Raw genomic sequence first — 60,424 nt, 5'->3', positions numbered from 1 at the left:
GACACACTTGGTAGAGCACGTCATTGAGACCGGGGATGCCCAGCCTATTAAAGTGCGCCCCCGCCGCCTGCCCCTGGCTCATCAGGAGGCTGCAGACAGGGAGCTGTGTGAAATGATGAAGGCGGGCATCATAGAACCATCTGATAGCCCGTGGGCCTCCGCGGTGGTGATGGTGCCTAAGAAAAAAAGTCCTAGGATGCGTTTCTGTGTGGACTACAGACCACTCAACAAAGTGACGAAGAAAGACTCTTACCCCCTTCCCAGGATTGATGAGTCCCTCGACTTAGTAGCCGGGTCCTCCTGGTTTTCCACCCTGGACCTGCGGAGTGGCTACTGGCAGGTGCCACTGTCCCCGGAATCCAGACCGAAGACAGCCTTCTGCACTAACAGGGGACTATGGCAGTTCAAAGTCCTGAGTTTTGGCCTTTGCAACGCTCCTGCGACCTTCGAGAGGCTCATGGACAGTGTGCTGGCTGGCGTCCCACGGCAACGGTGTCTGGTTTACCTGGATGACCTTCTAGTGCACGGGAGCTCCTTTGATGCTGCCCTGGATGCCCTGAGACAAGTGTTGGAGAGGGTGGCGGCTGCAGGCCTGAAGCTGCATCCCGACAAGTGCCACTTCATGAGGAGGGAGGTGGAGTTTCTGGGCCACAAGCTGGGTCGTGAGGGCATCAGCACTTTGGAGGAAAAAATTCACACCATTACCGAGTGGCCCACACCAGCAGACCAGAAACAGCTCAAAAGCTTCCTAGGACTGGCGTCTTATTACAGGAGGTTTGTGAAGGGCTTTTCCTCCATAGCCGCACCACTCTTCCACCTGCTGCAGAAGGACCGTGACTTCATCTGGACCCAGGACTGTCAGCAGGCGTTCGACACCCTCCGCAGATCGCTGACAGAGTCCCCAGTCCTTGCCCCCCCTGACCCCGCCCTGCCTTTTGTCCTGGACACTGACGCAAGTAATGTGGGGCTGGGAGCGGTGTTGTCGCAGGTTGGACCGGAAGGGGAGAAGGTGGTGGCGTACTTCAGCCGGGTCCTGAACAGGAGCGAGCGGCGCTACTGTGTCACACGACGAGAGCTGTTGGCTGTGGTGGCGGGGGTGAGACACTTTAAATACTACCTGTGCGGCACAGCATTTGTTGTCAGAACTGATCATGCTGCCCTTCAGTGGCTGATGTCTTTCAGGGAGCCAGAGGGACAGGTGGCTCGCTGGCTGGAGGAGCTCCAAGCCTTCAATTTCACCGTGGAGCACAGAGCAGGGACGCACCATTCTAACGCAGACGCCCTCTCTCGCCGCCCATGTGCTGCAGCTGGCTGCCGTTACTGTGAGAAGCGAGAGGAAATAGAGCGGGAACTCACGACAATAGACGGAGCAGCACAGCTCGCCTGCAGGGTTCTTCTGGTGGTGGATGCAGCGGAGTGGAGGGCACGGCAGGAACAAGACACAGACCTGCTGCCGGTCCTGCAGTGGCTGGAGAAGGGGGAGCAACCCCTTTGGGATGAGGTCACTGGGTTTTCCATCTGTACCAGGGGGCTGTGGGCCAAGTTTGCAGCTCTCAGGCTGAAGGAGGGGGTGTTGGAGCGTGCCTGGAAGGATCCTGCCACGGGGGAGGAGAGGTGGCAGGTTGTGGTGCCAAGGTCGCTGAGGTCAGCTGTGCTGGGAGCCTGCCATGGGAGCACTGGCTCTGGCCACTGTGGGGTCTCCAAGACTCTTCGCCGCCTCCGCCAGGGCTATTACTGGGGTCAACAGCGGAGGGATGTGGAGGACTTTTGCCGCAGCTGTGATGCATGTTCCTCACACAAAGGGCCACAAGACCAGTCCCGGGCTCAGCTTCAGCAGCAACCAGCAGGAGCCCCAATGGAGCGAGTAGCTGTGGACGTCATGGGCCCATTTCCTCGCACAGACAGAGGAAACCGCTATGTTCTTGTGGCCATGGACTATTTTACCAAGTGGCCGGAAGCATACGCCATCCCAGATCAGGAGGCTGAGACGGTCGCTGATGTATTAGTGGAGGGGATGTTCAGCCGCTTTGGAACAGCAGAGACCCTCCACAGTGACCAGGGGCGTAACTTTGAGTCCAAGGTATTTGCTGCCATGTGTGAACGCCTTGGGACTAAGAAAACCCGCACCACCCCACTTCACCCCCAAAGCGATGGGCTGGTGGAAAGGTTTAACAGGACGCTGGCCCAGCAGCTAGCCATCCTTACCTCAGAACACCAACGGGACTGGGATTACCATCTTCCCCTTACCCTCATGGCCTACAGGTCGGCAGTGCAGGACTCCACCCAATGTACGCCTGCCCTGCTCATGTTAGGGAGAGAGCTGAGAACTCCTGCAGAGTTGGCTTTTGGGAACCCCCCGGACGCGCCAGAGGCACCACCGGGCCGGGACTACGCAAGGAAGCTGCAGGACCGGCTGGATTCTGCACATTCCTACGCCCGAGAGCAGCTGGCGAAGGCAGGCCTGCGCCAAAAGAGGAATTACGACATCACCACTAAAGGGAGGCACTTCCGTGCTGGGGAGCTGGTGTGGGTCTACAGCCCAAAGAGGAAGAAGGGACGGTGTCCTAAACTGGATAGCAGCTGGGTGGGGCCTTGCAGCGTCCTAGAGCGAGTGGGGGAGGTTGTTTACAGGGTGCAGTTGCCTCCTAGGGGGAGGATAGTAGCGCTGCACAGAGACCGGATGGCCCCCTACAGAGGACAGTCCCTCCCCTCCTTTCCAGAGGGACGTGTACAGAGCGTCCATGACCCTGCTCAGAGGGGCCCCCGACCGGGGCTGCGTTCCCCCCCTCGGACTCTTCACCCCAAAGCCCCGAAGCTCCGCGTCCTCCTCAGGGGCTCAGGAGGTCAAGGAGGGAACGTAGGCTACCGCCCCGCCTCAGAGACTGTGTCGTTCCCTCGGGGACGAGGAACTTATTGCTGGGGGGGCAGTGTAACGATGGTTAAGTGTTACTGGACAGTGACATGTTGGTTTTCTCTGCACACTGTTGTTGTTCCTTTAAGATTCATGTTTGGTTGGGCTGCAGGAAGTAGTGAGGGTGGTGTACAGGAAGGGGTGGGGGGACCTGGTTGTTCTGTGTGTGTGCCAGGCTGAAGAGAGGTGTAGTTCGAGAGCGCTTCCCCCTGAGTTAACAACCCGCTGGCTTATGTGCCGAATAAACGGACAAACTGAGACCCCAACCGTCTGGTTCTTGTGAACGTTACAGTATGTTCAATGTATGTTACTTGAATTATACAATGCTCAAGTCATTTTCCACCTCAAGTTTCTCAATATTAAACCTTGTAGTAGGGGTGGGCGATAGAAACGATATAAATTTGGCCAACGATAGCGACTTTGACGCTCTATCCGATAGCGCATGTTGATGATGTCATCAAGCTGCGCCTGTTTTGGTCGAAAGCATAGCTGCAGCTAAAACCATTATCATCTGCAAATTATGCTGGGCGACAGTCATAGCAAAGAGATGAAGCACTTTTGAAATATGGGGAAAGCCAAAAACTGCGCTTCCTCCACTTCCGTAACATTGATTCATTAATGTTGAATTCTCTCGCAGCTGTTCTGTTCCCATGTTGTTGCAGTATATTAATGACTAACCTCGTATTGTGGATGAATAATCTCAGTTGTTCTCCTGACTGAAGTTTGGCCCGTGTACAGCATCCTGCTATGCGATTGCATTTGTCCCTGACCACCAGAATCCCTCACGTTAACTTTTATCGAGTGGAAAAAAGTTGGCGTTCATCCTCCAGCTTCACTGTGCTAATGTTATGCTAACATAGCTGTGTCGCTAGCAATCACGTAGCACATCATTATATAGCAGGTAGTCCAACTTCAGTAACCCTGCAAACGCCACTGCTGTTTAGTTTTCTGTCTTCATTTATGTTGGAAGTGATAGCAGAGCTGTACGTTTTAATTAGCTTCAAAAATCTCTGTCAGAACATGGTATGAAATGTTTAGGTGTAAACTAGCGAGCTAACTTCCTGTTAACTTCTAACTCCTTTAAATTTAATAAATTCTGTTTTCATGGATGCCTGGATGTTAAACTTAATTGTTACACCCGATAAAGCAGCAACGCTGATGATTTTATTAAAGATGGAAGAATTTAGACCGTTTTTAACTCTCAGTGTTCGTTTGACTTTGGGACCTGAAGGGGAAGGAGTTTTGGACCCAGATTACTCCACGAAGCTCCTCACTACAGCAGCCGTAATGCTCTGACGATCCATCAAGCAGTGCGGCTTGCCAAAGTTGTACTAAAACATTTTTAACCGATTTCTGCACGCAGAAATCGGTTCGTGGTCAGTAAGCACAACCAGAATTCATACATAAGGCGCACTCTCGATTTTTGAGAAAATTAAAGGATTTTTTGTGTGGTTATACAGAAGAAAAGAATATATATCGTGATATATATCGTTACCGCACATGCTTCAAATTATATCGCCCAGCCCTACCTTGTAGCTTTATTTATTTTATTTTTGGCTTAAAAGTAAACAAGAGCAACAAAAAAACCCTAACTTTTAACTTTTAAACATAAATTCATGTGAAAACAACAGCCATTCCGTTAACCTGATTACAGTCTTACTTTGTTAAATATAGTGAAACTGTATAAAATAATACGGTATCATACCTAAAAAGTTGAATATTACGGTAAAATACTGGCAGCTGTGGTTGCCAGAATTTCACCGTGGAAAATATAGTGATAATGCAGAATACATAACGGTATATTTGTTGATAAATGTAAAATTCACAGTGAACTTTGGTTTTTGTACAATTATTACATTGAAATAAAAAACTATTATAAAGTAAACCAGTTTAAATACATTTTAATAAGCTTGTTTACCGTCTCCTATTGACAAAGCACAGAAGAACTGTATAATACAAAACATGCCTTTTTATTCAAAAGTTCATATTTACACGAAATTATTGGCAGCTGTTGCAGCCAGAATGTGGTCTAAAAAGATTAAGGTCCAACAAATGAGGTAATAAACACAATAGGGCTAATAGGCATAAAACTTACATTCTTTGACTTTTTGTCATAATTTGCTAGAAACATTAATAAAAACCAGTAGAGACAATGATTAAATTAAACAGTTAATATCCATCCATCCGCTTATCCTTTTTCAGGGTTGTGCTGGAGCCAATCCCAGCTTTCATAGGGCGAGAGGCGGAGTACACCCTGGACAGGTTGCCAGTCTGTCACAGGGCTAACACACAGGGACAGACAACCATTCGCACTCACATTTACACCTATGCAATTTGGATTAATCAATTAACCATGCAAACACCACAAAGAAAGACCCCGGCCTGATGGTGGAATTGAACTCAGGACCTTCTTGCTGTGCAGCAACAGTGCTAACCACCGTGCCACCGTGCTGCCCTAAACAGTTTATATTTAATAATCAAATTAATGACTAAAAAGGCACTGATCTAATTAATATCAAACTTAATACAACCAAAAACAAATAAGTACATAATAAACAGTCAAACAAAATTTAAAACACTTGATACTTGCAGTGGTTGGCAAAGTTTCTTTTTCTCCAGATTGATAGTAGAGGGCTTTCAAAACAGTCTCTGACGGTGTCTGAGGAACTGGAACAGGTTTTGGATCCAATGTGCTGGAGCACTTGCATGTTGTTCTTCAGATGCTCGGTGTACATTAGCGTTCTTTCCTTGCAGTCTGAAAGCAAATACAAAGCACAATAAAGCAAACTGCCCATTTCAAAAGCAAATATACAATCTTACATCTAATAGAGCTGACACAATTAATCGTGTAATGATTTACAATTGTGATGCATTGCAATGCGGACATAAAGCATTCTTAATCCATTCAGAAGAAACTAATTGATTATTAAATACGGCCCCGATCAAAAGTTTAAGACCACTTGAAAAATGGCAAAAAATCATCTTTTGCATGGCTGGATCTTAACAAGGTTCCAACAACATGCAACAAGCAGAAATGGGAGTGAGACAAAACATTTAACTTACATTTCACAAACTTAAACTGGGACAGGCTGTTTTACAGCTGATCAAATGTTTAGGACCACTTGCCTTTAAAAGGCCAAATCTGTGCAAAACTGTGGATTCATTGTCATTTTCTGTCAGGTAGTCAGACTGTCAGGATGTTCTGATGGCAAAAGCAAAGAAAAATTTCCTTTTTGAACATGGTCGACTTGTTGAACTGCATAAGTTGGGTCGCTCACAGCGCGCCATCGCTGCTGAGGTGGGATGCATTTAAGACGGTCATTTCCTAACTAATCCCGGGGGTTATGGAACAAAAACGTGAAGTGGAAGACCTAAAAAATCCTCAACCCAAATTAAGGCCATTAGTGGTGAAGAGCTTCAAAAAAAATTCTCTGATGAGAAAAAAATATAACCTTTTTTTTTCTCCTGTAAAAAAATGCAACCTTGATGGTCCTGATGGCTTCCAACCTTACTGGCATGACAAGCACATCCCACCTGAGATGTTTTCTACGCCCTACAGACGAGGGGGTGCCACAATGGTTGGGGAGATGCTTTTTCCTTCAGTGGAACAATGGAGCTTCAGGAGGTGCAGGAGTGTCCAAAGGCTGCTGGCTATGTCCAGATGATACAGAGAGCATTCCTCATGACTGAGGGCCCTCATCTGTGTGGTAACGACTGGGTGTTTCAACAGGACAACGCTACGGTACACAATGCCCGTAGGACAAGGGACTTCTTCCAGGAGAATAACATCACTCTTTTGGACCATCCTGCGTCTTTCCCTGATCTAAATCCAACTGAGAATGGACAACAGTTCCAGACAGTAGACACCCTTCGTGTGGCCGTCTTCACCACTTGGAGAAATGTTCCCACTCACCTCATGGAAACGCTTGCATGAAGTGATCAACAATAACAGCGGACCAATTAATTATTGAGTTCACATTTGGAACTTTCTGTTTTGGGGGTTTACCCATGTTTTTTGGAGGTGTGGTCCTAAACTTTTGATCAGCTGTAAAACAGCCTGTTTCAGTTTAAGCGTTGTTTTTAATAAATTGCATGCTCAAAAAATGTTTTGCCTTACTCCTATTTCTTCTTGTTGCATGCATGTTGAAGCTTTACTTGGAACCTTGTTAAGATCCAACCATGCAAAATATGACTTTTTGCCATTTTTCAAATGATCTAAAACTTTTGATCAGGACTGCTGTTATTTTTAGGTTCTACAATTTGTTTTCGTCAGCCACATACATCACAGTGGACCAACACGTGCAGCCTGTGTTCAGACAAGTTTTGAGCAATAAAAAAAAAGTAGCTTATATGTAACCTCCTTTATTTGTTGATGAAAAGAAAAAACTGAAATGAAGTTATCATGATGCATTGGGAAAAATATATATTTTTCGGGGCAAAATGTCTTTAGTTTTCTAATAAAATCTCTGTTACTGAGCCTCACAGGTCCTTTTCTTCTGCTGTTGTGCATCACATGCCAGCAGTGCCTTCGCACATGCGCGATTTATTTGCAGTCTGGATGCAGTGGGGTAAAAGTCATCTGTTCCATCTTCCACTCTGTCACCAATTATGAGAGGCAACAGCCTTAAAAAGTTCCAGTTTTGTTTGTGCTGAGAATTTGTTGAGGACTGACCTCACACGGCTTTGAAGAGGTACCAGAGTCAGAGTATTTAAACTGTTTAATGCTCCAATTCAGAATGGAGTAGGCGAACCATTCTTTTTCTTCACAAAAAAATTTAAGAAACAGCACAACATCATATGACAAAATGCCATAAAAATCTTGTGTCCTAATCAAAATGGCAAACCTGGCTGACAGATGTGAAAATATTTTAAACAGTTGAAAACTGACTCAAACTTTACTCCTCCTATATCTGGTGTACCTTCAGTCTTGAGGTGTTCAGCAGGAGAGTTGTACATCTCTGTGGTGCATTCTGCTCCACACTGATTTGGACCACCCTGAAAAACAGATTGCATCATTAAACAATATCTACAGAAATGATGTGTACGACTAAAGCAGAAGCCACCAGTGCAATGTGAGCCCAAATTATCTACAGCATACAAAACATGGTCCCTCTAACTACAGTTTTATCTATTTATTTCCATAACCTAAAGGATTAACAACTTCGAAGGCATCTTGGTATAGCAGTAGTTTGAAACATAATGGATTTTGGTTTAAAAAAAAAAAAAAAAGAACTACTTTGAATATCTTACCATCTCTAATGTCACACAGTACATCTGATGAAGACTCAGCTGATTGCTCACCTGTTACACATATGTGGATCCCTTGACCGCCTCACAAAGCTTGGAAATACCCTCATCAGATAATGTTGTTTCAGTTTTAAGACATGTAGTGAACTTATTCAGAGTATATGACTGACCCAACTCATATATTTTTTTAAAATTTCCTCATCGATCTTTTATTCTAATAAACCCGAATTACGGGAACACCTTTAGATCTGTTCAGTTTTATTTATTTTATTTTTATTTTATTTTCATTTAGCACCGCTTAACTGTCAAAAACTCATCTCTATTGCTTCAAATTGCAAGGTAGAGGTCCTACAGTGTTAATCTAGGATAAATGTTGTCTCGGCTTCATTGATGACATAAATGCCATTTGGTATTTGGCCAGAAGTGACTCTAGACATGATTCGACAGACAAGAATTTAAACCACAACTTAACAATTTGGCTGATGCAAAGAACCACGAGGCAGTGATTCCAGCTTAAATGTATTCTGGATATTGTTAAATATTCTTACATTTTTTGTTAATGTTTGCCAGGTATCCTGTTTAATATTCCCTTTTCCCCTGTGTGTTTTGTTCAGTTTTGGTTCCCCTGTCTCTTTAATCTGTGATTAGTTTCAGCTGTCTTCCCACCTGTTGTTCCATTGCCAGCTACATCTGTGTCAGTCTCCCTTTATCCTTTGTTGTGTGTTTTGAGGCCTATGTTCACCTCCAAAACCCAATAGAGAAGCCTCTGTTTCACAACCAGTAGATTAGAAGCTTTTATACGGTATTTAATTTTTAAATGAACAATTTTATTCAGAATAAACATGAAAAAGATTATTGTTTCATTGTATTTAAGTAACTATCATGGTCCTGAGTCTGCACACGCAGTGGTTTTGTTTTGATTATTTTTCTCGTGTTCTAGTTTTATTCTGATTTTGTATTCTGTCTGGAAACTTCCTGTTTTACTTTGTAGATCCGTGTGTGACTTAACTGTGTTTAGCTTGTGTTTCCCCGTCATCTTGTGATTAGGATCAGCTGTGCTTCCCCCCTCTGTGTCATTTCCTAATTACCTTGTGTGTGTGTGTGTGTGTGTGTGTGTGTGTGTGTGTGTGTGTGTGTGTGTGTGTGTGTGTGTGTATGTATAGCCTGGGTGTCGGTCTGTGCTCATCGCCGGTTCGTCTGTGTTATTTTAGTGTTTCTCCGTGTCTCTCTGTTTTCTGTTTCTCGCCTCATGTCTTCCCTTTGTGTTATGTTTTTAGGTCAGCTTACTGGCTTTCCCAGTTCAGTTTACTTTGTAATTCTCATCACTGCTTTGTGTCTGCAACTTGAGTCCTCCTTCTGCAAACAGCTATCCCAGCCGTGACAAACTCCTTAAAACGCATATATTTGTATATGAAAAAAAAAAATAGCCTCCTGAGATTCGACGCCCTCAAAAATAATACATTTGGACTTTTCTTCACCATATTCACTCAATAACATTTTAATTAATTTAGGGTTTTTTGTTTGCATTTTATTAAACAATAAAGGTTTCATTGTTTGCATGTTTTTTAAACACATGTATTTAACAAAGTAACAAGTTCCTGTTCAAAGATAAAGATTCATTTTTAGCATAATGAAGACAGCTGCACTCTGCAGCCTGGCGTGGGCTGAAACACAATGCTAGGTTACTGTTGTTATTTAATGGTCCATTTGGTGCCAAATTCAGGATGTAGAAGTTACAGCTTCAACCACTAGTAAAGCTTTCACTTGCTCCTAGCAAGTTTCTAAAACTTTGTGCCTTTCCCCCCCCTATTCCCTTGATTATGAGCCTTTACTACGTGTTTACAGTAATCTAAAAAAAACTCATTTCTAAGCTGTTTAGAGACTACCTACACTACATGTATATTTGAACTGAAACCTGTTTCAAAGATGGATTTTCCTCCTTAAATCTTCATATAAACTGAAACTTGTGTTGACTAGTAAATTTAAACGATTAACTAAATTTCCTTCTCAGCTTGCTGTCTCATATCTGCTGGCATCTAGACCTCAGCGCTGCACTTGCCCACAGTCATTCAGAAATTGGCCAATTCTTGTGTGGAAATCCATAAATCTCTGACATAATGAATGAATTAATCCTTGTTTCTCTATCACTGGTGAATTCTTGAATAAGTGCATTTATTTCATGATTTTTTCAGCATTATAATGGCTGTGAATGCTCCATATTTTCTAGAAGGAGTAAAGCTTACATATAACACCAGTTAGTAATCATTACAGTGGAAATGCAGTCAATTTTCTTTTTGCTAAATAACTCCAGTATTGACCCATTAAATTCTTTATATATTAACACTTCAACGGTGCAGCGACTGGTAGCTCTATCTGTTAGCATTAGCATTTGCTCATAAACATACACTTGCTTCCATCAAACTGATGGATTGTCACAATTTCAATTAAGAAGATCAAATTACATTTTTATGAAACTTCCTCTGCACACGTATCATACTTTGCTTGTGACAGTCATGTGTTGAATTTTGTAAATGTGGGAGATTGTACTAATAAATAACATTGGATGAATTAAATTACAGCACACTATAACTGTAGGTTTTGCTTAGGATTGTAACCCGAGTGATGCATAAATTGTTAACGACACAAGACACACAACCTGAGGGGTAGAATTACCCGGGGCATAGTACAGGCCCCTTTCATTTCACAGGCCCTGTTCTTACCAGGCACATCACAGCCTGATGTTTGTGAGTGGGAACCGTTTCAATAAGGACAAGTTTTAAAGACAGGCCGTAATGTCGATACCGTCATTTGAGTCCCTCTGCTTAAAAGACGATGACAACTGTCCATCCCCAACTGATCTCGACAGCTTTGGCGATGAGTTTGACAAAGACTTGGAATCAGATGGTGAGCATATTAAATTCAATCATGGAATAATCCTTGAGGTTCTTGTTTAAATACTAAGTAATTTAGTAGTCATTACTATAAATCTATACATTGGTTATATTAATTTATGACTTTTATAATATGCAGGAAATAAGATCAACAAGGAGATGGACACTGCTGAGGTGTACATGCAGGCCTGCAAGCTGGTAGGTGTGGTGCCGGTCTCTTACTTTATTCGAAACCTTGACTCTCCAGCTGTGACACTCTCCCACCATGGGCTCGGACCTTTGGGATGCAAGGCACTTGCTATTGCTTTAGTGGTATGTTTAAAATCTAAGAGCTGTTAATCAATGAGGCACTTTTAAATAGAAAACTGATGATCAGGTTTTATTTAGACTGATACACAAATAAGCGCCCTGGCACTGGCAGACAATTCAATTCAAGCTGAGGGAGCCAAATACCTCATGGAGACGTTGAGGGCTAATTTCACCATTCAGCACCTGGTATGTAAGACTGCAGGTTGACCACTGGAGGGCACAAGTGTATTTCAGGTCTAAATCTGAGAGCTCTACATCAAGTTTGGTTTTAATAATACATTTTTTGCAGGATATATCCCACAACCATCTGAAATCTGCTGGGGCTGAGTATGTGGCTAAAATGTTGCTGGACAGCATTTCGTTAAAATCTGTGAAGCTTTCAGGTAATATGCACGTGACAATGCATTTAACTTGTCAGATGTTACGTGACAGATGACTGGCATCACAAACAGTCAGCTTACATTTGTTGTGTCGGGGTTGCCTTTTTCCTGACAGGTTAGTCGAGGTTAGTTTCTGATTGGTTTGTCTATTTAACAGCGATAATTATTGTGATCTTTTTTTTTCATGATTGTTTTGAATGCATTTTCTTCCCTGCAGGGAATGGATTTACTGATGATGATGCTAGATATTTTGCAGATGCTCTGTCAGTAAGTTATCAGTTATGTCCTGCTTTTTCACACATAACAACCCATTTTAGTCATTTCTATATTCATAAATTGTTCTTTTGCTACTTGCACCTGTCACATATTGTTACATTCAGACCAATTCCAGGATAAAGGTACTGGATCTGAGCCATAATGAGTTTTGTGGAAAAGGAGGGGAGCATTTGGGACAGCTGCTGGGTATGGTAAAAGGTCTTAATAGGTCTAAGACTAGTTCTTAATAGCATTATAGATGTATTCTTTCACTGACTTGGCTTTCTTATTTCTACAGCAAACAATGAGGGCCTGGAGGTGCTGGACCTCAGCTGGAATCATCTAAGAATGAAAGGGGCTGTGGCTTTTTGCGCTGGGTTAAAAGTAGGGCTGATTAACAAAATTTGTTAGTTACTCTGTGTGCAGCATTTCATCACAGTCTTCCCATTTAGGTGAATATGATGTTAAAGCACCTTGACTTATCGTGGAACGGTTTTGGGAACGAAGGTGCTCTGGCAATGGGAGAAGCCCTCAAATTCAACACCACCCTGGTGCATCTCAACCTCAACAATAACCGCCTGACCAATGAAGGCGCCAGCATGCTGTGCAGGGGTCTTGAATTCAATGACACACTCAGAGTCCTGACGGTGGGTGGATGAAATTGCATTAGGGTAACGTATATCACAGTCATGGCTTCAAGTGAAATATCGGATAATGTCTTCTATTTCTTTAGTTGGCTTATAACTCTTTGACAGTAGAGGGCGCACTGGCTCTAGTCAACGTGGTGAAGAACTCACCTAAAACTGCCTTGGAGGAGATCAACATATGTGTGAGTGGCTGTGCATCCTGCTCTGCTCCATGTCATGACAGATTACCACAGGCTGTAGGGACAGTGCATCCACAAATCAAATTTACATATTGTTCTGCTGGCCTGTAGTCGGATTTATCCATGTGAATTGTTCTGGTGCAAATGTCCCAGTTCTTGAGTTATTGGTTGTAGAGATGTGTCTACATTTAATAGAAATTGACTTGTGATGCTCAAAGCACTCAAATAATACATCTGAAAAACCCACAGTTATGTTTCTTTCCGCAGATCAAGACCCAATTAGAGCCGAGCAATTCTTGAGCAATTCAGAGCAATTCTTGCACGACGTCCTTTTTTCTTTCTACCAAACGACATAATCTAATGTAGACATGCAGCTGGTTGATATTACACCATAGCAGAAAGCATTATCAGCGTTTACATCCTGCCAAGCTGTCACAATCACCAGGTTCTCGTCATGGGTAAATGCACACTTCCTTCTGTACAGTTATGCAGTCAGCAGGTGTTGTTTTATGGAGAAAAAATAGTAATGAAACTGCTCACAACCAGGTCATTTCTGGAAATATTCAGTGCCACTGAAACTGAGCAACTCTCATCTAAAAAGTCTATACAGAGAAACTGCACTACAGGCCAGATTTAAACATATGTAATTATAAGGGGAACTTTCTCTTTAAGCAACTCCTTTTTGCTCTGATTTCAGTTCAATTTTGTGTTCATATTAAGTCAAAGTTGTATTTTTTTCCTTTTTTTTGACATAGGAAGCAAAATGTGTGTGTGTGTGTATATCATGTTGTCTTTTATCTGAACAGAATGTGCTGGTAAATGAGCACTTTGTGCATCTATTGGAGGTGACGTGTCAGGAGCATCCTGGTCTGGATGTACAGTATGGAGGCGTAGGAGGCTTCATGGCTAAGAAGCCACCAAAACGTGTTGATCCAATGAAAGTCATTCAGGTCTGTCTCAGTTGGTCGAATGAGCATCTGACACATACTGCATGAATTTTATTGTGAAAATATACACAATATATCTTTATTTTTATTCTTTCTTTCTTTATTCAGAGTATATTTGCTGTTCTGATGTTTACTTATTTTGTTGGTCTGCATTTAATTATTGTCAAAATCACTTCTACCAATGCTTCTGAAGGATTATCTGGACCAACGGAAACTGCGGCTGTGGGATTTCTTTCGAAACATCGATAAAGATGGCATCATGAGAGTGTCTGTTACTGACTTCAGGAAAGCAGTTCAGGTTTTCCAAACAAACTGTGATACTGTATATGGAGCCGTGTAGAGTCAGTGCATTTCACTGAGAGTTTACTGTGATAAAGAGAGCAACTATGAAACTGATTCCCTTTTCCTCTTTTGTGTGAAACTGTAAGCAATCAAGCATTCCCTTGGACCGATACCAGATTGAGGAGCTGATTCAGAGACTTGATCGGGACAGGACAGGAATGGTGGACTACAGGTGAGCATTTCCCATACTGACTAAATATACTCACATCTGACGCTTCAATATTTACGTTACAAGGTGGAGCTTTGGCGTGTTAAAGCTTATCATTTTAACATTTTGATTGTTTTTATCTCTCGTTTACTGATAGTACAGCTGGGCATAGAGTGTCTTAGTTATGACCTGGGAATTTGCCCAGATCTTAAGTTCAACTGACCCTATCAAAACTAAGAGTAGCTGAAAACCTCTTCAAGCCTGAAAAGTTCACTCACTTGCGGCAGAAGTCTATTTGACTGGTATATTAGGATATTGGGTTGTCTCTCGCACTGGTAAAAGCTTTTTCCAAATATTCACAGATCTACTGTATATATAATTTACTACAGAAGTTGTTTTTTCTTTTTTGCAAATCTGCCTGAAAAGAAATCTGATCACATTTTTTAAGTAATCCTACTAACAGACAAACAGACAGACACACCAAACTAATCGCAGAAGCTCCACTGAAGTAGTGATAGTGTTATATATGTATAGTTATGTATAGCACAGAGAGAATCATAAGCTAAGAATAACTTGTATGGGAACTTTTCTTCCACAGTTTGGATAAAAACACATGTTAAAGAAGTCCACGTAGCTCAACATGCAAACAGATGGTAAACCATGTGGTCTATACATTCATATTTTTATATAGGTGTTTTATAAACTACATGAAAAGTAATGATCATAGGTTTAAGAAAAAGCTAACCCTTTTCCGCAGTTGTTTAAAGCAGACCACAGATTCAGCCATCCTGACAGGCTGAGGGAGGTTGCACCAACGTTTAGAAGCTACAGTCTCAAAAACATGATCGCCTCTAGATTTAAATATGAGCATAAAATATATAAATATGACAATTATAAGACCCTGATCATATGATCAGGGAGGTTACTGCTGGAATAAGGTTAAAGCAGATCCTCATGCATACAGAAGCCTGGGTATGATGGGCTTTATACTGTATGTAATTCATCTGGGGTACAGTGAACGTGCAAAAATTCCACACACAGGTGGGTTCAAACTAGGACCATCATGCAGTGTTAACCACTGCCTCATTGTTCTGCCACACTGCACATAGATAAATACTAACATTTTGAAATTAACTCTAACTCAGCCAGTGGAATGAGAAGCTGTCAGGTCCGAACACAAGAACCTCAGTTGTCGAGATTGAAATTGAGAGAATATTAAGGACACCCAAGCAGTAATTGTAGTGACGTTGTTAGTGAGGTAGGAGAGGCTGTTCAAGTTGTTAGGCTTCACAGAAAAGTGCAGTTGTGGAGAGACAGGTAGATAATTGGTTGGCGTATGAATCTAAAAGCAGTCAGTGATGTTTATACTATAATCTGACCATTCTGTGCAGGGGACTGGCAGATACAAGGAAACAAATGATGAGGGATCACCGCCGCCAGCTTAGGAAATTTGAGTCCCGTCAGAAGAAAGAGAAGCAGAAGAGTGACCGCATTCTCAAAACCTTCCAAAGTGCTGTGGAGGCGGTGACACCTCACAGCTCCATAGTCATGTCTCCAGGAGGTGCCAAAGAAGACTCGAGTGGCCCTCAACACTTTTCCGCCACCCCTCTCAGCTCTTGGCACCACATTGTCATGTCCAACAGCAGCCGCTACTCTGTCACTAACATGAGCAACATCCACCTGCCCATGTTAAGAGGCGCCACGCCTTACCGTCCCACCAGCTCCTCCGGGATGCGTTCGTACTCCCAGCCAAACCTGTCGGCCGATTCCCCTCGCTCTGCTCCAGACAAGTCCATCTCTGCTCAGGGCGTTCGCTCAGATCCAGAGATGAGCCACAGCAAGCTAAGCCCCACTGCTAACAGCCTGACGAGATCCAGGCCCGCTCTCAATGTAAAGCAGTCAGAGGGTAAAAGTAAAGTCAAAGCCAAGAAAATGAAGAAAAAGAAACCGAAGAAGAATGCAGACAAAGCTTCAAAGAACCCTGCAGTAACGGTCAAGTGACATGAACACTGTATAATGCTGTATTACGTGATATATTATACATGTGATTTGTTTTTCCCTTGGTTATTATGTCATGCAATATTTTTAAATGAATAAATAACACATTTGATTATCAATCTTATCTAAAAATCTATATTTATTGCTTTAATAAGTTATCAGCGGTCATGTCTTCGCCACCTTGCAGTTAACGACACTGAGTGGGATGGGCCTTCTTCAGAAACATAATATTTCATCATGGTATTCGGGAATGGTGTTCTCATGCGAGCCCACACTCTTGAGGATAATTGTAAACAAACATCTGACGTTAATTTCTGTTTGCTGTAGATAAGAACGAGCATTATATCCTGGCATGTTCCTCAACTAATAATTCTGTGAACTGAGACAGGTGCTGTGTCCTCTGATATGATGGAGGAGGATCTATAAATTCAAATGATCCACCTATCTCAGTCATAACCACTCTGACTGCAGCAGAATGATCGTCACTCTGTATTTCTCAGCACTGCTGAGCTCCACGGTTGCCTGGGAGGTACGCATGGCATGAGGTAGATCAAGCGATTCATCTTTATTCTTTAAAGCTCCGTACACATTTAAGTGAGACGACTTCTTCCATCTAACTCTTTTTTAGGGAGTGAGGAGCGTGTGGAGTGAAGGGAATCCAAGAAATGAGTCCGGAGGTGGAGGTGGTGAAAGGTGCTCCTGTGACGCCTTCCTGCCCGGTTCAACTTTTCCTGTAGGTGATCTGGTGGTGATAGAGCAGACAGCAGTGGAGATCTCACATGAACTGGAGCTGGAAATGGGCAAGGTATTTAGTCACAAGGGAACGTGTGCATTAAAAGATTGCATAATTGTGACAAAAAACATTTTTGAATGTTTTTTTTCCCAATTAAATTTCAGCTGGGGGAATATGAAATCAAAGTGACAGAATATGAAGAAAAGATCGTAAAACTCACAGCAAAAATTGAAAAAATGGAGGAGAATCCTGATGGCTACAGTGAAAGTGAACGGAATGAGATAAAGATTGAGATTAAACAAGTGGAGGCCTTGATTGTAGACCTGCAGCTCTCCATCAACGGCTCCACTGCTGTCCTTAAATCCCTGCGTGTACAGGTATGTCCCGAGCTGAAGGTGTTTTAAAAGCCAGCAGAAGCAGTGGAGATCCATTGTGTTATCTTTCAGATTACAGTCATGGTGGAGACCCTGAACAGGCTGGAAAAGACCTACGACAAGAATTTAATTCTGGTGACACGCCGAGAATGCCTTAAGGTGCAGCTGCAACTAGAGGAGTGTGAGAGACGTCACCAGGAGCTTTTCTACCCCAACATTGGTAAGCTCACTTATACCGTCATTCCAGTTGTAATCCCTGTTTTTGTGATTGCAACCTAATTTTCGTCTCCTTCTGCAGGTTCATGTGCACACACTGGTATCACCAAGCTCAGCAAACCCATAGTAAGCCAACTGAATGCCCATCTAAATGCTGGCTACAAATTTGGTGGATGGGGGAAAGATTCAAAACCTATTCCAGACAGAGAGTCCATGTACTGGTACTCTGGGTATACAAGTGCCTCCATTATTGACATCAGGTTCTACACTAACTACAAGAACCTCATTTTAAGAAACCACTTTCAGCATCACAGCTTACAAACCAGCTGGCGTGGCACAGGAACCAATTTTATCTTCCGTGACAACACTCTGTATTATCAGATCAACAGCCCGTTTGGGTTAGCTAAACTGAATTTCACCACAATGGCATATGAGTCCAGGGTGATCCCCAAGGCTAGTTCAGGCTTCTCTTATGCATACTTTTCCAGTCAGAACTTTGACTTTGCTGCCGATGAGACGGGGCTGTGGGTGACCTATGCCACACAGCAGTCTGCCGGTCGGATGGTCATTGCTAAAATAAATGAGGCGTCTTTTGGGATAGAGGAGAAAATGGAGACTAGTATCTACAAGCCGGGTGTGAGCAATGCCTTCATGGTTTGTGGCACTTTGTATGCGGTCAGGACAATCGATACCATCACTGAAGAGATATTTTACAAGTACGACACTAAAACCAAAGAGGAAACTTACATCAGTATTCCCTTTGAGAGGTTCCAAGAGAAGTACTCAAACCTGCACTACAATCCCGCTGACCAGAAGCTCTACATGTACAATGATGGCTACTATGTCCAGTATCACCTGTGGTTTAACCACACAGCTGTGGCTACGACCACCACGGCGCCACAAGTTCTTTTAACCTAAATTGAAGATCTGATATTTTCTGAAGTATCACATCATATGAATGAGCCAACTATTGTCTCATCTTGTCGAGTAATGACCTCCTAATCCTTCTTGATTGTTAATAAATGATTTCAAGCATCACACAAGTGTCATGAGTGTCTTTTTTTGTGAACTTTGAAAACTAAAACAGAATTAAAATAAAAATGGTTCTTAATTGTACCTTCAAACACTTCTATTCTACTGTAGAGGTAATATCTGTTGTTTTAGTTAGTTTGCTAACTATTAATACAATATTTGTAATTATTATAACTTCCCTGACAAATCATTGATAGGCATGTCTACAAGAGTGTGAGTCCACGGTTTCAAAACCTATATTTTTATTGTAACACCTGTACTCATTTTCCTCAATCTTGCCTCAGATGTTTGCCCTCTATTCAGTAAAATTTAAAAAGATTAAAAACAAACAAACAAAAAAAAACTAACACTGAAACTTATCCAAACTCAACTAAACATTTTCCCACAATAAAAATGAAACTCAAATGTGGAAATCCACCCTGGAAATTGAAATTATGCAGAATTAGAAACAAAATGTCAAAATGAAATAAAAATAAAACTTCCTTGAACATACAAAACTATAACATCTGTGTTGACTGCAGTCATAAATGATCTAACTGAACCACTGTATGCATGTCTGCATTTAAAGTGCAATGGAATAATCATCCTGTATGTGCAGTAACTTGACTAAAAACTGCTACAGTCAGAGAATACATCCTACCCCATTTCCAATGATGATTCCTACACGGACTCCTCTCCCACGCCTCATCCCCAATTTGCAAACCCAGCTCCTCCCATGCATTCTTCACAAAGTCAGATTTAGAATTCAAATACTCTGGAAAAACATTCACAAAACCAGAAACCAACTTGTTAGAGTTCGGGGAGCCCAGAAGGAGCTTAAAAATTGGTCCCCCCTTCTGGAAGAGATGGAAAGTTTAAAATACTCTGACGAACATAGTTTCTTATCTGTAAATATCGAAAAAAATGTGACTCAGGGAGAGAGAACTTATTCTGCAATTGGGTAAATGAGACACCCAACACAGGGTTCTATTCCTGCATATAACAAACGTGATCCCACCTTGCACTGAACTTTATCGTGTTTACAAAATAAACTAGAGGGCATTCTTAGGCATATATGGGATGGAGACATTCAGACTTGATACCACATAAATAATAAAAAAAGATCAATATTTCTCACACCTGGTATTGTTTCACCTCTTGAGTCTTTGTGCAAGTCCATGTTTGTATCTCATCATGAAATCAAGTCGTCTCAAAACTTTACAGGTGTGAACGCCAAGTCTGAAGATTGTTCAAGAACTCATTCGAATTGTCATTGCAAGATTGTCCCTCAGTGTTTTTCAGTTTTTCTAATATGACAAATAGCAGGGTGTTTTTTTTTTTGTGAAAACATATTTAAGAGTTCAAAAATATGTGAAATAAACAAACAAACAAACAAACAAACAAACAAACAAATAAATAAATAAAAGCCCCATAAATATGTTTGTGTGTCAAAGCAAGAAAGGCAGAAATCATTTAGTTCATATAGTGAACTAGTTCACAGGTGAGGTGCTACCACACACTAACAGGCAAAATCTCCCATAGCTGTTCAACAAAAAAGACCTTAATGAGGGCAAACATTTGAAATTGTTACAAAAAAAATAAACTAAATCCAAAGTGCTTCAGTTACTGGAAATTCTTTCTTTGAGTGACGTGATCATGTCTGATATAGAAAATACTTTTGGTAGACTTGGTACATTTGGTAACTGTAAAGCCCAAATTGACTGATTCACACATACTTCATCTAATGATCCAGTGAGTCCTTCTGCCCTCAGAGGTTTGTGTCATGAGAGCAGTGGCTTTATCACTTGTCTCTGCTCGTTTACAGTCTTCAATTACTGCCTTCTTTATTGATTTTCAATCACTCACAGTCAGCTTTTCACAAGAAAATGCATTCGAGTATCATCTGCCTTTTATTAATACATTTAAACTCTAATGCTATTTAATGAGGAAATCTTTAAACCAGCATTTTGATTCAGATAGGTTTGTCAAACATAGTGATTTTATTGAGCTGAGTCAGCATTTTATTCAAAGTTCACAAACTACGGTGTTCAAAAACTCCACCCAAGTCACTTGCAATTACTGGCATAGATGGAGAAGTATAAGTTGCTCCATTTTAATGGACTTGTGACTTCACACTTTTAGGACGATGTCCTAAAAAACCTTTATGACTTACAGCAATCTACTCCTAAAAAAAGTTGTGTTTGCCTTTGTGCAAACAGGACTCGGGATCATAGAATGAATACTTGTCCAAATTGTCAGGTCATAAACATAACAACACAGCAGCAACACATGCTGTGCTTCTCATCCGCACCCCACATTTGTATTAAACGTGACGTGGCGGATTACTCTGTGCTTGTCATAAGCAAACAAATACAATGCCTGAGTGTATGTTGGACTAAGATAATAAATTTGTGAAGAGAGAAGGTGTTTGAGATGGTCTGATAAGAGCTACCTTTAAAAACACTCTGAGAAAGCCACGGAGAAAACCTTTGAGAGATGAACAGAGACATAATGTTGCCAGCTCTTCTGCTGCTGCTCCTGCCAGCCCTCAGCCCTGTTTTGGCCTGGATTGTAAGTGTCTTTACTTTTCTAATAAAGCATGCAGGCACAGTGATTAGTTATGTCTTTTGAATGTTTTTTTGTTTGTTTGTTTTTTTTAATTTTAGCCAGTGGAGGACTGGGAGTCTGGAAATGTAACGGCATCAGTGAGTGAGTCAGGTCAGTGTGTTTGCCATGTTTTTCTGCCTGACACAACCTTCCCTGCTGACCGGGTTGAGCACATGCAAGAAGTCACTAAAGATCTGATGTTGGAAGTGGAAATCCAAATGAACAAGGTGCAGTAGGACTAAATAATTATGTGACATTTGAAAGCATATGCTGTAGTAAGACATTAACATTGCTTTTTTTCACCCTTCCAGATAGTGGGCTTTGAGGCTAAGCTGGCGGTCTACCTGCAGGACCTAACTGAGCTGACAATTAGAGTGAACATACTGGAAAGCAGTCCTGACAAATACATCAAACTGGACTTTGAGCTGCTCAGGATTGAGCTGAGAGAATTTGAGGCTCTGGTATCTCAGCTCAAAAACTCTCTCAACTCCTCCTCACCCATATTTGACAGCCTGTACACTGAGGTAAAAACTGCGTTTGAACTTACATGCAAATGACTTATTTTTAAGAGCACCTAATTTATGTGTCTGTCTTTCTGTGCTTTGTAGATCCACAACATGACCCTCATTGTGAACCAACTGGAGAGTTATGATGAGAGCAACCTGGCGGTGTTCCGCATTGAGCTGGCTAAGCTGCAGAAGAAGCTGGAGGACTGCCAGAAGGAGCAGGAGCTCATCAATCCAGATATTGGTAAGGCCACTGCCTTGGCTGGATTAACGCTGGTGTACGGTTTTGACATTACTAATAATTTTAAACATGCTTATTTTTCTCTTCAGGTAACTGCAATCACACGGGAATCTTGGCCCTCAGCAAGCCAATGGTGCTTCAGCTGAATGCTCATCTGACCCCAGGTTCCATTTATGGGGGCTGGGGAAAAGACTCCAAACCTCTTCGAGGTTCTGAGTCCATGTACTTCTTTGGTGCATACAGCTCCCCTTCAATCAGTGACTTTTACTTGTACTCTAACTATGATAAGCTGATTCTGAGGTCTGCATTCAAACACCATCGCACACCAAACGGGTGGGCAGGGCTTGGGAGCAATTTTATTGTTCACGGTAACAGCCTATACTATCAGCGCAACGCACCTCTCAGTATGGCCAAACTGAACCTGACCAGTTCCACATATGACTACAGAGTGATCTCAGCCGCTAGTTCGAAGTTCTCTTACAGTTACTCAGCCAGTCAGTTCTTAGACTTTGCAGCTGATGAAAATGGAATGTGGGTAATGTATGCTTCAGAGGCAAGCAAAGGGAAAATTGTCATTGCTAAGATAGAAGAAAAATCTTTTGGTGTTGAAGATCAGTGGAATACTGGTGTGTTTAAGGAGATGGTGGGTAATTCTTTCATGGCCTGTGGAGTTATGTATGCCACCAGGTCAGTGGATGTTGCCACAGAGGAGATCTACTACGCATTTGACACGAAGACCAAGGAGGAGAAACACCTCAGTATTCAGTTCCAGAAGTTCCAGGACAAATACACCAACCTGGACTACAACCCCACCGACCAGAAACTCTACATGTACAACAATGGCTATTATGTGTCCTATAATGTGAAATTTGACAAAGAATAATTTTATCTCTCGGTCATCTGCCGTATTGTGATCGATACGAGTCTTCTGTAATCTCTTATGCCCTGTGTTTTCTGTGATGCACTGGCTTTTGGCCATCTTTTCCTGAATAAAATCAAACTGAAGCATTCAAATAAAGTGAACAATTGTCTATGCACATAAATTATATCATTATGAAATTATGCCACACAAATTTAGCTTCAGATTTAAAATAGTTCTAGATAATCAAATGAAACAGGAAAAAATGCATGAATTTGATAAAACAATTCTTACTGTATTCAGATAAACATTTTTGCACACAAGTCCAATAGAAAAACATGAACCAAAATATGACAAATAGGGACACAGTGGTGCACATTTGTCCAGTGTTCACATGTTAAACAGGGGTTTAAATAACTGTGTGCTCTATCTGCGGCTGGGCATTAAGACTCACAATCAGAATTTAACATGCGCATAAAGTTGAGTATAAAATGTGATTTTTACTGCAGATTAATCACTTTAGCTTTCATTGATCAAAGTGAACTAATTGAGCAGTTCTTTCATGTAACTGGAGAGTTTACAGGAGTTTAAAGGAGATAATAAACTGTTTTAAACTGCAGCTGAAGATAAGCTGTTATCATGCGATGCAAATAAACATATACACACATTTCACAGAATTCATACAGGATTTATTTTCTGATACTAAAAACTCAAGTTTCTCACCATAAGTACTAAGATAAAGATTCGCCATAATCCTCTTTTAATTCTGTTTTTTTCATACATCAGATTAAATAAAGAAAACAAACAACAGGAACCCTGTCATGGACCTGTAGTAGTCCAAGGATAGTATGCATAATGCACACATGTGCACTAATCTCAAGGGTCAGTGATGCTGTTCTAATAAAATGTTTATGGCCATGAAATGATGTCACAGATAATAAGAGGAGTATTAGACTACAGATAACAGCAGCTGTCACATCTGAATACGTTAGAAGCTCTTCAAGCAAGAGCACAACTGCTTTGTCTTTAATGCTGCTCTTTCAATAAAACCGAAATACAAAAGACAACAACTGTGTACATGCCTGTAACTGTAAATGGCCTGTATTTATATAGCGCTTTTACTAGTCCCTAAGGACCCCAAAGCGCTTTACATATCCAGTCATCCACCCACTGGTGATGGCAGCTACATTGTAGCCACAGCCACCCTGGGGCGCACTGACAGAGGCGAGGCTGCCGGACACTGGCACCACCGGGCCCTCTGACCACCACCAGTAGGCAACGGGTGAAGTGTCTTGCCCAAGGACACAACGACCGAGACCGTCCGAGCCGGGGCTCGAACCGGCAACCTTCTGATTACAAGGCGAACTCCCAACTCCTGAGCCACGATCGCCGTGGGAAACGATATCTATGTCACAAGGCCAGATACTTTGAAGTTCTACTACCTATGACACTGAGGGAAGTGAGAATCATCTTACAGATATTTCAGGAGAAATTTGTCAGCTTGCATACAATCCCACTAATCAGACGATCTACAAACACAGTGACATCATGGTTCCTATCATGAAACATTCAACACCCGGATATCTTCTTGGTCTCCTGTATTGTGATTGTCATAAATGTTGTCTTACATTGTGCTAAAATCAAAGTTTATCATTCAACTGGGTTATTTTGCTTCAGTTTGAATTAAAACAAAATAAAAATTTGATTTGATTTAATTTAATTGTGGATGGGTTAAAAAAAAAAACCTCTGTGGTGACTAATACCCCTCCCCTTTTGGATAAGGTTACAGCATTTGATCTTATGCCCCTCTTTCTCCCCCTTCTTCCAGGGACATGCTGGAGTTTCCTCCCACTTCCGTAACCCAATCCCTCCCTTGGGTGGGGGAGGGGGTGGGGGAGGACTTGCCTTTGTGCTCTGGTTGGAGCGTGGCTCCATCTGGTACCAAGTACCCACCAAAACCCAGCAGCTTATCAATTCTAAACAGGAGGAACCTTTCATTAACTGTACATGGTCGACATTAAAAAAATAAAATAATCGATTGTTGTATAAAATGAATAATTTTAAATGCGATTTGTCTGGAGAAATCTGAGGAAAATCCATTATTTTTAATTACATAAATAAATAAATAAATCTGGGCTGAAAATAGCCTTCAGTCAGTCAACACAAATACAGCACTCTCTCTTTAAATCCTCTAGCATCTGTCAGGATGACAGGGGGGAAGTGGTCTCTGTGTGTGGAATGGTACCCTAAAGTGACATCATGCTCAGCCAATCAGCAGCCTCGCCTGAGCTCTCTCCTCCTGTCCTGCTTGTGGGATGATGTGTTCTGGTTGCTAAAGACACGGGCTGCTGCTGCTGCTGCTGCTGATGCTGCTGGGGCGGAGGGTCCAGGCCATGCTCGCCTTGCATCAGGTACACAGCGTGCATTTGTGCGGGTTACACGTGTTTTCTGTGGTGTTAGTGCACTTATGTATCATGATACACTGCTAGCTTACTGGCTATGAGGTGAATGTTGTGAAGATGATGGATTATAATGGAGGAGACTGCAGATGGGTCTGTGTGGCTCACACTTCTCAGATGATGACGCCTCCACGGCTGGATGGGGTGTGTATGGCTCTGATGTTTCAGTGTAGACTGAACTGGAGGGGGGATATAGGATTTTCATATATAGAAGGTTTTCTTTTGAGCCATAGCCTCCGCATGCAGCCTGATAATTCATTCATTTAATGTTATAAATGGCATACTAAAAATTTAATCAAGCCTCTTGTTAGCACATACTTTTGCTCCTTGGAAGTGATCACTGTCATGTGATTTGTGCGAGTCGATTACCCCAGTTTTTATAGCATGTACAGTTGGGAGTCCTTGTGTCTACACCTTTTTCAGGCAAGCCTTTGCGTATTTATCATATTTTAAGGAAAAAACATTGCATTTATGAGACATACAGCTATGAGCCTCAGTGCTCTGAGTCATCTCTCTGTCATCTTGGACATTTTCTGCTCTGCTTCTTTCCATTCATCACAAATAGAAGAGCAAAGCCTGCACTCACTTCCTGTTCTGCTCTGACGGTTAACTCTTTGCTTGTGCTCGCTCAGATGATCATGCCTTTCTGCAGAGACCCACGTTTTGGAGTCACTGGGAGCAGACACGCTCTGATTCCAGTGATCGAGGGCAGAGATGAGCCCTGCTGTTGATAAGACTGAAGAGCAAAGGTAATCTGAATGGTTGTGTTGTTTTAATATCATTTTAAAAGCCTCACAGCAGCAGTGTGATTAACATACCCAAGTTTTATATTCAGTTTCTGTTTCTGTGATTAGGCAGTTTGCTCATATCTCAACTATATTTAAATATAGTTCCATTTATTTAAGAGTAATGTCTAACTTTCCCTGCTATGCACAGGCCCAGCTGGACCTTGACGGGTCCAAAAGAAGAAGTGATGGCAAAAAGAGATTACTTGGTGGAGGCGGCCAAGCAGATCCGCATGGCACTGGACAGTGAGGTGAATGAGGACTATGAGGCAGCTTTCAGTTACTACAAGAACGGCGTGGACCTGCTGCTAAATGGGGTTCAATGTAAGTGGAAAATATCTGGTCTCTTTTCTGCGTGACAGAGTGAATAGGGAACATGGAAATGCATGTTTGCACAAGACATGTGATGGGAAGATGTGAACGAGTATAAAAACAGGAAGTCATAAACCAAAGGTTAAGCACAGATTTGCTTGCTGGCCAAATATTTTAGGTGTGTGCTGCTGTTTTATAGATCAAAGGTACTTTGTGGCATTTAATATATTCCCAAAGCCAAGGTTTTACCCACTTTTACTGGTGTGAGACTGAGTTTAATTGTTTTGCAGTGGATCCGAACAAGGATCGTCGGGAGGCTGTGAAGAGGAAAACAACCCAGTATTTGAAGAGAGCAGAAGAAATCTTTATAACACATCTACAGGATAACCTGGGGAAAGGGAGCTCTCATTTAGGGGTAAGACAATCATCCTTTGCTGCTTTTAAGAGAAGAAAAAAAGGCATCTTGTTTGTTGATCTGTATGCAGGGTTGTAACATATTGTAGCTCAGCAGTCCTTGCTTGTACTCTTCTCAAAGGACAAAACATTTAGTGCCTACTATCACAAACCAAGTTTCAAATTCTTACTTGAGATCCGGTTGATTTCTGTGTCATCAGGGCTACAGCAGTCTGAGGTTCCGTCCAATCAGACACCTGAGTTCACCCGTGGAGGATCTGGAGATGTGTAAGGTTGTGGGTGTGGCTGACAAGGTATGAAAGACTTTTGTTTTAATTTTGATTTTTATTGTTTCTTTTGCCTTTTTGCACTCCTTGTAGCACACAGTGAAAGTGTCAATGATCAACTGCGCTCCAACCTTGAAACTTGCTGTAATAATTTACCCGCTTTTATGTGGAAGGCTAAAGGTGTTATTTCTCATTCTTAAGGTCCTAATTGTGCAAAGTATGGTCAACAAGGAGACATTTGTGGTAAAGGTGAGTGTGCGCTCTATAGTAGCCAGTTGATCAACAAAATTATACCTATAAAAACACATCCATTGGCCAACACGTGTCCACAGATAGTTGAGATGATTTGAGGGGGAGGGTGGCTGTCTAGCAGCAACACCGTTGTTGTATTCTGTTGCAGGCTAGTCGATGCTGATTGTCTCCCAGAGTATCACTCCACATTAATCAAGGCTAAGAGCTCTCACCCTTTTAGCCAGTGCTAGTGCACCTCATATTTCAGTGTACAGATAGACATTGCAGCAGACAGGCACTTGGACCTACAGGGTCAATCCAAGCAGTGGTTAATCTACGCCTGAATGAGTAATAATGCACCTGCGTCTTTCTCATCTAGAAAATGCTAATTTATATATAACTATATGAGTCATGCTCATTATGTTCCAGAGCCTGGTTAAGTCTAGCTGGGAGAGCAGGGACCAGCCAACCATCATTCCTCAAGGGGTGCCATACATGGTTAAGCTGCTAAGATATTACGTCAGTGAGGATGCTGTGTATCTGCATTTGGAGCATGTCAAAGGTGAGCGTTTAACCACTGCTCTCACTGCTGCTGGAACAATGTGGATGGATTTTTGGTAACAGTAATGGAGTGTAATATAGAGGGTTTTTTTCTTTTGTTTTGTTTGTTTTTTGCATTGCTCCTTCTCTGTAGGTGGGAGGCTTTTCTCCAAGCTGCATAAACTGAGGAACGAGAAGGCCAAGGAACACCCAGAATGCTTCGCTTCTCGCCATCATAACACCAAGCTGAAGACCAGCCGGACCTCACCTGCAATCAGCGCAGACTACCAGCAGAGCAGAAGTGCAGCGGTGATTCCTGAGAAACTAAACGACGAAAGCCCCGACGCAGACTTCCCTACCTCGTGGGATGAGACGCAGCAGCGACTGGAGAGCTGCGGGACTCACTCCTACATCGAAGAGACGGGTTGTCTGCAGAACACACGCTCGGCGGCGTCTTTTTACACCAAGCTTGATCGGCTCACTCTGCTGTCTGGCCCGACGAGGACACAGGTCAAAACTCACATCCATCCACCAGCTCCTAGTTTGTGTTTGCACTCCAGCGAAACTCAGGAAAAGCCAGCTCTTCCTCTCTCCTGCGCTCGTGTCAGTCAAGCTCTCGACGTCATGTCGGAGCTCCATAAAAAGAAACCTGGAATGGGGCTGATAGAGTGCAGCTCCGAATTCGAAGTGGCTTGGAAAGCTGCGGATCCAGTGCACAACTGTGAGAAAACAAACCCCTATGCACTGACTGACGCTGATTTATCCCTAGAACGAACTGCACCTCATACGAATCTGGACTCGTTTATTAAAGCAGGGTCACAAAACGGTGAAAATGTTTTGAGTTCTAGTCCTGCCATCTTGCATCTTCCTCTTCATTGCCAAACCCAGATCCATGGCAGGGCTTCATGGGATATGAATGGCTCTCCCCAGGGATCTGTTTTAGGTGTAAACTCAGCAGAATTAAACACAAAGCAGGAACGCAGCAGTCCCACTGTGGAAGAAAGAAATGGAATGGTAGTTATCAGAAGTACAGACAGAGTAGTATTTTCTGACCACAGAGATACACAGATCACCTCGGACAGTTCTTGGCCTTCCTCAGCTTCACTCTGCCTCAGTGTTACAGAAAAAAAGCACATGTTTTCCAGGGTTCCTTTGGCTTTTTCAGGGCTCAGTAATAAAGGGGAAGCCTGCTCAAGTGAGGCAAAAGAAGGAGTAGAGGAAGCCCGTGAGCTGCTAAGCCCTGGAGAGAAGCGTGCACCTACAACAAAGGGATCATCTGTAGGCTGGTTCTCCTCTGGCCCTCATGATGCCCCGCCCAACAGGAAGCGAGAGGATGTGGATGGTTTTATAAAACCAGAAAGACCAGATGGTGAAAGAGAAGACCAGATCATAGAGGTGGATGGGTGGTGCCATCTGCCTCGGTTCCCTATCAAGTCACCCGGGGCTGCAGATAAGGCCATGCAGACCTGTTGGGGGCTTCCTGAGAATGAAGTGCGCATCTGGGGGGCACAGATCTTGTTGGCCTTGGAGAGTTTGCATCAGCAAGGCATCCTGTGTCGGGATCTTAACCCTAGAAATGTTCTGCTCACTAGCAACGGTAACGCTATCAAATCTAGCAACTGTCAAAGACCACATGATAAAAAACCCAATTTGTGCTGTATTTGAGTTTAATTTGCTATAATGTTTTCACAGGAAAGGTGTGTTTGACGTTCTTCAGCCAGTGGAGTGAGGTTCAGTCAGAGATCAGCTCCAAATCCATGGAACAGATGTACTGTGCTCCCGGTAAGACTTCACTCTAAGCTGGCACCCTTGCTTACTCCTTAGCATAAACTGCCACCTAGTGGCAATGTCCATTTGGTCCACTTTGTCCTGAACAAGAAGTTGGGTACTTCATGGTAAGTGGAGAGGTCTCTATATATCACTTTTCTACTCTTCTTATACAAAACACCTTCACACAAGGACATTTTTCTACATCTAAGTGCTCTCTGTCTACCATTCACACTGTGATCCAGCATCAGGACAAACTTAGAGGTTCAGTGTCGTGCCCAAAAATACTTTGCCACACAGCCTGGAGCAGCCAGGGATCAAACCACCAACGTTCCAATTAGGCAGTTGGCCACTCTATTGGCTGAGCCACATTCACTCAGCTGTAGAGCCTTTTAAATTCATCTCAACCAACTCGACACATTGCAAGTGAATATAAAGCGATAACAAGAAACACACCTTCAGGAAACATCAGTGATACCTGAACTCAGCTCAGCTTGATGTTTGTTGACAGAAATTGGCGGAGTGTCCCAGATCACAGAGTCTTGCGATTGGTGGAGTCTTGGGGCTTTGCTGTTCGAACTTCTTACAGGAATGGTAAGCTAAACGCTCTCCAAGCATATTAATAAGTTTTGTACCATCCCTGCAAAATATTGGTTCTGACTCTCCCGCAGCCTTTGTGGCAGCTCCACCCAGCAGGAATCCACTCCCACACTCAGCTGCTCATCCCCGACCACCTGAGCACCGCGGCCGCTTCTCTGCTTACCGAGGTTAGAGTTAAGGGTTGAAAGATCTGCAAGGCTTTTGTTATAAAGAGTGTATTCAAAAAGTTTTAAACTGTGTTTCTACTCATTTTCACTTACAGTTGCTCCAGTTCGATGCTGGTTATCGCCTTGGCTCTGGAGGTGGGGGTGTAAGTGACATCAAATGTCATCCCTTCTTCAATGGAGTTTCCTGGAAGGCTCTGAGCTGCTAGCAGGAGATGATCCCTGTGTGTTACACTGGACTTGAAACACTGGGCTGAATCCGAGCATCCTAACGTGGCCCTAACAGTTGTAGCGCCGCATACTGGTTTCATTTGAATTTTGTGCTTCCCAAAGAAATATGACAAAATAAAAACTGAAACAAAAATGGTGAACTGTCACATGGACAGTGAAACAAGATGGATTATTTTAAACCCTTGAGATGTAACTTAATATATATTTGATGTCATTTTGATAGTTTTACAAGTTCAGTATCACCGTGCATGAAAACCGATGCCAACTAAACCTAACATGTGACAATTGAAAAAATTACTAATTTTGGACTACTTGATGTAGAAAAACAATAATGAAGAATGAATAAATAGGCAATAAATTGTTACATCTTCTTTGAACATCCCTTCCTGTTATAAAGCCTTTGTCATTTTGGGTTATCATTCATAAATAGGCCATTACTACGTCCAAAGATTGGCACAATTTTAAGTTTTGGTTTATTCAAATGAATTTTAAACTTTTTCAAATATGATTACATATAAAGTAGCCATTTGTGAAGTGGGACTCCCCAAAAGATATGCAGGGCTCATAACCAGGGACCCAAAACACCAGCAAATACTTGCATAATACCTAAAATATATCATTTTGAACATGCATTCTCATACTAAACTAGATCCTAAAGTATCATATCATGAAATGATTACATCTCTTGATAGTGACACATGAAAATATGAAAAGTGTAGATTCATTAGGGTGTGGACTGGGCTACGGTGCAAAACACTTTTTAAAGACAGAGAAGGGTTTTTATTGTGCTTTCAAGTTCACTCCATAGCTGTGGACCTCCACAGACCACTCTGAAACTTACATTTAAGTTGACAGTTCCTTCCCTTCAGGAGTTGTGTATCCTTGTTGTTCACAAAGTCTGTCACTGAGTCTTAAGGCTCCACAATTTTAAAACAACAGTAATACTATCAGGGATACATTAAACCTATTGAGATTAGATTTGCAGCAGTATGACTCAAAATGTACAGGTATTGACATGGATACCTACACTCTCTGATCACTTTGTTGGGTAAGCCTGTTAAAACTGCACATTAGCCCAAACATTAAACCGATAAGCCAATCACGTGGCAGCAATTCAGTGCTTTTAGGCATGAAGACGTGGTCAAGGGGGGCAGGGATAGCTCAGTAGGTAAAGTGGTCGCCCCATGATCGGAAGGTCGGCGGTTCGAATCCACTTAACGGCTACCCTGAGGTACCCCTGAGCAAGGTACCGTCCCTACACACTGCTCCCCGGGCGCCTGCTTAGTGGGCTGCCCACTGCTTCACAGAGTGAATGGGTCAAATGCAGAGAAAAACAAGTAATTTCCCCATGGGGATCAATAAAGTATCCATTATTATTAAGTTCAAACCAAGCATCAGAATGGGAAAATAAAGGTGGGTTAAGTGACTTTGAACATGGTGCAGTTATTGGTGACACGGGGGCTAGTTTGAGTATCCACAGTGGCCTCCACAGTTACCAGATCTCAGTCCAATACATCACATTTATGATGTAGTGGAATGAAAGACTTGTGTCATGGGTGTGCAGCCAATGAATATGCAGCAGCCCTGTGATGTTATCGTGGCAGTATGGACCAAAGTCTCTGGGAAATGTTTCCAGCATCTTGCTGAATCTATGTCATGGGGAATTAAGCCAGTTCTTAAGTTGAAAGGTGGTTCAACCCATTCTTAGCAAGTTGTACCTAATAAAGTGGCCAGTGAGTGTATGTTCAGAAACTAGGATAAACAAGTTATTTACAACAGATGGTATCGCCCCCACATGAGTCACATGAAGTGCAACTTGATCTCAAATGGGTCAGAAATTTAAAACTACTCTGCATTTTTCCTCTAGCCGGTGCCTTTAGGGGTCAACACAGCAGCTCATTCTCTTCTGTCACACAAGTCCTTCTCATGTGCTCCTCCACTGCATCAATGAATCTTCTCTCTGGTCTCTCCTCCTACTGCCTGGCAGCTCCAACTTCAAAATCCTTTGCCAACATCTCCCACTTTCTTTTAGTAGAATTACAACTGGATTCTTAAAAAGTTCACATTAAATCAACAAAACACATTAAGAGCTTGAGATGTCTTCAGAAAAATAACTGGTTATTCAGGATTCTTTCTGCCTGGATACATGCATACATTTTGCATGTCCACAGTCCAAGATGGCAGCAGCATGTCTCCTTGTTGAATGTCTGCTTTGAATTTTTGGGGTATTTTTTTGTTTTTACTATCTTAAATGGATTTTAGTTTTTTCTAACAAGCTTTTTATTGATTGTCATTTTAACTGACTTTTTTTGTTTTTGAATTTTATTTATTTTATTTTATTTGTATTCTTTCACTTATGTGTGATGTTGCTGCCTGTGTTTGAATAATTTCTGTAACTGTGAGACATCTGCTGCTGCCTATCTTGGCCAGGTCTCCCTTGAAAAAGAGGTTTTTAATCTCAATGGGATCTTCCTGGTTAAATAAAGGTTAATAAAATAAAAAATACACAATGTGCCATTACAAAGGAACACTACTGTCATAACTCAAAGCAGTGTGTCAGCATGGCGCTTTGGCCTACAGACCTTTGTGCGTACTAAGGCAGGTCACGGGTAATTTGTAAGTAAGGCCGCCTTCAAGCTAACAATGAGTCAGACATCTGGCATTTCTGACCAAAACCTATGCAAAGCAATCGGTTCTGAAGCACTTGCAGCCATGTTTTCTGGTGTAAATTGCAGTGGACATTTCAAACATTTTTCTCTCTGCAACCATCCACTGGGCTGGATTACATCCCATATTTTTGTCATTCATGTTACAAAGCAACATATCCACCCCTCATTTGAAACACGTCAATCAGCTACTTTCTAAGCCATCTATTCCTTGTGGTTAATCTGGAAGGAATAAAACAAACCCAGACAAGGACTACAGTCGAGTAATTCAGCTTTTATTGTTTAAAATGTTTTTTTTTCTTAAATAGTTTTTCTTACACAGCAAAACGAGACCGTTTTTCTTTTATTCTGAGCAGGTGGCGTAAATTCTCTGAGGACTTCATCACTTTGGAGATTTTAGAACAGCTTTTCTTGGTTTCTAGCCCAATATGTGCTCTTTGTTTTTCTCTCTGCTAAAACAATAAAATTAATCTATGGAGTTTTAACTGTGTCTGCCATTCGTCTCACAATAAGTTGAAAATCTTTCAGTCCTATGTAGAAAACGACATATGGCGCACATCAGTATGACAATTTTCTTTCTTTTTTTGATCTATAGACCAGCACCAGAAACCCCAGACCCCAACAATTCTCCACAGCAGCACAAAACCCTTTATCACTGCTAGTTTTGCAAATGTCCATTGCACAACCCAAGTGTTGTCTTCTTTTTTTCCCCCTGTAGTTAACCAATACAACAACACATTACAAAATTACATGTAGTAATGTTCGTCAGATGAGTACAGCCACTATTTGTGTGGGTGGTTTGTTTGTTTGGGCCTGGAGTTCACAGAGGTTTACATGTCAAGGAGCAGCACCCTGGGGTCCTCCACCACGGACTTGATCTTGCGCAGGAAAGTGACAGCCTCTCTTCCATCAATCAGCCGATGATCGTACGTCAGGGCAACATACATCATTGGACGGATTTCCACCTACAAGACACAACCAAACGATAATGATGAAGAAAGTGAAGACTTAACTTAACTTACTTGATAATATTGTACATAAAAATTTGTTTAATAAAAAAGAGAGAGGAGTCATAATGATATACACTGATCAGGTACAGCATTATGACCAATCACAGGTGACGTGAATAACACTGATTATCTCTTCAGCATGGCACCTGTTAAGGTGTGATATATTAGTGAGCAAGTAAACATTGTGTCCTCAAAGTTGATGTGTTAGAAGCAGGAAAATTGTGATGCCTTGACAACACAGAATCTCCAAAACTGCAGCTCTGGTGGGGTATCCCCAGTCTGCAGTGGTCACTATCAATCAAAAGTGATACAAGGAGGGAATAGTGGTGAATCAGCGATCAGGGTCATGGGCTGCCAAGTCTCACTGATGCACATGAGAAACGAAGGCTGGCCTGTTTGGGCAGACGAGCTGTCTGTGTAGGTTCTCAGTCATCCAGGTCATGGTAAGCGCTTAAAGAAGTTCAGCAAACTTCTTTTTAACTTTTTAAAATGAAAAACCAAAAGCCAGAGAGGCCCAGGTACTAAACCCTAGTGGGGGTCGTCTCTTAGGAGGTGGTTGTTGACCCACTATAAATCATGTGAGCCAAAGTGTTAAAAAAAAGGTGTGGGTTATACCACCCAAGGTTTCAGGTGAAACCACTATCAGACCTTGCCCCACCCCATCATGTGGCCTATTGAGGTCACCTAACGCAAGATGTGAATGGGGTTTGAGGACCGTGGGAAGGGATCTCAAGAGCACACTTTAGATGGCTGGCAGTTGGTGTTGTTACCCACCACCTCTTTTCAGTGACAGCCATTTACAGTGGACGTAGATGGCGTCTTTTACCGAATGTGTCTTCTCGGGTCCAAAATGTGAACAGCGGCATCCTCGAGAGTAGGGCTGCACGATTTTGCATAAAATGAGAATCACGATTTTTTGGCTTAGAATTGAGATCACGATTCTCTCACGATTTTTTTCTCCAATATAAATATTTATTGCACTTATTAACTGCACATCAACTTCATAACAGTTGAGACTGAACATAAAAACTGTCACTTTCTCGTCATCCCTGACGTGCTCTCCGTTGGTTTTCCCTGCTAATTTTAGCATCACACAGCACAGCTTCTGCATCACGTGGTATAAGGCTCCGCCCTTGTCATTTGTTGAGCAGGAAGAGTGAGCGCTTGTTTTCATGCAGATTACATCCCGGATCAAAAAGCGGTACAATCGTCGTCTTTTTGAAATGAGATCGCACATAAGTATGAATCGAGATCGCGATTTTCTAACGATTAATCGTGCAGTCCTACTCGAGAGCGACCTTTACTCTTTTTGACGTTGAGCTTGTTGCAATCGCAGTTTGTTGAATATGGGGCTGCATAGCTGGAGACCATCAGGGTGCCCATGCTGACCTCTGTTAACAACATAAGAGCGCCAACAGTGGGCATGTGACCCTCAGAACTGGACCACAGAGCAATGGAAAAAGGTGGCCTGGTTGCTTATCCTGTGAAAACACCTGACAACAGCATGCATTATGGGAACTGGCAGAGGCAGTGTGATGCTTTGGACAATTTTCTGCTGGAAACCTTGGGTCCTGTCATACATGTGGATGTTACTTTGACACATTCCACCTATCTAAACATTGCTCCAGACCATGTTCAGCCTTTCATTGAAACAGTCATCCCTGATGGCTGCGGCCTGTTTCAGCAGGATAACGCACCCTGCCACGGAGCAAAAATGGATTCCCCAGATCTCAAGTCAATCGTGCATGTGTGAGACATCCTGGACAAACAAGTCAGACCCATGGAGGCCCCATCTGACAACTTACAGGACTTAAAGTTGCTGATATCTAGGTGCCAGACACTTTGGAGAAGGGTATAGTGGAGTCCATGCCTCAAAGGATGAGGGCTGTTCTGGCAGCAAAAGGGGTGCCAACACAAAATTAGGCAGGTGGTCATAATGTTATGCCCGATCAGTGTCACTCTACTGTACATGTGAAAAAAAACAAAAAAAAACAAAACAATGGACAGTCTTCATAATGTGAATCATTCCTATTTCCCACTTTTCTAATGTATTTACATTCTCATATTTGTATGTTTCAAAACTATATTTGAGTTTTGGCAGTAAAACACCAAAAACATTTATAAATGTTATAAATGTAGAACAGGTGGGATCCTTTTTCCAACTTAAGGTTTCAGGTTTCTGAGCATCACCATCTCAGTCGATCTCACCTGGACCCACAACACAAATGCCCTGGTAAAGGCGGACCAGCAGCAGCTGCACTTCCTCCTTGTCCTGAGGAAGAATAACCTGGACCAGAAGCTGCTGCTGGCCCTCTACTATTCCTCAGTGGCTCTCCTGCTGGCTGGGTGTTTGGTAAGCAGGGGGCACGACTGAGAACAGGAAGTCTGTACAAAGGGTAATTAAACCCCCCCCCCAGGCCACTCTATACTCAGACCGTGGAGCACCATATTATTCAGCAGATAACTACTGACACAATGTGTATGCACTACAGTGATTTTTATGTACCGGTATATAAAAAAAAAACTATTGTTTGTACATATTAAGTTAAATGTGAAGTTTCTCCCCAGACAAGTTGGAGACCAATGCATGTTAGTGAGATATGTGCACAAAGGTTAAACCTGATTCATAAATAAACCAAGCTGTACCCTTTCAAAGAGATTTATCAGCACATTTTCATTAAATAGTGATTCTGTCATGCATGATTCTTTTTAATAATGAGAGCACAAACCTTTCCACCGACTGCAACTGGTCTGTCAAAGATGCCATGCATGCCTAATATAGCAGACTGCGGTGGGTTGATTATAGGGGTGCCGAACAGAGACCCAAACACGCCACCATTGCTGATGGTGAAAGTTCCTCCATCCATGTCCTCGACAGCCAGCTCATTCTTACGGGCCTAAGAACGCATAATTTATATAATGAGGAAACGCATGGATAGAAACTCTTTACCAACAAGGATTTAAGTAAGTAAAATTTATTTATATAGCGCTTTTCACAGATAAAAATCACAAAGTGCTTTACAACACAGAAAATGGGAATATAAAAACAATATAACAGTAAATAAAACAATGTAAAACAATAAAACTTTAGAAAAGAAACAGAAAAAAGGAACAAACTATAACAAAATTTTTAATGTTTCACAATCTTACCTTTTCTCCCAACAAATTGATGGCATTCTCGATATCAGCAAAGTTCATTCCCTCGACATTTCGTATTACAGGAACCACCAAACCCTGAAAGAAAAAGTCACGTGAGTCAGATTTCAGAAACGAGCCATCAAGCACTCACAATGAGCTCGACCATAAAATTCACTTGTCTTACCTTTGGTGTAGCCACAGCCACACTGATATCAACATAGTCCCTGTACACAATCTCTTTGGTTGTGTCATCAATTACTGGAAACACAAAACAAGAAAGACTTACTGAAAATCTACATGCAGATTTAAATTATGAATCTCCACTACTACATGCAACCAAAAGTTCCCTTTCTTATGTACCATTTTCACTTACATGCAAGTAAAAACTCATGGCAAGAAAAACCCACAGACAATTATAGATAGGGCAGAAATATAGACCACCCATGTTTCACTGAGGTCTATCTAAATAGGTCAGGGTGGTCTAGGAGCAGTAAATAAGTTAGAGTCGGTTTTGTGGTTGGGCAATGAAAGATACTGAAACTTAAATCTTTTTCTTCACCGCACATACTTGCTATGACTTGATACCAAACATGCAAAGCAGTGGTGCGAAACTGATACCACCAAGTAAGGGTTCTCATTCTTTTGAGGTTGATCTATACCGGCATTAACAGCAGGTTGGTCAGAAAGAGCGTAGGCAGCAGCCTTCACAAATGCAGACATGAAGCCCAACTTCATGTTATGCTTTTTCAGGAAAGCATCTTTGTAAGTCTTCCTCATCTCTGTGATGTTGCTGTGGAAAAAAACAAAAAAATCATCAACTTGGGGATTAAGCAGAGTTCAAGCCTACAGACACTGGATTTGATGGAATCCAAAAAAGGAGGGAATTCTAACTGGTGCAGTCTAACAAGATCTCAGTATTTGAATATATATATTCACATTAAATATGAATGAAAAGATGTAAAATATTTATAAAAAACTTGATTTCTTTAAAAACAAAAAGGTGGTGCATAACCAAAAATATAATGTAATGGCCATATATATATATATATATATATATATATATATATATATATATATATATATATATATATATATATATATATATATATATATATATATATATTCTACTTAGAAATGCCATCATTTCTATGGTATTACAATCCCTGATTGACTTGATTAGTAGTAGTTTTAGTTTTTTTAGTAGTTTTATTTTTTTAAGTTAATGGTTTTCTGAGGATTTCACTAGTATTTAGCAGCAGACAATCCATGACTCATGCTAGTAAGGCACGAAATTATTCCTGCTGACTAATTTACAAAGTGATAAAAAAAGAAGAAAAACACTACCTGACTAGTCTAACAGTAAAAACAAACTCCAAACTTGAGCACATTTAAAAGGAACATGAATAAACATTGTCTGTACAAATTTAGCATAAGATTTTAAAGGCCATTTAAACGACATGGTTTTATACAATATAATTTAAATAGCTAGCTTGTTTAGTGTGGCTCATGTTGGCCATTCTAGCACCAGCAGAGTTATGAATTTTGAAGGATAGCGTCTACGTGTCTGTGCAGACCACGTTTGAGGATTCTTCTGGTTAAGTGGTTATAGCTCAGTTAACGCTGACAGAGTTCAGTTAGTAGATCAAAATACTGCAGAACTACTCTGGTTGTCTTGGTCTAACTTGACTGTGTCTAAATTCCTGAGACACAGAGAGAGCTGTGCCAGGCAGCATCTTTGAACCAATGGTTAGCAAGCTTTGAGCTACAATTTAATAAAGTATGACAACCTATTTCTCATGCTGACAAACAAGAGCAGCGTTTAATTGTCCGTTGTGCAAGTTTCTACTACAAAGTGCACCACTATTGTATTTATTTAAGAGTTTTAAATACTGTATCTTCTGAAGTTTAACACATGGCTTTTTGATGGCTATAAAAGAATGTTGGCTCTGATAGTAGTGAAAAAAAAAAGAAAAAAGCTTTGGGCCTGCTAATTGTTTCACTATTGGTCATTTTTCCTCTTGTATCTCTTAATTGTTTGTTTTCCTGTATCTAACCCTGTTGAAGCTCTAGGGTTTCGCCGCTAACGTAATTAGCCCCTCCCAAGACACAGACTCTCCGAGAAAGGAGAGAAGAAGCGATAAAAATCTTCACTTTCTAGAGCCTGTAAATCTTATTGGGCTGTCATAAAAGCCCATATCGGTTGAGGCAGCTCTTCCACTCAGAGCGCAGGTCTCTGTGGGCCCCTGCAGATGCTCCAGCCTCCTGTTCTGACTAGCTCCTTCGGCTCCAGATGAGCCCTAGCCTGGGAAGTCTTCCTCCAGACCGTCGATGTCAATCTAATTAGGATACATAGAAAACCCTGAATAGCTGAAAGCTGACACCACACATTTGCGGGGAAAAGAAATCCTCAAAGTGTCCTCTTCAGCACAGGGGGCAAGTGCAGACAATAACATTTCCTTGTAAATTAATAAAACCTGTTTTAACAATTCTTATCTTTGTTTTAGATGGAATTACGACCAAATATTTACATTCCAGTGTTTAAGAGGATATTGGGTTTCAAAAAGCTTTTCCTGCTGGACAGATTCCAATCTATAACCATTTGTGAAAGTGTTGCTTTGGCTTTTAACGGTGATACAGTATGTATACTACATACACAAAATACCACAAACAAATACACGTTTGCACAGTTGCAGAGTTTGGCTCATAAACTTTGCAAAGTCTGTCGTTTTTTTCTTTAGAAATTTCCATTTGTGTGTGTTCATGTAACAAGGAACACTTCACATTGATTATCTAAAATAGCACAGAGCGTTTAATAATGTAGGTCAGTTAATTTCGAATTTCCTACCTCATGTCGACCTCATTAAACGTAGTCAACATAGCACAGGTGTTTTGGGCTTCCTTCAGTCTCTGGGCAATTCTCAGTCTCATGCGGTTCATCTTAACCTAAAAAAAAACACAAATACACACAGAATTATGTTGCATATTTTTCATCTCTACACTACTTCAAATCAAACAACTCTGAAATTTTCAAATACACCTAAATGTCATGTTTTGCACTTTACCCTGCTCTCTGTCCTGGCTGCTTTGGCCCCTCCCTCTGCTTGTGCCACTGGTGCAGTTGGAGCAGGGGTGGGCTTGATGGCTGAAACTGTGAGAATTGATGAGGCAAAAGGACATCAGTATACAATCTACAACTGCTGAAAGAGCACCAAACAACGTTTAATCAAGTAAGCTGGAGGTCAAGAACGCAGCTGTCAAGCAAAACAGTTCTCACATGACACAGACCGTCTGTCTGATGGCAACTAACCTGGTTTGCTGTCCAGAGCATGTGCTGGCACAGGTGGCACAGGGGGCATGGCTGTGGGAATTGGGCCCACGGATGAAGGGGGAGGGGGTGGAGGGGCAGCAGAAGGCGGTGGAGGGGCTGCAGCAGCTGGAGCTTCGGCTTTTGGAGTTTCTGCAGCTTTAGGAGCACCAGCTAAAAGATGGAGATATGAACAGTTATGACAACCCAGTCTTTAGAGTGTGTTTAATCAATAAAAAAATTTTTTTTTTACAAAAATCCACAGACCTCCTTTTCGAAGCTTAAAAAGTGGAGTTCCTCCTTCAACCTTCCCTCCATCTGGGACCAAAAGCTCCTCGATCACTCCAGAGGCAGGAGAGGGAACCTGCACTGATGTCTAATAACATGGAAAAGCAGTAAAAATGCTTAAAATATATAAAGAAATACACAAAGTTCCAGGATATTAACCCAATATCACACAGTCTACCTTTGCGAGGTGAACCGTGCCAAATTAAAACATGTGAAATTAAGAATTAATGTATTTAAAAACCACCTTTTGATTGCAATCTTACATTTTTGTATTGAATAGGTAAATACAAAACAGATTGTAAAGTTAGGAAATATATCCTAGCCCTCAAAGTCCAACAACCACCAGCAGTAAAAAAAACATATTGAATTAGTTTAACATTTATTTAGTTTTACCTTATCGGTCTCAATTTCACACACCACCTCATCCTCAGAGACAGTGTCTCCAACAGCTGTAAGGAGAAAACATTGTAACAATCTTGCCAATGTCTATAGTAGAAACAATGAGTTTATGTTTAGGAATTAAAAGCATTACCTTTCTCCCACCTCACATCCCCCTCTGTGACAGATTCCGCAAATGCAGGGGTCTTAACTGTGACAACTTCATCTCCTGAAGGGCAAAGACGAGTAAAAGGACATTCATTTCAATGTATTGTGAAAGTGCTTTAGTGACAGTTAGACAAGAGTAAAAATGAAACATTAAAATATGTTAATGCTGAGGCGCCAGTTTAGATCACTGGGTTGACCAGATAACCTATAAGCCCAAGTTTCGACTTCCCTTGAAGATATTTACTGCGCGTCTTCCCCCGTTTTCTGTCCACAGCTCCCCTGTCCACTGTTCTAATATGTTAAATGCTAAACAGCCCTCACAAAATCAAGTTAATACTTACTGTAGGCTACAGATGTTCTGAAGTACTGAATTTGGAAGACACTGGATCGGGGATTATGTTTTCTAAACATAAAAGGGAGGAAGAAAAAAAAAAACAATCAGACAAGAAACATATGCATGAAGCATGCAGTGTTTATTGAATAATTTAAAAAAAAAAGTAAAGAGACACTGATAAATGGAATTTATATTAAACTTTACCAGCTAAGAATAGAATAACACTCAGCTCATTATCACATATTTCTTGTAAAAGTGTCCTCATATTCTGACTGTAGCTCAGACAGTCTCTAGAGAGTGTATGCACTTACACATTGTTGCTGTTGATGATGACAGAGTTGCTAGCTGACAGAGCTGTTCGAGGAATGACAAGATAACCATGTAAAGAACTTCTCTAGAGAAGGGATGAACATGTTTGACCAGTAAGTATACATACCTGCTGCAGCCCGACGAGCTAACACATTATTCCCCTGTAAAAAGACAAAGTCAATCATTACAAAACATCTGCAACCTTTGGAAATGCACAAATATCCACCATCAAGTTAAACAGTACCCACAGTTTTAATTTTAAATAAATTGTTTTGGAGAAAGCTGGCGGTCAAAAGTCACTTCCACACACTGACGTAAGATGACCTTTGACATGATCAATAAAATGAAGTGAACGACAGCTGGACCGAGTGTTCAGCATGGGGATTCTTGGCTGCATTAACGCTTAATTATTTACTACTAATCCCACTAACAACCTGACAGTCTATATTAACTGGACCTGTCTTGATTAACTGAAAGTTTTTTAACATAGCCACAGAAAGCTACACTACCAGACTCTTACTTTTCTGACATGACCTCGGAAAAATGACAGCTAGCTATGTTATCCATACAATTAGCTTACAGCTAGCATATTCTGTGGAAATCATTTTTAATGATTTTGCATGAACATAGATCAACTACTCTCTGCCTAAACCACAAGCCTCCTACACGTATGTCAAAAGGCAAAATCAAACACATCCAGAAGGTACGGTTTCCAACTTTAAGCTGCAGCAAGTACTTGTGAGCGGAAGTGTCATACTGTCCTTGGCTTACAATGTTACGGCCTCTCCTTGGCCTATAGCAACTAGCCGGCTAATGCTAACGTTAGCTCTGGTAGAGATGAACGGAAGAGATTGCCGCAGGATACAATTCCCTTGTGAATGGCAAAGACAACATTTTATGAGGTTGCGGCCTACCTGGCGGATGGCAGAGAGGGATCGGCCAAAATTCCTGGTGAGACACCGGGAATGGGAAAACATGGTACGTGTGTGTCTGTGACAGCAGCCCGTCAGCGGAAGGGAAACTCCGGTCACACAGACCAGCTAAGCTAGGCACGCGCAACAACTGAGGAAGTACTATGGGATAAACCAACTGCTCCTACTGGAGGGGGAGTAGGGGAGTCCATACTGCCCCCCCCGAGCCTTTACTCCCCCAACTGTGTACGCACAGTACACCCATGAATACACCCGCAGGCAGCCAACAAGTATCAACGTAAACGCGGAAATAGTAATATAGAACTGAATAAATTAAGGTAAGGTACAGATAATTTAGGGTTTCACCTGACAAAGCTTATCTTGGTGAGCTTTAAAAAAACGTAATGAGATAATTATTTTTTTGGTTAAATATTTAAATCTGTAGTTAACCTAAAATATTAAACTTTTTCACTGTTCTTCTCCTGTTTTCTTCTTTATCCTCAAGATTTTAACGACGTTTAGATTTAAAGACAAATGTGGTAATTTATTTAGTAAAAATAAAAAATTAAGAGGTTGAGGCTTATGTTCATTTATAAAGGCCTGCATCATGTTTGACATCTATTTGCCACAGTTTTAGTTTACTTGTAACAGATTCACCGTCGTTTTAGGCCCATTCTGTTTGAAAAAAGCTTTCAGTGGAGTTTCTTTTTTTTGGCATTACATGAGTGGCTAGTCAGTGATTAAACTCACAGTGACTGTAGTGTGACTTGCAGTAGTAACTGCATAAGAGTTTATGTGATACCAGGTTTTCAATAGTCTGATATCATGGCCAAAATAAGTTACAATAAGAATATTGATGCAGTATGTATAAAAATGGAAACAAACGAGAATTTAAAGCCCATCAGTCAAATTATTGACTATGATTATTTATTAATTTGACACCTAAAATGTGAGTATATGTACTTAAAGTGAGTGTATAACTATGTACACAATGTTATCATAAGATCAATATTTTATTTTTAACTGTCATGTTTACCATTAAACAGCAGTATAGCATAACTGCCTTCTCCAAATGACACATTAAAATAATATGTTAACCGTATATTAAAAATATACAGTTATGTAGTTATCAGATTACGGCAAACTCTGGGGTTGAATTTAGGTCCCCAGTGTCAGAGCTTTGCACTGTCAACTTTTTTTTTATCTCTATCTGAACATTATTTCAAAGGATTTATGAAAGTATTTGCATTTTTCACTGCATTGTTTGACATGCAAACAGATATAACTGAAGCATCCATGTTATTTAAAGAAAAAAAAGGAATCAAAATGACCTAATTTAATAAACATAATTGATTAAATTAGAATCAACATAATTGATTAAATTAGAATATAATTATTAAGTTGCATTAAATTTTCTTCACATAGAACTTATCTTATTCTTACAGATGATGATATATGTGAGGATGCTAGGTGAAAAGGTAAGTATCGTCAAGCTTGAAAATGCTTGTAATTTGCGATGCTTCACTGGCATATCTGAAGGTAGGTGGAAAGCAACATGGATAGACCCGTGTTTCCTTTATGTTGGCTAGATACTCTCTGTACCTTTTCTGAGATGATCAGCAGCTGTAGCAGAAGCCCATCAGGCTCAGTCGATTCAAAAAGACCCTAAACTTCACCTCCTGTAGCCAAAAACGTGGCGAGATTCTACTAAAGCCTCAAATTCAACACATTCAATATAATATCAATACAGAGTCTTTGCAGCAAACTAATTGTCAAAACCCTTAGATTTATTTCAGTGAAGGTAAGTAAACTCAATTACTGCAATGGACAAAACCATTGAAGTACTTTTTAATCTTCCAGCCTTCGTCTTCTAGTGCTCCTCACAACACTTCCTCTCTAGAGATTTCTTCTGAAATGAGACAGTTTTACATATCAGTGCATAATCAAAAAACATCTGGCCCTTATCAGGTCTCAAAATTAGGTAAACACAGCCTCAGATGAACAACAAAGCATTTCTTTTTAGACTGTGTTATTATTTATTTGACAAAAAATTCAGCTAAAATGCAAAAGTAGCATGTGAAAAGCTAAGTACATCCTTACGGCATGCATTCAGTTAGCATCTAGGTGTGACTAACCAAATGCAAAGGTTATGAGGTCATTTCCAAACAATCTGAAGTTCATCCATTCTGCAGTGAGAAAGAGTGTTTCCAAGTGGAAAACGCTGAAGATACCCACTTATCTTTCCCAAGGTTATTTTGTGCAAAGGTCAGAGAAACTGCAAATAACCCAAGAGCTACATTTCAGATACTACAGCCCTCAGTTAGCATGCTAAATGTTAAAATTAATGGCGTAAAAAACACTGAACAAGGCCTCTTTTCTTTAAAAAGAACATGACAGATTGTCTCAGGTTTCCAAAACTGCATTTGAACAAACCACAAGACGTAATAGAAAATGATTACCCATTATGTCTACCAAAGGGGTTCAACAAGTTTATGAATGATGGGATATAGTGATGTTTGATGCTTTCCTCTACGGCATAGTGTTACTAGATCTGACTGCTCTATAACTGCACTTTACCAAAACCTCTTCTTTTATATAGGTGCTCACACTTGCTGATGATCAATTAATCAAATGCATTTGATAAGCAGCACCGGCTGCTACTTACCCAGTTAATTCCTGTGGAAGCAATAAGGCTTTTCACACACTGCCTCTGTATTTTGCCTTAATTTGTGTCAGATAAATAATGACGTGGTCTAATATGTCATTTGTCATTGACCTGAGGTTGTACTTATCTGACGAGCACCAGATGTTTTTTTTTTTCATTATATCCTGATATCTTAGAGCTGAAAGAGGTTGTGCCTCCCTTGTACTATGCGCTGTGATCACATACAGTCTGTGTGCCATATCTTGACCGATCCTGTCAATGCAACACGAAAATAAGAAAATGAAGTAGTCTACTCAATTAACCAGCACTGATTCTTAAAACTTACCTTTAGGCCCTGTTACTTTCATAGCAGGAGTAAGCTGGCTTCTAATATTGCTCCGTGAGTGTGAAAGTTTCTCTGAGCAAATTCATTCCTTGACAGCTGGTAAAGAAATGTCCCTGCACAGTCATCATCCTCTGCTTTCTTCACAAGCTCATCGGGTAGGTGATCCACTTTAAAAAAAAAAATAGAAAAATCAGACTACGTCTGGGTCTTTAAACTTGCCACAACCTGCACTGTAATTAAACATAATGATGAAATAAAACATTTGGATGTAAAGGGTGGGGGTGTTGTGTAACCAGCTCAAGTGCTTTCACTGCACATCACTACTACTACTACTAATAATAATATTAATAACACAGATACCAAACAACAAACACTTTGATTTTAGAATGAAAAAAATCTGATATTTTTAGGGGAAAATGTATTTCATTTTTTATGAACGCTAACACTGGAGCAGTGTCTCATCATCATCTGCTAAGCTGTGATGCTCAGACCTGCCCTGCTATAGGTGTTGCAGAGTACTGTAAACAAAAGAAGTCCGTTCTGCTCGGCAAACTATACAATAACAACATTTCTATATTACCTAAAGTACTTTTTCTTCTCTTCTGTTTTGAATTATGTTCTGTAATGAAAAACGTTTTTAAATCAGTACAAAAAGGGCAAAAATGAAAGCATACTGACCTGTAATAGGCCAATAAAGGCCACTTATTCATACATCGAGCTTGTTTGGATATATGTCTGAACACTTTAAAGTTATGAATATAAGTGCAACACTATCACAGTTTGGCAAACAATATTGTGGCATAACACCACCTAAAAATATTCAAGTAGTGAAACAAAGTGAAAGACTGACTTCAAAAATATCAACATCTTAAATATGTGTGCACAAACCACACAAAAAGAACGATGTTTTACTCAGAGGGCATCGCTGCTGTTAAACTTGAAAATAAATGTTTCCTCAACGCCACGAAACAGTATTTTAAAAGCATAAAGAGAAGTGAAAACTACACAACATTACTGCTGTGGTTCCTCCTTTGCAGGGCCTTTTTTTTTTGAGTGGGGTTGACTGGACTATCTTTGCTTTCATGTGGCCACGCCCCAGCTCAGTTTCCTTCTCATCGCATCGACTCTCCTGCACTCTCCTATCCAACTCACAGTCTGCGCAGGCCAGCAGCTCGACACCAGCGACGCAGCGCAACAGGTAAGGTCCCATCACCGCCGCTCACTCCGTCTGCGAACCGTGGTTTAGCTGCACTACCCTACAAGTGTGAAAACGCATGCCTGCAGCTCACTTTTCTTCAAGTTTAGTGGGGTTTTTAAAAAAAATAATTTAATAAGCTTAATAATAGTCACTCTTTCACACACATTACAGCTAATAAATGCGTGTTTTATGGTTTTAATATTGAAGGTCTTGATCGACTAATTGAGTGTTTATTTATTGTCTAGAGAATGTTTCACGAGTGTTTTCTTGTGGGTGTTATGGTTATTAAAAAGGCTATAGACAACCCGTCAGTACTCTAATCTGTTATAGATTTATCTAAATGAATTTGAAATTTTAAAATGAATCTAAACTGCAAGTGCGTGCTCCTTTTTTACGCAGTGCGCATTAGCGAAATTACAATTTGCCCAGCAAGCAGTTGGACTGCAGCTACATTATATTGCAGAAGCTGTAAAAAATTGTTGCGAGTAAAGGAAATACAGAAATGACTCCTAAGATTTTTTTAGTGTAATTTTTATTTTTATTTATTCATTTATGTATTTATTTAATTTGCCACACTGTAGTGAACACATATAAAAACCAAGAAACAGACACAGGTGGGACTTCCTGACTTGAACATTTAAAGTTCAACCTGCTCTCCTTGAAACCATCAATTTGGTTTTTATCCCTATTCACATTTTTTTAAATTGATTTGATTAATTTGTGTATTTTATGACAAAACGTGGCTAAAGCCAGTCTCCACCCCATGAGCTTTTTTGTTTTCACCGGCACTGATGATCTTTGTTATTACTTAGAGTGAAATCAGAAGGAGAAAGACATTTTCAGAGTAGTTTCTCTTGTGAATAATGTATAGACAGAGCTCTTTCTTTTGCATAGCGCTTTGATCTCATGACCTGAATGTAACCTTTCATGATTTTATCACAATTTTTTTTAACCTTTGTGTCAACCATTATTACAATCCAAAGCTGAAAGGATATAAAAGAATATGCTCCTTTATATAAGCTCAGCATTTATGGGTGTTGTTGTTGTGGTTGTTTTTTCCTTAACTGAAGATATGAAAATATCATCGGTCTCCTTGTTTTTCCATTGGTGTGATAGTGATATAGTTGCTTTCACAATCACAATTATAATATCAAGTTTTAGACCGAATTAAAGCATTACATGTTTTGTACCTTTTCATTTATCTGCTTTCTTCACACATTTATATATTCTATTGAAAACATAAATAGATAATAGATAGATAGTCATAATTCCACAGCATTACTAGGCATGTTTAATTTCCCAGTGTCCAGAAAATAACATTTAAAAGTATTAGGTAAGTATTTTTATAAACACATAGGCTAATATAAAAAAGGTCACCCGCAGGATTTAACGACAGTAAAGAGGTGTTGTTATTATTTATAATTTATTGTCTGAATTTCTCTCTTTTCAGATTCTTGTGTATTACGTATCTTATTCATCAGTGTGTACTGTAAAGCCCAATAGAGACCATGAACCTCAGTCTTCCTGACCAAAGCATGCACAGCTCGAGCGAAGGCTGCATAGAGGACGACAAAGCTGATGTCATGCTGCCGTGCTTCCACCGAAACATGTACGATGAGCCTCTGGCCTCGTACTCAAACGGATCCATCATTTCCCAACTCCTCCGTAAGACAATCCACAGCAAGAGGGCACTAGATGAAAGCCCTTTCTACCTCTCCAGCTCTGCTGTCGCTGACTGCAGCCAGGAGGACCAGAGCAGTGTCTCCTCAAAGGACAGCACTGTCGAAGCTGCATCGCCCAGTGGTCACGCCCCTACAGGAGCCAGCCCAGAGGGAGAGCATGCAATGTCCGATCATCTGCAGGCCAAGAGGGCCAGAGTGGAGAACATTATCAGAGTCATGGTTGGCTCTCCCAACAGCAGGCAGCATGGAGACAGTGAGAGGTCTGAAAATGAGGCGAGAGACACCAGAGAGGCCAGAGAAGCTTACAGGGAGAACAAACGCAAGCAGAGGCTGCCTCAGCATCAGGAACACAGCGCCTCAGCGCAGGTGAGCAGAAAGCCTGGAAGCAGCAGCAGTGATAACTGCAACACCAAGGATGAGGAGTGCCACAAGCTGAAAGAACAGCTCCACAGCATGCAGCGTCTCCTGCGCCACCTCCAGGAAAAGTTTCTTCAAGTTTACCACCAGGAAGAAGCCGAATATGACAGAGATGAGACCGAAGTTGGTGTTGAGCGTGACATCCTGGAAGAAAGCACAGAGTCACATTACATAAGCGCTGAAGATGACTTTGAGAGGAAAAATAACAGGGTGGCTGCAGAGTGTAAGGACCGTATTAAAGTAGCCGATTATCTGGTACAGCAAAGAGAAAGTCAGAACCTACAGGAAACACTGAAGCAGGAGCTCACCAGAGCTGTTAATGATTGTGTCGACCGGGTGTTCAAGAACGTGTCCTCCAAAGGGCTCGACCTGTCCCCTAAGCAGCGCATTTGCTCGTCACCAGAGATGCAAATTAGCACAGGTGCAGAGAGGAAGAGCCAGCAAGCCAGCTCTGCCCTCGACCACTCCCAGGCGGAGGGAGTCGGGATAAAATCCCGGTCGTTAGAATACTACGAAAGCTCTGAGGCTCACAGCCCACAGGACCAGACCGAGGCGCTGTCACTGGTGGTACGGAAGCCTGCGGTGCCGCCTATGAGCTCCGTCACCCCTACAGTGAAGAGACCCTACCCTGTGCACCAGGCACCCTTTCAATTCAGCTACAGTACCCCTCTGCACGACAGCCACATCCTCGAGCATCTTCTCAAATATGGGCCGCATTCCAACTTCGGGGGTCTCCCCTGCCTGCCCCCGTCTATGGACAGAACCTCCCCAGACTCAGTCGACCTGCCTTGGGAGACCATTGCTATGAGATCCAAGGTCACATCCAGCCACCTCGGCCATCACGCTCGTCCCTCCTCTCTTGGGGGGGTGACGGTCGACAACCTGTGTCTCCCTCACGTCAAGATCGAGTGTGGTGAACTGCAGGGCATGGCCGACAGAAACCCGTATATGTCTCTAAACATATCCTTTCACTCGCTAACAGCTGAGTCAGAATGGCATCTGTATCTATAAACATAATCACCTTTATGATGTTCATTTTTAACATCTAGCAATATCAAATGTATTAATTTAAGACTTCCTCTTTATCTTTTCTTTTTTCTGCACAAACAAAATTTGAAGCGAAAACCTGACTCTCGCAGCGCAGATTATGTTTGATAATTTCATATATATAGACCATATTTACCTTCTCTTTTATACAAACCCCACATATTTCAGCTTCTCCATTTGAACAATGCTCGGTTGAGGCTCATTGCAGCATGAGCAGTTCCAGTAACAAACTTCAAGGAGAATTTTTTCTTTGATCTCACTAACCCCATAGAAAATTATAGCATCTTCTTTAATCTGAGCAGAGTAATGACTTTAAGTCTAGAAAAAGACAAATAAAAAGGAATACAAGGCTTTGATAAGAATTGCCAGGAACAAAAGCCAATTTTTCAAAGGCAGAGAAAGCATCGGTTTCTGTTTCAGGAAGCGTGGTTTTTTCAGACTTGAAAAGGTGCAGGATCTATTTCTCCATCATCAGAGTGATAGGGGTGCATCTAAAAGGTCACATCTGAGTGCTGGTGGAAACCACAAGTGCTTCCAAACCATAACACTTGAGCTCTTGTCTTGAGCATTTGTTGTTGGATACCTTTGTCAGAACGTACATGATTGAAATTGAGTGTAAGATAACAGTATTTGTACCTCACAGGAACTCAAAGAAAATCAAGTTTTGGGTTTTTTTCTTATGGGAAGAAGAAAAATGGGTATTGTTTGAAAACTATATGCATTTTTCAGGTCATCAGCATGCACGATTGATGCTATTAAAATAATGTGTATATTCATTTTTCTTTTCCTTAGACGAAAGAAATTTAATTTTGTGCTGCTCATTAACAAGTAAATAATCCTAAAAAAAAACAAACGAAAATCCCACAAGTGTTGTGATTGTCTTGTCGGGGCATTAGAGATGAATACTGTGTGGATCCTGTCAGGAGTTGCTTTATCTTTACAGTGTAAAGAGCTCTGCTTCTCTTTGAACAATACCACATAAATCTTTTATCAAACTTTCATATTTCAAAGGTAGGATTCCCTAATAAATGTGTAGTGCGGTGACCTGATAAGGAAATATTATGACCGAAGGCGAAATGGTGGACTACAGAGGAAATGATCCAGAGCACCTTTATTGCCATGGGAGGGGGGCGAAAACCTAGAAAGAAAATTTCAATTATTAATTATGAATGTGTTAATTACAGGAAATGTTGTTACATGTTAAACTGTTTACTCCTTTACGGCATTAAATTATTGTATTTTATTATTTTAAGCTGTTTAAAATCTTTTTTTTTTTCATTTTTGCGGCTTTTCATGGGGTAAAAAAAAAAGAAAAAACAACACGCAGCAGCATAAGCCGCCTTTAAATCGACTCAATTATATCAGAAAATCGTCTCCTTTTTTCAAAACATTTCACAACAAGCTGTCTTAACTGCCAGGCATGAAGTGCTTCACTCTCTAATTAAAAATCCCTAATCTAATTCGTAATTCTGTTTTGCCAATAAGCACATGTTAGGGTCATTATTGACTCGCTAGTTAATGCCAAGCTGTTCTTTAGTGAAATTCAATTTAGCTGAAGATTGAGGCAACACAATACTCTGGTCTCCTATCACTTTGCATGGGACTGTATGCTGTGCTGTATAGTTCTCAGTTGGGTTTTTTTCCTTAACATTAACGTGAACATCCAGGAGGGCCTCACCCCGAGTCATCTGAAGAAGGCGAAGCTCATGTTCTTCTACACCCGCTACCCCAGCTCCAACGTGCTGAAAACCTTCTTCCCTGATGTCAAGGTAATTTTTCTTATATGTACACGTACACAAATATCTTAACATGTCGAACAGTTTATGGAAGGTTTGCCCTGTGTTTAACTTAACTGGTATCTACTTGTCAGTGTGTGTTTGGGGCAGAAACAATCAGCAGTGTGTTGGAGGAGAGAAACAAAAACGCAGAGGGCTTAAAAAACAAAGGCACTGAGCTGCTAGTATGTCCTGGGGGCAGAGGGAGATACGGGGGTATTCTCTCTTTAAAAAAAGCCACTCCAGTCAGCAAATGGACTGACAAAGGACTCTGTAGGCAAGGCATTGCTATTGAGTGTCAACAGAGAGTTGGTATTAAGAGACTTATGCGGTAGCAACCAGGCTGTGGTGAGCTCGTCCTAAACACAACATCCTGTGTGCTCTGGCTTCAGTCTCATGTCATCTTTTTGTTCTTTCTCTTGTTTCCTTCTTTGTGTTAGCATTTTTAATTTAGCCTCTACGCTCCTCTTCTTCCATCTTTTTACCTCACAAACTAATACTCACTGCCTTTCCTTGCTTCCTCTCAACTTTCTCTCCCATCTCCTCTCCTATTTTGTCTCCTGGATCTGTGAGCCAGTGCGGGCCCCATGCCTCTCTATCTGCTCTGACCCCTGGGGTCAGGGGGGAGGATGCTGTCGCTGCAGCCCTGCAAACGTCTCCTCCTTGCTTACAATCCTGTGGTGGGAAGTGGCACTGAACAAAAGAGCGCCTAATCCCAATGTCTGATTCCATCCTATCAGCCCGAGTCAATGAGAGGGAAGCTTCCTTCTGCTCTTATGCCGCCGCTTTCTCACCCACCACACCAGAGAGAAGAAGCGTCTTTGATGCCTGCCCAGCCCTTAGGCATTTTTTTTCTGTCTTTCTGGATGACAAGATAGAAAAACAAGACTAATGTCAAGACTGAGTTTAGAAACACAGAGCCCCGACAGATGTTTTTTCATCCCGGACATCGGTGGGAAAAGATTGGAGCAATTAATGTTCCGTCTAGTGATAGACAATTAGGTGACATTTTGCCCTACAGGTACTAAATTAATTTTTTTAGTCAATAATGGAAATGGCTGCTAATGCCAAAACACCAGACCTTTTTAATTAAAAAGCATCAAGATTCGTTATTGAGTTCTGTAATTGAATTCTGAAATAATATATTCCATTTCAAGAAATCTGCATTTATTTGTCTGCTCAAGCAAGGAGGACAAAGGTCAGAGTTAGCAACAAAACAGCCACTTTCCCCTGAGCTACTCTCATTGGCTGGAGCATTTCTTCTCAGCTTGCAGCTTCAGTCGCAGGGCAGTCTCTTGCTGTGAACTTGGTCTAATTTACATTATGTCAAACAAGTCTTTTCTCTCCACCTCCAGTTTAATCGCTGCATCACCTCTCAGCTGATCAAGTGGTTCAGTAACTTCAGGGAGTTCTACTACATCCAGATGGAGAAGTTTGCCCGCCAGGCCATCGTTGACGGCGTCACCGACATCAAAGACATCTCAGTCAGCAGGGACTCGGAGCTCTTCCGGGCACTGAACATGCACTACAATAAAGCCAACGACTTTCACGTAAGTGTCACCTGTTAGTCACCGACCTTTTGTTTTCCAGTTTGCATTGTTTGACAAATCTTGCTGATGCTTTCGCTGAGGAGGTATTTTAGTCAAAAGAAGCAGCGCTCTCGTCCTGTGAACGCGCACGTCTGTGTTATTGTTTACAGTCCCAGCTTTCTGCTCATCCTGACTAAAATGCAATCAGAGGATTGAAAGTAAAACTGTGTCAGCAGTGTTTCCGAAACTTCTATTATAAGGGGTTCCAAAACATTGTAGGAGCGCAGATGCTAGGCTTAAAACAAAAACGTATTAGTGTTGACAGTCTAACAAACTGTTCAGGTTATCGCTTACTGGGATGCTGGAATAGGCATTTTCTTGATGTTGCGCAGTTGTTTCCAGAAACTCCAAGAGGATATCGTACAAGGCCAAGAAACACTTGAAATGACTTCTTCTGAACTTCTTCTGTGACGAATGTATCTACCTAACCTCATTTGTGATTTTAGAGGTATTAGCTGATTTTTATTTTACTTTTCGTCAAGCTAGACGTTCCCCTTGTTTACAGAGTAGGCTGAGATAACTAGTTGCTGCTTGTAGCCTTGTTATTGTAATTACAGATGTAAGGGTAATACAAATCTCACCAAACTCATCACTAAAATGTGTATTTCCCAGTATGTCAAGCAATTCATTTAAAGTGCCAGGGCTGACTCATTGTTTACCAACTATTATTAGTAACCATGTCGGACCTCCAACATGTGGCTGCAGTCATGTATGTCTGTGTGCTGACCTGTGTGTCACACTGCACCTGTGGCTGGCCAGCCTTTACAGCCATTATCTAAACTCCAGAGTGATGCTTTATCAAACTGTGGGAAGAGGAAGCCGCAAAATCCCACTAAAACAACTTGGGATTAGAGGACCAGTACGCCTGAGCGAGACAGAGATTGCTACTGATGCGGAATGCTGAGAAAGACGCTGTGGATTCCGAGGGAGAAGGCTGGTTGGTGGGAAAGGGATGAGACCGTTTTCTTTACCTTGGGACCAAGACATTCCTTTCCCAGGGATGCTTTTGTGTCAGGAGATGAGGGGAAAGAAAAATAACTTATGCCAACAACTGTTGTGCTAACCGGCCAATGGATGGGAAACAAGTGCTGCACTGCTGGATAGTTTTCCTCCCAGTATCACTTGCATCCAGCCTTTATTTGTTGGTGTGTTTTTGTGGATCCTATCAGTCCCATATTCTTGCCCCCAGCAATAACCATTCCAAATCTTTACTTATCCACAATTATCTTTATTCGTCTGAAGGTTTATACGAGCGAATTTCAGCTTCTTGCTATATTCCTATTGAAATTCATACTAATGCTTTATTTAGGTGAGCTGAGAAGAATCCCTGGGAAGAAGGCTTACCTGTAATTAGTTAAGGTTCAAGAAAACACAAAAAGCTAATCAAAGAGGCCCCTAATTTAAAGTTAATTATTGAAGCATTACATTTATTGTATTTTGTGCAGAGAACAAAGAGTAGAGCTGCCTTTCATCAGTTTGAGTGTTTGAAGAGTTTGCACCGCAGTTCTTCATGCTATGTTTTTGACTTTGAGAAATCTGAAGGCAGGCGCTTTGGCACATTTGCAACACAGCTTTACACAAAGAGCATTTCTCCACTAAGTATGATTTTAACTAGACTTACTTTCACTTCCTTTTGCTCTTCCAGGTCCCTGATAGGTTTCTGGAGGTTGCTGAGATTACCTTGCACGAGTTTTACAACGCCATTTCCGCAACTAAAGATTCAGACCCGTCATGGAAAAAAGCCATATACAAGGTAATCTGTAAACTGGACAGCGACGTCCCGGAGGAGTTCAAGACGTCTTCCTACTTATAGGCTGAAGTAGCGAAATGTACAGGTGAAGGAATGGGTGATTTTTGAAATTAGTCACTTGGCAGTATTATATCATAATTTATTGTAGTGTATCTTAGTGAAGTGAACTGTAGATGAAATTTGTACCCCCACCCCGACACACGCACACACAATTTTAAGAGTTACGAATCTGTTGTCTGAAAACAACACACAGCAATGCTCTTGTGGATTTTTGTAGTGTTCACTTATATATTCTGCCTCGACACGTTTAGAGAGCTTTTTGAGTTTGTAGGTGTATATAAAGTTTTACAGATGTGTATTCATTCATAGCGTAGCCTGAGCCTCTTGGAACTCATTCGATATGCTGGTATTAGTTTAGTTTGAATTCCATTTTTCTGCTTTTGTTTTGTTGTTGCTCTGCGTGTCTTGTAATTGTATATTTACTTACTCTGTGTTTCAGATTGTATGCTGTAAACTACTACCTTGACAGAAAGCATGTGAAAATAATGTGTGTGTTTTTTCATTACCACGTGTAAAGGTATGATTCTTATGTAAAGAACAATCATTTTCTGATGTTTCAGTCACAGACATTGTATTGGATGATGATGAAAATTAAAGATGCACTAAATTATAATATAAACTAGTGTGTTATGGTTTTTTTAATTTACAGTTTCCACTATATTGAGCATATTTTCATGATTTGAAGACACAAGAAGCAGCAGGTACACACTTTATTTGGGGTTGTAAATGTTTAACCCTCCTGTGAAAGCAGTATTGCCCAGTACTGAGCCCCTAAGGTGCCTCTAATCCACGTCCAACAGCCAGCTGTTAAATGCCCCACCAAACTATGCTGTTCACATTGTTCACCAGAGCCAATTCAAGTCAACTTTCTAAGGCCTGCATTCATTGTGCGGATGCGGACAACTGCCATGTCTTAAAAACAGCCACAATGCATTCCCTCCTAATGACTAATGCCCGAGGTGACCTCATATCGCAGTTGTGCCACCAAAGCAAAATTCCACAAACCCGTTGACTCTTTCTTCCAGGCATCCACTCAGACCACGCTGATCGCAAACACCACGCGCACGCACGCAGGTTGGTGATGTCACAGAAATCACAGATTGGCTACTCTCGATGCCCCGGGCTTAATATAAACACACAGCGGGGAAATAAATGCCAAATTTGCCACCTCCTTTTTGTGTCGCTTTTAACTCATTCACTGCCATTGACGTCTATAGCCGTCAATTGCAGTGAATGAGTCAATGGGTTTAACTCATTCACTGCCAATGGCTGGCAGTGAATGAGTTAATAGACAATTTTTATAATATTATTCAATATTTGCAGGTAATTACATTAGTAAAACTCTAGGAACAAGGCTGCAAAATGCATTTAAGTTTTAAAAATTTCAAAAAGAAAGGTGGACCGCAGCGTGCACAACAGCTCGAAAGTGCAGGCTGAGTGTTTCTCTCCACTGCGTGAGATTCAAATGTCAGTGCCCAAAACCAAACATTTAATTGGAAAACCTGTTAGGCACCCAAGCACCAATTACATCAGAAATGATAACATTAAGGAAATTAAAACATTAGTTGGATTGGTTGATGACAAAGACTGGAGACAATAAACCTCACTAATCTTTTAATAGACATTTCTTTTCAATTAGATCAGTCTTCTTCAGCAAATTGATTTACATTCTCAACTCAATTAAAATGCTTCCGACTGGACCAAAGTGCTTTGCTCAAATTAATTTATTGTGTGACATTTTCTGAACAAGACTTGGTAACCTCTGAAATAATGAAAGAAAACAAAGAAAATACCTTCAGTTGTTTAACTGCCTCCGGCTGACGAGGCCTCAACTTAAACGGCGCGATATGAAATTATGTTCTGTATTAGAGAATCTCAGATAAAACGCCGCGCTGTGTAATGAAGATGAAATGGAAAGTAAAAGGCACGGGGACGTGATAAAATGAAAAGAAAAACACTGGCTAAGCAGATGCTTTTTGTTTGGATTAAACCTCGTGGAAATTCTCGACAATGTGATTTTTGTTTTCAGTACAAAGAAAAATCAGAGCCAATCGCTCAGTTCCTAGAAATAGAGCAATGTATTTACAGAAGGGTAACAGCATCATCTAGTGATTGTCTGCTGTATCGCACATACATCTCAGCTTTGACCCAAACTTGACTGATTCAACTCCGACGGAGTAAGTTGAATACTTTTAAGTGTATATTGTATGCAAATATGTTTTCACATTTCAACCAATTGCTACAATTCTTTATAAATTTAAGTTTCTGCATATATAATGTTTAATTCTATTAAATATCGAGCATCAGACTGCGTCATGCACACTATTCTCCACACAGGGGTGCACTTGTCACTGTGTAGAATCTGAGAGGATGCCAAGAGAATTAGGACAGCAAACACTGCAAACTGACCCTATGAAGTACTGAATGAAATGTTTTGCCATAACAGATTTTTCATTTGCAAAATGTGCGTCTGGATGCTGGAGAAGCATGGATGATTTTGCACTGTCAGTGTGTGCGTTGTAAAATAAAAAAATAATAAAAAAAAAAAAGATCTGGTCTCCTTAGCGGGGTCCTGGAAAGACAAAGGCAGGATCAAAGACCCCTGAGCTAGAAACAATAGGAGCCGTGGGACTCGGGGCACTGGGAGAGTCCCTCTGTTTAATCTCCTGTTCGTGGATAGGAGCTTTTTGGCAGGCTCGCACAGGGAGGGCCCTCGGAGCAAAAGGGAGTGTAACTTGAGAATGGAAGCCGCTGACTTTAGGCTGCCCTTCAGACAACCACTTCTTGGTGTAGTTTGGTGCGATCACCAGTAAATCTTTATTAATTTTAATTGGAGCCCCCATTTAAAAGAGCAATTAAAGCGGATTAATCGAGCCCATCCCGTATAATGTCTTCTGTTAATTAGTTTGTCAGCACTGTTTTAATATCGCTTAATGACTTCATATTTCAGGGATGACATTAAAGGGATGCTGAAGGAAAAGAAATGGCCTTATCACAATGCACTGCTTTAATGGGAGATGTCCCCCCGCCAGCGGGCAAGGTCAGGCCCGGGGCCCGCTGGGGCAAAAGAGGCTTCAGGGTCCCACCAAGACAGCCACCTCCAGGGATCCACTGCCTCACACACAGTGCCTACCACACAGCAAGTGTCGTACACATAATCTTTCTCATACACTCATACAGACAGCTGTGGAAAAGAGGAGACCGGTGGCTGTTTGCCACATTTTTTAAATTCCAAACTATACATCGAATTAGTTTAGACTGTAATTTTCTTCCTAACATCATAGATTTTAAGTAGCTGGCAATAAAAAGAGAAAGGGAAGAGACAATGGCGTTGATGATATAACCAGAAGTCAAGACTCCCAAAATGTTTACTTTTGAATACACTGCACTCCAGGTGACAGAGACAACCAGGTTGCATCTTCCCATTCAAATCATCAGAGCTCCTTTATCTCCAATCCAACACCGACCGATGTGTGTAGCTATACAGCTCACAAAGAGGGTATTTTTTTAGCGGAAAAAGATGTAAAAACCTGAGCTAGGTAGGGACCGAGGAAGCAACAACCATACAAAGAGCAAGCAAAAAAACACATCTAATATAAAAAGTCTTTAAAGTACGTTGGTCATTTTAGTGCTGTTGTTTAATAACATGTAAACCATATTCCTTTGCAAAGTGGCAGATGTTCAACAGGAGCATTAAGAATCTGATCATGGTTTTATAGTCCTAGTTCTCTTTGTGATTACTGTACCCCTGCCTTACATAGTTCCTGTACATTACCCTGTAATGCCTCCTTCACAATGACACCAAGCCAAAGGTGGCCAGGCAGCAAGAGGTTTATAAAAAAAATCAACAGCACATCTTCCTTATTGCAGCAATGGCTGCTGCGCATCCCCGCTAATTTGAGTGTTCCCTCGCACCTCCACTCTCCTCAGCAGATTCATAAATCTCATTCCCATTATCCCGCTAATTAGCCGGGATTACAGGAGCATGTAATGCCCCCGCTTCCCAATAGATTGATTGGAGGACGGTCTCTTTGTTTTGAAATCACTTCCTGATTGATGTACAGAGCCCTAGTTTGCAATTGTAATGGCCCAGATGTTAACAATCAAATGTGTTTCCACTCCAGGAAGTAACAGTCTGTCATGGAAGAGGAGCCAGTCGAGCGTGTAACGACACATCACAGGAGTGTGGGGATGGAGGGCCTGCAGAGGAGGGGATGGAGGCATGAAGAGGGGGGTAGGTAGTGGAGCCCTGGCTTAAATTGCTGCTGAGAGAGGGCATAATGATGCCCATGCTACCATCTGAAATGAAAGTTCTGTGTTTTTGCTGTCTCTCTGAATAGAGTATTGGATATACTGGCCTTTACATTGTGCGCTAATATTGCTGTCTATCTAATCTGCTCATCCTGCCATGCCTGATCATTTTAACTGAATTTTTAGACTTTGATATAACAAGGTTTTTGTTTACAAGAGATACCGAAGCCGTTCCTAAAACTCCATCGCAGCATCACCGCTGAAGATGTTATCACTGCAGGACTCCAGTCTTCACTCCGTCACGCTGATCCACTTTCAGACAGTAGAGGGCACTATTGTCTAACCCAACCGAATCCTCTGCTTTTCCTCATTCCCTTTTTCTTACCCTTCACCAATAAATCACTTTCCCAGATAGTTAATGGATATAGAAGCAGATCATGAGTGAGCTATCTGTGGGGCGATAATTTAAGTGAAGATCCCCACACTGATTGCAGTGAAAGGTTATTTATTTCAACAATAATGCAGGACACAAAGGGGGGAATCTGGGCAAGATTACCAGCTAGGGTATGCTAGAGTGCTCATCTTCAAT

At 41.4% G+C, this 60,424-nt stretch overlaps 6 protein-coding genes across 9 annotated transcripts; 5 read left to right on the top strand and 1 right to left on the bottom strand.

The window, feature by feature from the left end:
• Window positions 1-11,070: 11,070 nt before the first annotated feature.
• lrrc74a (leucine rich repeat containing 74A) lies at window positions 11,071-16,373 on the top strand. The gene is made up of 12 exons (XM_080870442.1): window positions 11,071-11,361; window positions 11,437-11,544; window positions 11,648-11,741; window positions 11,956-12,005; window positions 12,119-12,200; window positions 12,292-12,377; window positions 12,446-12,640; window positions 12,727-12,822; window positions 13,626-13,769; window positions 13,960-14,064; window positions 14,195-14,280; window positions 15,648-16,373. The coding sequence occupies exons 1-12, from the start codon at window positions 11,209-11,211 to the stop codon at window positions 16,255-16,257; spliced, it is 1,809 nt and encodes a 602-aa protein (XP_080726568.1). The 5' UTR covers window positions 11,071-11,208; the 3' UTR covers window positions 16,258-16,373.
• A 122-nt stretch (window positions 16,374-16,495) lies between these two features.
• Window positions 16,496-18,604, top strand: olfm4.1 (olfactomedin 4, tandem duplicate 1). The gene is made up of 5 exons (XM_080870443.1): window positions 16,496-16,783; window positions 16,883-17,059; window positions 17,152-17,364; window positions 17,434-17,581; window positions 17,660-18,604. The coding sequence occupies exons 1-5, from the start codon at window positions 16,730-16,732 to the stop codon at window positions 18,493-18,495; spliced, it is 1,428 nt and encodes a 475-aa protein (XP_080726569.1). The 5' UTR covers window positions 16,496-16,729; the 3' UTR covers window positions 18,496-18,604.
• A 2,480-nt stretch (window positions 18,605-21,084) lies between these two features.
• olfm4.2 (olfactomedin 4, tandem duplicate 2) lies at window positions 21,085-22,825 on the top strand (the record flags this gene model as incomplete). Its single annotated transcript, XM_080870444.1, has 5 exons — window positions 21,085-21,159; window positions 21,255-21,422; window positions 21,507-21,719; window positions 21,804-21,945; window positions 22,032-22,825. The coding sequence occupies 5 exons, from the start codon at window positions 21,085-21,087 to the stop codon at window positions 22,823-22,825; spliced, it is 1,392 nt and encodes a 463-aa protein (XP_080726570.1).
• A 2,200-nt stretch (window positions 22,826-25,025) lies between these two features.
• Window positions 25,026-30,935, top strand: rps6kl1 (ribosomal protein S6 kinase-like 1). Of its 4 annotated transcripts, none has more exons than XM_080871166.1 (12): window positions 25,026-25,212; window positions 25,913-26,009; window positions 26,197-26,369; window positions 26,648-26,772; window positions 26,972-27,064; window positions 27,239-27,286; window positions 27,698-27,830; window positions 27,963-29,405; window positions 29,501-29,590; window positions 30,087-30,169; window positions 30,247-30,342; window positions 30,438-30,935. In XM_080871166.1, the coding sequence occupies exons 2-12, from the start codon at window positions 25,975-25,977 to the stop codon at window positions 30,546-30,548; spliced, it is 2,430 nt and encodes an 809-aa protein (XP_080727292.1). In that variant the 5' UTR covers window positions 25,026-25,212; window positions 25,913-25,974; the 3' UTR covers window positions 30,549-30,935. The 4 variants fall into 4 exon arrangements, with proteins under 4 accessions (XP_080727292.1, XP_080727290.1, XP_080727293.1 ...); XM_080871164.1 differs by having other exon boundaries at window positions 25,893-26,009; XM_080871167.1 differs by lacking the exon at window positions 25,026-25,212 and adding an exon at window positions 25,225-25,404.
• Window positions 30,936-33,490: 2,555 nt separating this feature from the next.
• dlst (dihydrolipoamide S-succinyltransferase) lies at window positions 33,491-43,234 on the bottom strand. Its single transcript, XM_080871460.1, has 15 exons — window positions 43,080-43,234; window positions 42,293-42,326; window positions 42,168-42,210; window positions 41,864-41,925; window positions 41,509-41,583; window positions 41,370-41,425; window positions 40,956-41,064; window positions 40,692-40,862; window positions 40,447-40,532; window positions 40,230-40,327; window positions 38,044-38,174; window positions 37,569-37,642; window positions 37,397-37,480; window positions 36,976-37,143; window positions 33,491-34,201 (listed from the first exon to the last, which is right to left on the bottom strand). The coding sequence occupies exons 1-15, from the start codon at window positions 43,140-43,142 to the stop codon at window positions 34,067-34,069; spliced, it is 1,389 nt and encodes a 462-aa protein (XP_080727586.1). The 5' UTR covers window positions 43,143-43,234; the 3' UTR covers window positions 33,491-34,066.
• Window positions 43,235-47,112: 3,878 nt separating this feature from the next.
• Window positions 47,113-56,160, top strand: prox2 (prospero homeobox 2). Its single transcript, XM_080871072.1, has 5 exons — window positions 47,113-47,264; window positions 48,715-50,329; window positions 52,078-52,179; window positions 53,541-53,735; window positions 55,420-56,160. Exons 2-5 carry the CDS (start codon window positions 48,773-48,775, stop codon window positions 55,585-55,587), a joined length of 2,022 nt encoding a protein of 673 aa, XP_080727198.1. The 5' UTR covers window positions 47,113-47,264; window positions 48,715-48,772; the 3' UTR covers window positions 55,588-56,160.
• Window positions 56,161-60,424: the final 4,264 nt, after the last annotated feature.

This window comes from Rhamphochromis sp. 'chilingali', assembly GCF_963969265.1.
Source record: "Rhamphochromis sp. 'chilingali' genome assembly, chromosome: 21".
In the NCBI taxonomy this organism is placed as follows: domain Eukaryota; kingdom Metazoa; phylum Chordata; class Actinopteri; order Cichliformes; family Cichlidae; genus Rhamphochromis; species Rhamphochromis sp. 'chilingali'.
This window is presented reverse-complemented; position numbering and strand designations above follow the sequence as displayed.

Excerpts from the sequence above, each read along its gene's own strand:
- rps6kl1 (XM_080871166.1), top strand. The coding sequence starts at position 25,975 with ATGAGCCCTGCTGTTGATAAGACTGAAGAGCAAAG. Across the intron at positions 30,170-30,246 it reads TCGAACTTCTTACAGGAATG|CCTTTGTGGCAGCTCCACCC; the intron begins GTAAGCTAAACG and ends ACTCTCCCGCAG. Across the intron at positions 30,343-30,437 it reads CCGCTTCTCTGCTTACCGAG|TTGCTCCAGTTCGATGCTGG; the intron begins GTTAGAGTTAAG and ends TTTCACTTACAG.
- olfm4.1 (XM_080870443.1), top strand. The coding sequence starts at position 16,730 with ATGATCGTCACTCTGTATTTCTCAGCACTGCTGAGCTCCACGGTTGCC. Across the intron at positions 17,365-17,433 it reads TTAAATCCCTGCGTGTACAG|ATTACAGTCATGGTGGAGAC; the intron begins GTATGTCCCGAG and ends GTTATCTTTCAG. Across the intron at positions 17,582-17,659 it reads GCTTTTCTACCCCAACATTG|GTTCATGTGCACACACTGGT; the intron begins GTAAGCTCACTT and ends CTCCTTCTGCAG.
- dlst (XM_080871460.1), bottom strand. The coding sequence starts at position 43,142 with ATGTTTTCCCATTCCCGGTGTCTCACCAGGAATTTTGGCCGATCCCTC. Across the intron at positions 42,327-43,079 it reads CCCTCTCTGCCATCCGCCAG|GGGAATAATGTGTTAGCTCG; the intron begins GTAGGCCGCAAC and ends GTCTTTTTACAG. Across the intron at positions 34,202-36,975 it reads CAGTTGCAGTCGGTGGAAAG|GTGGAAATCCGTCCAATGAT; the intron begins GTTTGTGCTCTC and ends TGTGTCTTGTAG.
- lrrc74a (XM_080870442.1), top strand. The coding sequence starts at position 11,209 with ATGGACACTGCTGAGGTGTACATGCAGGCCTGCAAGCTGGTAGGTGTG. Across the intron at positions 11,362-11,436 it reads CACTTGCTATTGCTTTAGTG|ACTGATACACAAATAAGCGC; the intron begins GTATGTTTAAAA and ends GGTTTTATTTAG. Across the intron at positions 11,545-11,647 it reads ATTTCACCATTCAGCACCTG|GATATATCCCACAACCATCT; the intron begins GTATGTAAGACT and ends CATTTTTTGCAG.
- prox2 (XM_080871072.1), top strand. The coding sequence starts at position 48,773 with ATGAACCTCAGTCTTCCTGACCAAAGCATGCACAGCTCGAGCGAAGGC. Across the intron at positions 50,330-52,077 it reads ATATGTCTCTAAACATATCC|GAGGGCCTCACCCCGAGTCA; the intron begins TTTCACTCGCTA and ends GTGAACATCCAG. Across the intron at positions 53,736-55,419 it reads ATAAAGCCAACGACTTTCAC|GTCCCTGATAGGTTTCTGGA; the intron begins GTAAGTGTCACC and ends TTGCTCTTCCAG.